This window comes from Trichechus manatus, unplaced genomic scaffold (assembly GCF_000243295.1).
Source record: "Trichechus manatus latirostris isolate Lorelei unplaced genomic scaffold, TriManLat1.0 scaffold00216, whole genome shotgun sequence".
Lineage (NCBI taxonomy): Eukaryota > Metazoa > Chordata > Mammalia > Sirenia > Trichechidae > Trichechus > Trichechus manatus.
Genome location: NW_004444152.1, coordinates 2,452,945 through 2,525,033, shown reverse-complemented (window position 1 = coordinate 2,525,033; position 72,089 = coordinate 2,452,945). Strand labels below are relative to the sequence as shown.

Sequence of the window (72,089 nt, the reverse complement as noted above, 5' to 3'; positions counted from 1 at the left end):
AGCCATAGTCTTCTATCTCTCACCAAAAGACTGGATGGGTCTATGCAAATGAGGTCTTGTGGCCCACTAAGGGGATTGGATAGCCTGCTAACAATGTAAATAAGATTCATGGCACCCTTGTGAACGTGGGACCATGCAAATAAGGTGTATGGACCCTAACCAGGGGATTGGTCAGTTCTGTCATCCTGCAAGGATTAAAATGAACCATTCCAGAGGCAGGAAGGGAGGATCTCACCATCACCAAGAAAGAAGAGCCAGGAATGGAGAACATGCTTTGGTGCCGGGATCCCTGCGCTGAAGAAGCATGTACAACCAGGAGACTGAGAGAGAGCTGTAACACCGAAGATGACGCAAAGCAGTAGAAGAGAAGAAGCAGGAGCAGAACCAGGAGACCAGGAGGACAGCAGCAAGAGATGTGGCAGTGGGCTTCCAGGCCCATGGAGCAAGAAAGCTGAGTGCCTTCAGGCAGATGGCTTACCGGTGGAGTAGGGTGCCTCGGGGCAACAAGTGGAGCTAGGTTTGCTAACCCACAGAGCTAGAGCTGAGCACCTTTGGGCTGAGGCTTACTGATGGATTGGGGTGCTTCGGCGCACTTATTGGCAGAGCTAAAAGAACTGTGTAACACTTGCTCAAGCACAGTAGAGGTCAGAGGGCCAGAGAGAGATGTGCCTGCAGGCACAGCTAAGAAAAGGATATCCTGATCGAAGAATTGTATGCTGAGTGTTCCTGAACCTTAATTGTTTGTTACTTCCCAAATAAATCCCGTAACAAAGAGTATCGTCTATGAGTTCTATGAGGTCACTGCAATGAATCATCAAACCCAGTAGAGAAATAAAATGTGTGGTGAGAGGGATGGTTGGTGTTAGAACTGGTAAAAAGGTTGGAGGGGGGCGGTATGTCTGACCTCCAACTCATAGAAATCAGCCTTGGGCTACTGACCTTCAATCTCCTTCTTCCTTGTGGAATTAGAGGATATCAGATGTCCCTGCCAAGCCATTTTTACAGTGTGAAAGGCAAGTCTTCTCTCCTGATATTAAAACAGAGCAGAGACATGAAGGAAGTCAGGAAGGGGGTCAGGAAGATTTCAGGTGAAGGAGTATTCCAGACAGAGATAGCGAATAAAGTGGTCTGAGGCAAGAAGCACATCCACAGCGGATACATATCTAGTGATGGATATTTCTATATACACGACTGTAGGTGCTTCTCATATATTAATGTAGACAATACAGTACACAAGGGGCACAGTCAGGGAAACCTCTTAGACATAACCAGATACCTCACGGGATGAAGTTCCTGGGCTCAAAGACAAAGGGGGATACCAACTTCAACTGGCATGACACAGTTCATAAACACAATGTTCTGCATCCTACTATAGTTAAGTAGCATCTAAGGTCTTAAAGCTTGTGAGCAGACATCTAAGATACAAAGATTGGTCTTTCCCTGTCTGGAGCAAAGGAGAGTAAAGAAAACCAAAGACTCAAGGGAGCAAACAGTCCAAAGGACTAATGGACCATATGCCCCACAGCCTACATGACCTAGAGACCAGAACTACATGGTGTCCAACTACCACTACCAATCTCTCTGACTGGGATTACAACAGAGGGTCTCAGACAGGAAGGGAAAAAAATGTAGAACAAAAAATCAAATTAAAAAAAAAAGATCAGAGTTACTGTTCTGACAGACTGGAAGAACTCTCGAGACTATGGCCCTAAGATACCCTTATGACCTGAAACTAAAGCCAATCTCGAAGACCACCTGCCATCCAAACAATAGACAAGCCCACAAAATAAATAATACTCAAAAGTAACGTGCTCCTTAGAACTATCAGTTATAGAAAATCAAAAGGGCAATATTTGCCCAAAAGCAAAGATGACAAGGTAGAAAAGGGCAGAAACTCACGACAAAAGGAAATGGGGAAGCCAGGGTGGAAATGGGGAGAATGCAGACACATTGTAGGGAATGAAGCCAAGGCCACAAAATACTTTATGTATAAATTATCAAATGGGAATCTACTTTGCTCTGTAAACTTTCACCTAGTGTACAATTAAAAAAAGAAATAAACGAGCAGAGAACTGAATGAACTAAGAAAGGGGTCAGGAAGATTTTAGGTGAAGAAGAACTCCAGACATAGAGACAGCAAGAAAAGGAGTCTGAGGCAAAAGCATCCAGTATGCAGAATAATGAAGGACATCATGCTTGGTAAAGTAGAGGGTCAGCGAAAAAGAGGAAAACTCTTAACGAGATGGATTCATACAGTGGCTACAATAATGGGCTCAAGCATAACAATGACTGTGGGGATGGCGAAGGACAGGGCAGTGTTTCCTTCTGTTGTACATGGGGTCACTATGCATTGGAACCGACTCGAGGGCACCTGACACACACACACACACACACACACACACAGAGAATAATGGTCCCAGAAAGATTTCCAAATCCTAATTCTCAAAACTGAGAATACGTTAGGTTACATGGCAAATGGAAATTAAGATGGAAAATGGAATTTAAGTTGCTAATCAGCTAACCTTAAAATAGGAAGATTATTCTACAATATGTGGTGGGCTCAATGTATTCAAATAAATCCTTAAAAGTGGAAAAGCGAGGCAGGAGAGTCAGAGGAAAATCTGACCACAAAAGGATGTTCAGTGATGCAATGTTGCTGGCTTTGCAATTGGAGAGCTAGAACCACAAGCCAAAGAACTCGGCAGCTTCTAGAAGCTTAAAAAGGCAAGGAAATGGATTTTCCCTACATTCTCCAGAAAATAAGTCAGCCCAGTTGATATCTTCATTTTAGCACACTGAGATCCATGTTGGACTTCCAGCCTACACAATGGTAAAATAATTAATTTGTGTTGTTTTGGGCCACCAAGTTTGCATCAATAAGAGACTAACACAACATCTGTGGTACATCTGAGAAACAAGGAGGACAATGTGGCAGGTACACACTGAGCAAGAGGAAAAAGAGTATTCAGAGAGGAAGTACGGCCTGAAGATTAGACCATGAAGGACTCTATGAACCAGTCTAAGAAACGTAAGACCACCAAGTGTTCTGAGTAGAAGAATGACTTAATTTGATTTATATTTCCCATAGATCACTTCAGTGGCTGCATGGGAAACACAATTTAGGAGAGAAAGGGTGTGTGGCATAACGAATTACTTAATATGGCCTTTCTAGCCATAGTCTTGTAACTCCCACCCAACTGATTGGCCGTGACTGTGTGGTAGAGTAATTGTGGTCTACCAAAAGGATTGGTCAGTTTTGTCATCCTGCTGGGCTTGAAATGAGCTACCCTAGTGGCAGGAAAGAGAAGATACTACCACGGACCAAGGAAAAACAGCCAGGAATGAGTGTGTCCTTTGGACCTAGGATCCCTGCACTGAGAAGCTCCTAGAAACAGGAGACAGAGAGCTCGAGATGTGGCAGCAGAGACCCAGCAGAAGGAGAGACAGCGCAGTGGGTTTCTTGACCCACAAGGCAAGAAAGCTGAGTGTCTTTGGGCAGAGGCTTAGGGCTAAAGAGAGGCGTGCCTGCAAGCACGGCTGGGAAGGGGCTGTCCTGATGGAAGAACTATATCCTTGAGTGTTCCTGAGCCTGAACTGTAATCTGTTACTTTCCTAACAAACACTATAGTCGAGAGTATGCTCAGTGAGTTGTGTGTGGCCGTTGCAATGAATTATCGAACCCAGCAGAGAAGTAGTGAGTGCCGTGGCAGGGACGGTTGGTGTCAGAATTGGTAAAGATGGCGGAGAGAGGAGGGATGTCTGACCTCCACCTCACAGGAATCAGCCTTGTGCTGTTGATCTTGATTCTCCTTCCCTCTTGTGAAGTTAGAGGAGGTCAGACAGTGCCTCCACATGGTTTTACAGGGTCCAAGTAGGGAATCAGTAGAAAGGCTGTTGTAATAATCCAGGAGAAAGATTTGGCAGTTTGAATAAGGGTGATGACAAGAAGGGAGGCAAAAAGTAAGAGATGGACAAACATCTACAAGGATTCTGAGTGGCTGGTTCTGATCTGAATTGAATTCCCTTGTCTTTAGGTTGCTGTGTTTATCACTGAAAGCATTCTTCCCTCTTTCTAAGCAGCATACAGGAGTCCTGGTGGTGCAGTGGTTAAGTGCTCAGCTGCTATCCAAAAGATTGGCAGACTGAACTCACCTGCCGCTACATGGGAGAAAGATGTGACAGTCTGCTTCCATAAAGGTTACAGCCCTGGAAACCCTATGGGGCAGTTCTACTTTGTCCTACAGGGTCACTATGAGTCGAAATCAACTCAAGGGCAACAGGTTTCATTTTGGTTGTGCCATGTATCATGTTTAAAGGTTGGAGGCCTGGGTACATTAAAAGTCACCTTTTTAAAATCAACACACAACTTGGACAATTTACTGGAAATTTGTGTTCCTACTGCATACTCATGAAGTAATCCAAAGGAGTGTTTTTCTAACATTTTTTCTAAGATGACTTATTTGAATAAAAACCATTTATTAAAAGATCCAGACAGATACACGTAAATATGTATTACTGAAACATAGGTTGAACTACTTCTAAACCAATGTCTGTTTTATTAAATCTCCTCCTACTGGCTCTCACAACACACATGCAAACGGCCAGAGTCTGTGCTGCAATGTGCTCCTTCCTTCCTAATGAACCTTGACATTTTCTACCGTGTTTTCTTTCATAAAAAATCATCGGTAAGAGAGTCAGTTCCGCAAACTCAAGAGACCATTCCAAGACCATTCAAAGCCTTGAAAATCTGAGGAAATAAAGACCCTCCACAGAGGCTGTCCTCACCCACTGACACCAGATTCCTGAAGTTCTCAACCATCACATCCTGGTACAGCTGCTTCTGGGTAGAGTTCAGCAGCCCCAGCTCCTCCTCAGTGAAGACCACAGCCACGTCCTTGAATGTCACCGATTCCTACAACATCAAGCACAAGTATACCCAGTCTAAGAACTATCACCCACTTGAAAGGTTTGGGAGAATGAGAGGAAGTTGTTCCAAATTTCGGGGAACAAGAGTCATTCTGTAGATTTCACAGTCCTTCTCCGTCTATCTTGCCAACGCCATTCACTGATTTTCCTTAGCTTCACCTACAGTAGGGCAATGAATGAGAGCCCTTGTATTTTCACTTGGTGTCCTGAGAGGAAACCCCTAAAACTCTAAATGTTGCATGCTGAGACACACATGGTTTGCTTTTTGATTCATATTGCCAACTGCCTCAGAAAAGATGGTCAATTTATTTTCAATACAATTTGATACCATCACCCATTCTCTTACCACACACACTGACTCTGGAAGCACTTTTCTTTAATGTTTGAAAAACTAATATAGTTTTGGTATCCTGTCTTGGACAGGTATGTAGTACATTTTCTCAACTCTCAAGGCACACACCACATCCATGAATTCCAACATTTAACGTACTGAGTTGTAGGTACCATGCCTGAGTACATATTTCAGTACTGTCCCTTGACAGCCAGGTGACCCTAGACAAGTGCCCCTACATATCTTAGTTTCCTCCTTATATGATGGTTCAGTAGTTTGTACAAGTTTCTTCTAAGGGTAAACAAGGAAACACATATACATATACGTACACACACAAACACACATACACGACTTACAACAGTGTGTGGCACAGAATAAATGCTTGATAAAGAATAGCTGTTACTATTAGAATTAATTATTAGTATCGTAATTGGTACCTGTTTCAACCCATTTTATAGCTGCAAAGTATTCCAGGTAAGAAATCCAGGTGTGAAACCAAGTATTTGGTTGGCCTTTGTGTCTGGTTCCTGGAAGGTAGCCTCTAAACCCTAGGAATTTCCTCAGTTATTAGAGTGTATTTGTTATTCCTGATGCCCCCCGCCACCAACCCAGAGATCACACCTGGTAGTTTATGCTAACAAGATGAGTCAGGATGGGGGTGGGCCACACCAGAAAGACCACCATGTGATCAGATGTTTGGAGCTTTGACTCACATGATACCAGCCTAACTTCTAGGATGGTGACATGGCTTGATTCTGAGTTTCATCATGTGGCCTCAGTTCAATCAATCACACCTACATAATGAAATCCCAACAACATTATGGGCACCAAACACAAGTGACGTTCCCTGGTTGACAATATTCTTTGTATTGTTACACATTGATGTGTCAGCCGTGTGAACTGTCCTTGAGGACAAGGGAGGCTTCCTGACTGGGACAATTCCTAATCTTACCCTATGCCTTTCTACCTTTGACCTTCTACCTGCTCTTTGGAAACTCTATAGGGCAGTTCTACTCTGTCCTATAGGGTTGCTATGAGTCGGAATTGACTCAACAGCAACAGGTTTGGGGTTTTTTTTGGGGAGTATAGTATTTCTTGAGTTTTGTGAGGTAGCACTTCCTTTAAAAGCTAGAAATAGAAATACCATACGATCCAGCAATCCTACTCCTAGGAATATGTCCTAGAGAAATAAGAGCCGTCACATGAATAGACACGTGCACATCTATGTTCACTGCAGCATTATTCACAAAAGCAAAAAGATAGAAACAATCTAAGTGCCCATCAAAAGACAAAGGAATAAACAACTTACGGTATATATACTCAATAGAATACTACACAACAATAAAGACAAATTATGGATCTGTGAAACGTCTCACAACATGGATGAATCTAGAGGGCATTATGTTGAGTGAAATAAGTCAATCACAAAAGGACAACTATTGTATGAAACCACTATTATAAAATCTCAAGAAAAGGTTTACACACAGAAAGAAATGATCTTTGATGGTTACAAGGCAGGGGAGGAGCAGGGAGAGGAAATCACTAACTAGACAGTAGACAAGTGTTAACTTTGGTGAAAGGAAAGACAGTACACAATACTGAGGAAGCTGGCACAACTTGACCAAGGCAAGGTCATGGAAGATCCATAAACACATCCAAAAAAAGAAAAAAAAAAAGAAGGAGGGGTTTGAAGGAAAATGGTCTGTAAGCCCCTTCTAGATTTTGGATATAAAAAAGGAAAAAAAAATACAAAGGTGCAACAATTTAATTTGAAAACGATGTAACTAACCTCAAAAAAAAATTGTTTCAAAAAGTAAATGAAATAATGGACAAGTTAAAATAAGATGTACATAATGAATACAAATAATTTATGAAAGTACATGAAGAAAAGAATATGAGAAAATAAAAACAGCTAACTAGTGAGTAGGGAGTATTAAAGTGTAAGAACTGCTCATTCCTGTTCCTTCTTTTATTCTCATTGTTTTGGGGGGAAAAAAAGGTAAAATACCAGAAAAAAAAAAAAAAAAGAAGGTAGGCCAAAAACATATAAAGCAAACACCTGGCAAACAAAAGGTACACAAATGTCTATTGTTCTCTTTGAGGTTTTACAAGAATCAGAAAACTGAGTATCCAATCTGCATAATGAGAAGAATTTTCACAGCGAAAAGGTAAGTCCCACTCACCATGAACGTGCTCACTTTTCTTCCTACTTCTGGTGATGTACAGAGTCCTGAGATATGCAGAGTCCTGGGAATGCCGAACTAGGGAAGGAGAAGGAAGACATAAAATGGTGGTCAGGGATGTCACTCACCTTCCTGGATGCTCATTATGAATTAGCCAAGAAGCCCCTATGTCCAGGTGGCTGCAGCTGCACACGGCCTGATGCACAGAGCATGATGTGGACACCAGATGCCCTTGACCCCTTTGAGTTCGGGTTCAGTGAACACTCTGCACAGTTACACACAGTGGCCCCCCATCACCAGTTGCCTTGTGGCCCCCAAGGTAACAACTGTGATTCTGGCACAGTAGCATTTGAGACAATATACTGAATAAGACTCAGCTCTGGGGTCAACACATATATGTGGGCTGAAACCCTGGTATGACTTCTCCCTTGCTGTGTCATCTTGGGCAAATTAGTAACAACTCCTTACCTCAATTCTGTCATCTATAAAACAAGAAGTAAAAGAGTACTCACTGACAGGACTGTTGCAGGGGGGAAAACTCTTAGAAGTCTATCAGGGTTCTTGTTTCTTTGCAGGTATAGAAAATCACATGATATTATGTAGTAGGCAATTGTCCTTACAGATTTAATTTCTACCAAAGTAACATGGTCAGACACATGGACTTCTGATGTGATTGCTGCTGAGTGAAGGTCCCATGTGTCCTCTGAAAACTCTGTTAAACGGGCTTGACTGTGTTCTGTAATATAGTTCTTCATAATAATATATAAACTGGCACAGGCAATTATTTTCTAAAAGGTGTGAAAACTGGTGACTTTAAAGTGTTAAGCAGAAAAACCCTAAAGAGAACCTTTAATCTTCATAAAAGAGGTGCAACACTAATGCTGGCAAATCTTATAGCATCCCTGAAAGCTTTCAACTAAGGTTATGCGTTTCTTTGATAAAACTAATTGAAACATGAAGGAATAAAACAGATCAACATGCGCGGAGAAAAATAAAACATGTTAGTTTTTACTAAAAAACACAAGATTCTGGAAAAAAAATAGTTTGATGAGGTCACTTTAGAAAACAGTTTGGCAGTTTCTCAAAGAGTTAAACATGAAACTACAATGAATCTAGCAATACTCTGCCTAGGTATCTACCCAGGAGACTGAAAACATAAGTCCACTTAAAGACCTGTCCGTATAAAGACTTGCACGTGCATGTTGATAGCAGCATTAATCACAAAGGACCAAAACTGAAAACCCGAGTGGGTTCTGAGTCCACACTGATATATAACAGAATGAATTACAAATAGGGAAGAAAAAGCCGGTCTTTACAGTAGAATGCCCAATACTAAATGTACCTCCCCAAAATTTATAATCTACAAAAGATAAAATAGTAATTTTTCAGTAGACAATTCTGACAGATATCACCTTAAGCCAAAATGAACAATGTTGAGATCACCGACACTGGGACAAGCCCACATCACTGGCCTCTTGACATGTTGCACTGAAAAGACACCTCACCACTTAAGTGGTATCGCTACTAATAAGGTGTCATCTGAACTGAAACATGAAAAATACCAGATAATCCCCAAATGAAGTCCTTTCCGTAAGTCACTTGCCCATACTTTAAAAAATACAAAACAAAGACTGAAGAATCATTCTAGAAGAAAGGAGTACAGAAAAACAGGGACTAAAGGTAATGCATAAATTAGACCCTGAACTGAGAGGAAAAGCTTTATAGAAGACTTATTTTTGGACAAGAGAACAAATTTAAATATGGATTGTGGATTATATAAGAGTACATTTCCTAATCTGTTACCTACTCGTCTCTAAGAGATAACAGCACTATTTTTATCTAGTGCAACATTTAGAAGCTCACAGTATATTATGCTACGACAAATTGGTAGTTTAGTGGTAGAATTCTTGCCTTCCCCGCAGGAAACCTGGATATGATTTCCTGACAATGTACTTCATGCAAAGATATCACTCTATGATGTTAAACAGGTTTGGGTGGACCTTCCAGACTAAGAATGACTAAAAAGAAAGGCCTGGCGATCTGCTTTTGAAAATCAGCCAATGAAAACCCTGTGGATCACAAGGGAACATTCTCAGATCCATGACCAATTAAGAGAATGGCACAGGACCAGGCAGTAATTTCATTCCTTTTTGCATGGGGTCACTATGAGTTGGGGCCAACTCTAAGGCAGCTAACAACAATATATTATGCTAAAACTATAACCAGCTCCTTCTCTCTCTCACAAAGCCATCCCATGATATCCCGCTGTGTGTGGGCTTCCTTGCTGCAGCAAGCTAAGTAATCTGTCTTTGGTTACAGATGGCGAGGTTTCCATACCACAGGGCCTGGAAGGTGATGCCTCTGCCCAGAGCCGGAAGAGCCTACACCCAGAATCTAGACAGCATGGCTAACACCCAGAGTCTGAGGGCGGGACCACTGCCCAGATGGTCTGGGAAAAACAGAGTATTGTTTTCAAGCCTTGAGAGCTACTGTATTTCCCTCCAATTTTCTCCCATTTGTAATCGAGACATTGACCTTGTGCCCATTCCATCAATGTACTCTAAAATAACTTCTATTCTAAATTTCACAGGTCCACAGATGAAGAGAAAATCTTCCCCAGGATGGAATACTCCTAAAGTCTCATCCATATTTGATTTAGCTGATTCAAAAGATGAGATTTTGGACTTGGAGTTGATTTAAGACTTTGAGGAAACTGTGAATGGGTGACTGTGTTCTGCAGGAAGAACAAGAATTTTGGGGTAGAACGTTACGGATTCAATTGTGTCCCCAAAAATATGTGTTGTAAATCCTAACCCCTATACATGTGGTTAGAATTCCATTTGGAAATGACTTTTATTATATTAATAAGGCACTATTAGTGTAGGACAGGGTGTGTCTTAAAAAAGAATAGATCAAGCACAAAAGAAGCAAGCAGAGATAGGGGATGATAGATGCCAAGTCTCATGAGATCTCCAAGGAACCAAGAAACTTAGGTTGTAAATAAACAATGACCTTCATCCAGAGTCAACAGAGAGATAAAGCTGTCCCCTAGAGCCAGCACCCTGAATTCTGACTTCTAGCTATCTAAACTGTGACAAAATAAATTTGTTTATTGAAGCCACATATTTGTGCTTATTTCTATGACAGCAGCACTAGATAACTAAGACAGATACCTTCTACTGTCTAATAACAGAATTAACTACTCTTACTTAGTATAGCATTTAAAAGCTTCTTGTATATTATACTATGAGAAACTGATGGTTTAATAGGGGAATTCTCACGTTCTGTGCAAGAGACCTGGGTTCAATTCCTAGGCAATGCACCTCATGTACCACAGCTACCACCTATCTGTCAGTAGTGGCTTGTGTGTTGCTATGATGCTGAACAGGTTTCAGTGGACCTTCCAGAATAAGACTGACTGAAAAGGCCGGCCTGGAGATCTACTTTCAAAAATCAGCCAATGAAAACCCTGTGGATCACAATGAAACATTGTCAGATCCACAACCAGAGGACTGGCACAAAATCGTACAGTGTTTCGTTCCATTGTGCAGGGGTGACTAAGAGTTGGGGCCAATTCTAAAGCAGCTAACAACTATACATTATGCTAACCTAGGCAGCTAACAAATACAGATCATGCTAAAACGCTATAACCAGCCCCTCTTCATCTCCTCTTAAAATGGCATCGCACCATTCCCCGCTATGTGTGGGCTTCCTACCTACAGCAAGATACAACAACCTGGCTTTGATTACAGGTATATTCCTGATGGTACTTAGCTGACAGTCATCGACAAAGCAAAGAAGTGTAAACAATTGGTGAATCTGGGTATACGGTATATGAGAGTTACTCATGTTCTTTTTACAACTTTTCCAACGGTTTAAAATTATATAAATATAAAACATTAAAAAAAGAGGAAGTAGTCTTACTAATTACAATAGTAATGAAAATAAAGATGATGATGACACTATACAGCAGCTTATTACTATACTCTTTCTTGGAGGTGTTTGGAAATCTCCTTAAATAACAATGATTAAGGGTAAAAATATTAAGAAAACTATGATATCGATTCTGTTAAATGTTTACATATAAGTCAATATACAAATCTCCACAAAGAACCACTATACAGAAATGCACCTCAAGTTTTACATTACGTTCTTTATACCCTGGAGTCATCGGTAATTAAAAATAATTTTTTCTTTGCTTATTTCTGTATTTTCTGAATTCTCCACAATCATATAGTCCTATAAGAATATAAAAGAGCTTTTCCGCTAGGTGATTTCCCTTGGAGCAGGGCCTTAGATAGCCACGGGACACAGCCGGAACGGCATATCCTGAAAATACCAGTTCCAGAAGGATGGGCAGCGGCACATGGCCACATGGTTCAACCAGCCAGTGTGGAAGATCCGCAGACACAAGGCCTGACAAGCAAAAGCCCACAGCACCCTGCATCCTGATCTATCCGCCTATAGTGCAGTGCCACATGGTGAAGTATCACACCAAAGTCTGAGCTGCCTAGGGCTTCAGCTTAGAAGAGCTGAGGGTGGCTGGCACCCACAAGATGGTGGCCTGGACCATCGGGATCTCTATGGAGCCACGTAGGTGGAACAAGTCCACAGATTCCCTGCAGGCCAATGTGCAGTGGCGGAAGGAATACCACTCCAAGCTCATTCTCTTCCCCAGGAAGCCATCAATCCCCACAAGAAGGGAGACAGCTCTACTCAGGAACTCAAACTGGCCACTCAGCTGACAGTACCAGAGATGTTTATACGGAACATGTACAAGGAGGAGAAATTCAGCGTCGTCATGCAGGAAGATAAGGACTTCATAGCCTTTGCCAGTCTTTTCATGGCCCGTGCCAATGCTCGGCTCTAAGCACCCATGCAAAGAGGGTCAACGAGTCAGCAGAGTAGAAAAAGTAAACCTCTGCCGGGGACCTTTAATAAAAGAGCAGGGAAGCCTCACTAAAGAAAAAAAAAAAGATACAAACATTAATTGGAAGCAAATGAAACAGTTGAGAATGGTTTTTAAAAGCTAAGAGAAACGTTCAAGCCCATTAGCCTTGCTTTGAAGGTACAATCAATTTGATTCTAGAGAGTTCTCTGTGGCTCATGGAGAATACAGCAGAGAGATAATGAACTCGGGCTCAGGTCTCACACTAGTGAGGTTCCCAATCCAACTCTGCCTCCTACTAGTTGGGTGACTATGGGTAAATAAACGAAAAACCTGTTGTCATCCAGTTGATTCTGACTCATAGCGACCCTGTAGGACAGAGAACTATCCCATATGGTTTCCAAGAGTGCCTGGTGGATTTGAACTGCTGATCTTTTGTTTAGCAGCCTAGCTCATAATCACTGCACCACCAGGGCTCCACAGGTAAATAAGTCATCTTTAAAATAGGGAAAAAACAGCACCACTTCACAAAGCTGTGGTGGGAAATCAAGTAGTGTTAAAAATAATCAAAATTCAAAGAAATTGAAACATAAGGTTTACTGGGAGTAGTTATTCTATATGCACATAGAGAGAGCATTCTGATTCCAGAAAAAGTAAACGGCTTGAAAAGTCAGTTACAATGAGCTTATAAAGAGAAGAGGAGAAAAGAACATCACTAGCCAATCTCAGGATAACTGACTGAACCCTGGCCTCCCCTTTTACTGAGATCAAGTGATATCAGGGCATGAGGTGGTCTCAGGCCTTTCACTCACCTTCAGCTATGCCTTTTGAAATTCAAACTTAGCAAGCCTGGCTTGGGAACAGGAAAGAAAAGATCAGCAACTTTGGATAAAACAAAAGGCACTGGCAGAATGAAATTTGGTTGCGGATTCCTTTATAGTGAATATTTGGTTTCATGGGTAAGAAAACCTTAAAATCAAAGCAAGATGGCTGTTATTAATTTTTCTCTTTGATCGGTACTAATCCATACAAAAGCCGTAGAATGGAACTTAGCAACTAAATCTTAACCCATGCCAGAGTACATGTCACACACTCTAGAGTACACGTGAAAATCTTTGTGGAAAAAGAACCCCAAATTCTCCTCACCTGGGGCTCTCCTACCAGTAGCCAAAAAGTCACTGCCTCCACCTCCATGCAGTCCTGTTGGAGAACTGGGGGCTGATGAAAGAAAGGAGGCTGTGAATTACAATGACTACATCACTGTCCCTTATACAACATAGTTCATTCTCTTCACTCTGACCAGCTGGAGCCCTGGTGGTGCAGTGGTTAAGAGCTTGGTTGCTAACCAAAAGATGAGCAGCAGTTCCAGTCCACCAGCCGCTCCTTGAAAATCCTACAGGACAGTTCTATTCTGTCCTATAGGGTCGCTATGAGTCAGAATCGACTCATCAGCCATTGGTTTGGTTTTCTGACCAGCTGGAAGCAACCATCTCCTTTCTAAGAAAAGAGGTCATAAGGGATCAATCTTCCAGCCCTACTCAGAGGAAAGGAGGGCCAGGGTCACTGCAGTTGGAGCTCTGACTGCATCCCTGACTCAAAGTGTCAAAAAAAAAATAAAGAACAAAGAAATGAAAACATACAAGGTTCATTTCAACCATTAATACCTATGCAAATAGGAAAGCCCCTCAGTTTATGAAAAATGGGGGCCCAATGAGAGGCAGTTACAATGAGATTCCTTTTTTTCTAATTGTGGTTAAAATATACACATAAACACATTCCACAATACATCAACCTCCACATTTCCAATTCACTGTCATTGATTAGTTTTTACAATGAGGTTTTCAAGGAGAATGAAATACAACAGAAAATATCTCTAGCCAACCTTAACCCGATTGTTTGAACAGTGCCCACTTTCTGAGAACAGCTGGCAGCAGGAATCTAAGTGGTCTCTGGCCTGGCCAAGCCCCCATTCATTTGCACAATTCCTCAGGTATGGTCTAGAGGATTTTAAAATAATGAAATATCTCAACTACCCAGGAAATTTCAAAGGCCTAGAAATGTCCCCTCAGGAAAAAAGGGCAAAGGCTAATTTACTTTTTGCTGAACTTAAACTCTTTGCACAAACATTAAACGAGGTTTTGATTAACCTATGTCTTATCACACAGGGGTTTGTGAAAGAAGACTTAATCACTGTGTTCATCCGGGCTTCAGTTTCCTAATTATTAACAGGTACCCTAGAGAAACGCTTCTCAGGAAATTAAATACTAGTACTAACAGCCTGAAAGTCTTCGGCAACGGGGATTTTATGGGTAACAACGAGATAATCACCATCCATCATGTGCCAGGATTTGTTTTAAGACTTTTATTTATAAGACGTCTTTTGATTTTCAAAACAATTCTATTATAAGAGCAGACAGATCACCAAGTCTTTTCTCCCGAGGAGCGGCTGGTGGGTTTGAACTACCTACGTTTCGGTTAGTGGCCCAGCGTCTAACATTGCGCCACCAAGTCTCCTTCACGAAACTACTAATATTCCTTTTTTACAGAAGCGCACTGGAGACATAAAGATTTAAGTAACTCGCCCAATGCTGTACCGAAAGGAACTGGCAGCCTGTGTGCAAGGTGGAGTAAACTGGACTGGGGAGCTGAGAGCGCAGGAGACCATCAGCTAAGGCGAGACAAAACCCGCGCCCATGCCCAAAGGGGAACGCGCGAATCACCCCAAATGGAAAAGTCTCCAGGAAGGGAAATCACCGCCGCCCTCACCTTTCAAACCTCCATTTACGCCGCGACTTCTTTCCACTAAATTGACGTCCTGGTCGTTGCATGTGCCAAACGCAGATCCAGAAAGTTTGGAAGTGTCTCCAGACAGAGGGCGAAACATCCACGACGAGGAAACACATGGCAGCCACCTCACGTTCCTGAAGCGGATGTGCCGTAAGTGCTCACAGCTTCTGGACTACATTTCCCAGAATTCCGCACACCGGCTGGCCTGAGCGGAAGTGCCTGGGAACCAAGGGGAATGTCCGTTTTAGGGGATCGGTAGATGTCTCAAAGGAGGAGGGTAACGGTCAGTGTAAGGAGACCTGGGTGTGAAGTGGTTAAGCTCTGAGCTGCTTATCCAAAGATTAGCGGTTCAACCACACCTAGCCCTTCTGCTCTGCGGAGAAAGATCTGCGATCTGTTCTCATAAAGGTCACAGCCTAGTAAACCCATTGGGGCAGTTACATTCTGTCACATGGGGTCGCTCAAGACCTTTTGCTATCGAGTTGATTCTGACTCATAGCGACCATATAGGACAGAGTAGAAGTGCCCCATAGAGTTTCCAAGGAGCACATGGTGGATTCGAACTTCTGACTTTTTGGTTAGCAGCCATAGCACTTATCACTACACCTCCACCAGGGTTTCCTTGGGGCGGCTAGGACTGGGAAGTTGACTGGACAGCACACAACAATACCTGGTTAGTATTAATATAATCTGATAGTATGAGCCTACAGTTTAACGAATGGAAGAAGTAGAAAGGTTTGCAGGGGCACTGAGGAGCAACGAAGGTACCAACTCCCTTTGGTACCACTAGATTGGCAGAAAAAACTACCACTATTTGTGATCGCCAGAGGGGAAGCACTGAGGTCATAGAAAAACAATCTTCCCCACTTTGGAGGAGGAAACACGAAATTTCAGAGAAATTAATACATTATTCAACATCTCCGAGTATAATTACTGAATAGCTCGGCATTAGGGTCATTCTTTCGTTGTTGTGTCCTCTATCATCTTAGTTAAAGTGTGTTTGTTTGTTTTTTTAATTATTGTACTTTAAGTGAAAGTTTACAATTCAAGTTAGTCTCTCATGCAAAAATTTATAGTTATGTGACCCTAATTGCTCTCCCTATACTGTGACAGCACACTCTTTTCCACCTGATTTCCCGTGTCCATTCAACCAGCTCCTGACTCTGCCTTCTCAACTCACCTCCAGACACGAGCTGCCCATTTAGTCTCATGTGTCTACTTGAGCTAAGAAGCACACTCTTCACAAGTATCATTTTATGTCCCATAGTCCAGTCTAATCTTTGTCTGAAGGGTCAGCCTCCGGAATGGTTTTAGTTCAGGGTTGACAGAGTCCAGGGACCATGCTTTCTGGGGACCCTCCAGTCTTAGTCAGACCATTAACTCTAATCTTTTTACTAGAATTTGAGTTCTGCACCCTACTTTTCTCATGCTCCATCAGGGACTCTCCGTTGTGGTCCATCAGGGCGGTTATTGGTGGTAGCCAGGCACCATCTGGTTCTTCCGGTCTCAGGTTGATGCAGTCTCTGGTTTATGTGGCCCTTTCTGTCTCTTGGGCTAATACTTTCCTTGTGACTTTGGTTTTCTTCATTCTCCTTTACTTCAGGTGAGTTGGGACCAATTGATGCATCTTAGATGGCTGCTCACTAGCTTTTAAGACCCAAGACGCCACTCACCAAAGTAGGATGCAGAACATTTTCTTAATAAATTTTACTATGCCAATTGACGTAGATGTCCCAACATTAGGGTCATTCTTGAACCCCAAAGCCTATGATTTGATGTGAGAACACTCAAGAGAATTCTGCAGGTGAGGGAAGATGATTTACTGCTAAAAGTTTTTTACCTTCATATATTTTGGCTAAAGTATCTGCATTGTATTCAGTAATTATAATACATGTTTTTACATATAAGTTGAAATGAACTAAAAATACTATAGAGGATAAGAAAAATTCCACCTTAAATACTACTTGAAGTTAATCAGCTGCTTTTCTCTTCAAAATACACATTTTCATCTACGTATTTCTTTTTCAAAAATGAAAACATACAAAAATCTCAATATATTCTAGATATTTTCCAATGTCAGTCACTAAAAAATCTAATTTCTCCCAACTGATGACTCCACAATGCTGCACTGAACAAACTGAGAAAGAAAATAATTTAAAAAAGAGTAGTCTTTGACGTTCAAAAGCTGGCTTGATGATCACATCTAGATCATATTATTATCTAATTGGACATAAACAACCTCAAAACAAAAAAAACTTCAGACAAGGTTTCTGTAACACCATGCTAAGGTGAGACAAAACAAGGCCACTTCATAATGTTATTTAAGCACAGACTAAAGGTCACTTGCCTTCATAAGACAGCTCTGGTGGCACAGTGGTTAAAGTGCTCAGCTGCTGAAAGGTCACCACACTTCCAAGGTAGAAAGATGTGGCAGTCAGCTTCCGTAAAGATGTACAGCTTTGAAAACCCTAGAGACAGTTCTACTCTGTTCTGTAGGGTTGCTGTAAGTCGGAATAGACTCATTGGCAGTGGGATTTTGGTTTTTTGGTGCCTTCACAAAATATCTAACATTCCCTTCTCTTGGCTAAATGAATGACTGCTTCTGTAGCAATTTCGGCTTTATCTTTGCTCTAGTCTGTTCTCCCTGTGGATAACATTTATACAGGTACTCAGTCTTAGATTTGTGCCTGCTTTTCTGACAACAAACAATGTAGACAGAAACCCAGCTTCCTTAGACCTTGCCCCAAATCACTGGAAAAAATGACAGAAGCCCAAATTCCATAATAGTTCGAACAATATCATAACCTTATAACACCTCATGGTTCCTCACGGTGTGTGTACTCCCTTGCAGCAATACTTAATAAACCCAAATTTTTCAAATACATGAGTTTTTAGGTGAAACAAAAAATACTTAGCATGCTACCTGATGAGTAGTAGGTTTGCTATTCTAAACGAAGCTGTAACGAACATCGATGTAGGTTTATCCGGGACACTGTAGGCTGGTCAAGCAACTGCCTATCACAAGGACCTTCTTTCTTACTTGCCTTCACTACATAGAAAAGCTAAACTGCCCTTTCCCACCTTCCTTGCAGCCAGGGATGTCTATGGATAGAACTGGCCAGTGAGATATAATGGAGCATCTACTGGGAGATTGAAAGAAACTTTCATTTTCCTCAAAAAAAAGATGTTCCCAAGGAGTAAAGCTATTTTGTGTAGTATCCCTCAGTTTAACTTGTCAGATATTTCCTAATGATTAGATTTTACATTATGTATTTTTGGCAGGAATTTAATGGGAATGATATTGTCCTTCTTAAGGCATCATTATCAGGATGTACTAGATGTCAGTGTTTACAATTACTGGTGGTGTTACATATGAACAGTTGATTAAGCCTCCAGGATTCTCCACTGTAAAGTCCCTTTCAATGAACTTTGTGGAGAGATACCTTCAGAGTATGTTACTATTATATTCTCCATCAAATTTTTATGTTTGCCTTAACATTTATTGATATTTTTGGCCTAAATTATTACTGTTATGGATATAAAATTGGTGATTTTCTAACTTATTCCACGTATATTAGTTGGCACTCTATCATAACAAAGGGCTTTCCACATCTCGTTTGTTTATACCAGTATGGATATATGAATTCTTATTGAAAGGATTCACATTTACTACTATTATTCATGTAACACTCAAATCGCTTCAGGTCTAGTGAAATCCTGCTCAAGCAATCTTCTCTGTCACTCTGACTTGTGTTCATCATGCTTTGAGCTCTCTGAATACTTACTCTGTAATACTACATGGTCCAGGCTCATTGTGTACTTGCCCTGCCCCAGTCCTGAGATCAGCTAATCCTTCTAAAAGCCCTGGTTTCAATGAATGGAGAATGCAGTTAGCGTCAAGAACGAGGTGCTACGTGTGATTATGGCTCCTGTGGTTGCAGGGACTGACAATCTGAGAATCAGCAGGTCACACAGCAGGCTGTTGGCTCCCAGGGCTCCAGAAGCCAGTGAATGTGAAAGTTAGCAGTGCAGACAACAGGCTGCTGCCTCATTGAGCTACAGAGCTGGCGAATCCCAAAATCAGCAGATCAGACTACAGGCTGCTGGTTCACAGGGCTGCAGAGCTGGTGAATCCCAAAGTGGCCAGGTCAGATGACAGGCTGATGGCTCAAGTCTGAAAAACCGGAGGTCACATGGTGACAATCTGGAAACAGAATCCAGAGCAAGAAAATGAGATCTTCCAGAATGTCTATATGTTTCGCGTGCAGGCCACACCCCTGAAGAAACTTCCCTTACGACTGATAGGCTGATCACATCAGATCACATCATATAGGTGATTACATTGTATCACAAAATGGAGGATAATTACATAATACCGAGAATCATGGCCTAGCCAAGTTGACACATAACAGTAACTATCACATAGCCCTTTATCTGTTATATGAATCAACTCCATGGCAACTGTTTGCTTTTTTTATCTTTTAAATAAATTGCAAATTTTTTCCAGTTTGTCTTTTATCATTTGGTTTTACTTTTTTCTGGGGGAAGGTTGGCCTGGAAACAAAATTTAATGTAGTGTTTTTCTTCTAAAATTTTTTTTAAGGTGAAACTCACATATAAAATTAACTGCTGTAAGTCTACAATTCAGTGGCATTTAGTACAATCACAATGTTGTGAAACCACCACCTCTTAAATTCTAAAACATCTTCATCCCCACAAAAGAAAACCCTGCACCTATTAAGCAGTCACTTCCCATTTCCCTCTTCCTGTTTCCCCTGGTAACTACCACACTTGTCTTATGGATTTACCAATTATGGATAGTGCATATAAATGGAATCATATATGACCTTCTTTCTAGCATGTTTGACTTAGCATAATGTTTTCAATGTTTATCCACATTTTAACATGTATTAGTATTTCATTTCTCTTTATGGCTAAATATTGGATCGTACGTATATACCACATTTTGTTTATCCAGTGACCCAATGAAGGATATTTGCGTTGTTTCCACATTTACCTATTGTTAATAGTACTGCTATGAACATTCGTGTACAAGTAATTGTTTATCTGTTTTCAAATCAATTCTATGAGGTATACACCTAGGAGTTTAATGACTTATCATCTGGTAATTCTGTGTTTAACTTTTGGAGGAACTGTCATGGTTTGAATTGTGTCCCCAAAATACATGTTGAAATCCTAACCCCTCTTCCTGTGGATGTAACGTAATGGCCTTTGATAATGCCATCTAATCTAATGTAACTGACCAATCAGTCGAGGTCAAACAAGTGTAGAGTAGATCCTAAACCTAACCACTCCTCAGTTATATAAAGAGCAGCACAGACACAAGCATACCCAGACACAAGGGAACACAGGCACTAGCTGATGAAGACAGAGGCAGATGGATTTACAAGCCCAAGAACTCCAAGGATTGCCTGCTACTAGAAGGTGAATAGACAAAGAAGGACCTCCTTCCTAGAGCCACACTCTGAATTCGGATTTCTAGTCTCATGAACTGTGAGAAAATACATTTCTGTTCTTTAGGCCACAGACTAGGAAATTAAGATGGGAACTGAAAAACTATTTTCCAAGGCAGCTACACCATTTTACATTCCCACCTACAATGGATGAAGTTTCCAATTTCTCCACTTCCTTGCCAATCCTTATCATTATCTGTTAACAAATGTTTTCTACGTTTTATTTATTTTGTTATTGTTGTTAAGAATATACACAGCAAAAGATATATCAACTCAACAGTTTCTACACGTACAATTTAGTGACATTAATTTTTCGAGTTGTGCAACTGTTCTCATCCTCCTTTCTGAGTTGCTCCTCCCACATTAACATACACTGCCCTCTAAGGTTCCTATTTGATCTTTTGAGTTGCTGTTGTCAATTTTAATCAATATTGATAGTTCTTAAAAGAGCATAATGCTCAAGGCAGACATTTTTACTAGTTAAGCTAAACTATTGTTGAGTTTTAAGATGACTCCAGGGTATATTTTTGGTTCAAAGCTTAACTATCTCAGGGCAATAGTTTCAGGAGTTCATCCACCCTCCATGGTTCCAAAAAGTCTACAGTTTATGAACATCTGACATTCTGCCCTGCATTTCCCCCCTTTTGATTGGGATTCTTCTACGGAATCTTTGATCAAAATGTTCAGTAACGGTAGCTGGCACCTTTCAGTTCTTCTGGTGGCAAAGGAGGTAGTTGTTCATGGAGGCAGTCAGTCACACATTACATATCCTCCTTCTATTTCTGACTCTCGTTCTTCCTCTGTTGATCCAAGTAAATAGAGAAAATTTTTCTGACTTGGATGGCTGCTTGCAAGGTTTTAAGAACCCAGGCACTATGCAATGAACTAGGAGGTAGAATAGAAGAACTAAACATATTATTAGGCCAATTAAATGGGATGACCCATGAAACCATGACCCTAAACCTCCAAACCAACGGACTAAATCCCATGAGGTATTTAATTTTTTGTTTTTTGTTTATCTTGTCTACACTCAAGGGGAGAGAATTCTACAGGCATGTATGCTAGGGGACAGTAATCTTGTGGGCCATTTCAGAATTCTGCCTAGCACACTATCCAAGACTTCATTAGCCAAACCATAGTCAACCTACAAACCTGTGAGTATGAGAATTAATGCTTGCTGTATGCCACTGGGTTTTATTATTATTATTGTGACAACTATATAAACGACAAAACATTGTCCATTTCAACTTTTTTTTTGTGCTTTAAATGAAAGTTTACAGTTCACGTTAGTTTCTCATACAAAAATTTATACACGCACTGCTATGTGACACTAGTTGCTCTCCCCATACTGTGTTAGCACACTCCTCCCTTCCACCTCAGACTTCCTGTGTCCACTCAACCAGCTCCTGTCCCTTTCCACCTTCTCATCTTGCCTCTGGATAGGAGCTGCCCATTTAGACTCATGTATGTACTTGAGCTAAGAAGCACACTCTTCATGAGTATCATTTTATGTCTTATAGTTCAGTCCAATCTTTGTCTGAAGAGTTGGCTTTGGGAATGGTTTTAGTTTTGGGTTAACAAAAAGTCCAGGGGCCATGTCTTCTGGGGTCCCTCCAGTCTCAGTCAGACCATCAAGTCTGGTCTTTTTACTAGAATTTGAGCTCTGCACACTACGTACTTTTCTCCTGCTCTGTCAGGGACTCTGTTGTGTTCTCTGTCAGGGTGGTCATTAGTGGTAGCCAGGCACCATCTAGTTCTTCTGTCATGAGGAATTTGATTGTACATAAGCAGCTTCAACAACTACTCTTTTTTTTTTTTATAAATTATTGTTGCTGTAAATATATCTATCACACATCTTTTGCAAATTCAACTTTTTACAGGTGTACAACTTATTGACAGCAATTACAATGATCGGCTGTGCAACCCTACCCTTAATCATTGCAATTTTTCATCACTGTAAACCCCCCTTGTCCTCCTCCCTTCCATCCTGGGTAATCACTAATAAAATGTGGTCTCTATACATTTTCCTTGTCTTTTTATATAAGTGGGGTCATATAATACTTGTCCTTTTATGATTGGCTTATTTCCCTCAGCATAATGTCTTCCAGCTCCATCTATATTGGAGAATGTATGAATACTTCATTTCTCCTATGGGCTAATTAGTATTCTATTGTATGTATGTACCACATTTTGTTTATCTGTCCATCTATTGATGAGCATTTAGGTTTTTTTCACATTTAGGTTATTATGAATAGTGCTGCAATGAACATTGGTGTACAAGTCTCTTTCTGATTCTCTGCTTTCAAGTCTTTTGGGTACATATCTAGGACTGGAATTACTGGGTCATATATATGATAGTTCTATTTTTAGTTTTTTGAGTAACTGCCACACTGTTTTCCACAATGGCTGTACTATTTTACATGAAGTTTCCAATTTCTCCACATCCTTGTCAACCCTTATCATTTTCCATTATGATTTTTAATAATATTATCCTAGTGGGTATAAAGTGATTTCTCATTGTTATTTTGATTTGCGTTTCCCTAATGACATATAACATTGAGCTTCTTTTCAATTGCTTGTCATTTCCATTGCTTAGTCCTTAGCCTATTTTTAATTACCATTTTTGTGGTTGAGTTGTAAGAATTTTTTATATACTAGGGAATTAACAGATAAATGATTCACAGACATTTTCTCCCACCCTGTGAGTTGTCTTTATTATAGTCTTTTCACTTTCATGCACTGAAAATTTTAATTTTGATAAAGTTCAATTTATCTATTTTTTCTTTTGTTTCTTGTACTTTTGCTGTCATATATAAGAATCCACTGCCAAATCCAAACTCATGAAGATTTACCTGTAAAATTTCTTCTAAGGGTTCTACTATTTTAGCTCTTACATTGATGTTTTTGATCCACTTGGAGCTTTTTTTTTAAAAAATGGGGTGAGGTAAGGACCAAAATTCATCCTTTTTCATGTTGATATCCAGTTGTCCTGCCACCATTTGTTGAAGAGACTATTATTTCTCCCACTGAGTGATGTTATGATTTGATTGTGTTCTCCAAAGAGAATTGTTGAGGTTCTAACTCCCAGTATCTATGAATGCAATCCCCATCAAAATTCTAACAGGCTCTCTACAGAAATGGGAAAGCCAGTACTCAAATTTACATAGCACTGCAATGGGCCCTGATAGCCAAATAATCTTTCAAAAGAACTACAAACTAGGTCCCACATTTCCCAATTACAAAAGATACTGTAAACCTACAGGAATCAAAACATTCCGGCACTGGAATAATGATGGCCATGTATGTCAATGGGATAGAATTCAGAGTCCAGAAAGAAACTCATACTTCTATGGTTAATTGATTTTCAGCAAGAGTGCTATGTCATATAATAGGGGAAAGAACAGTCTCTTTCATAAATGCTGCACAGACACCTGGATTTCCACAAGCAAAACAATGAAAGCTGGATCTGTACCTCACATCACACATGAAAATTAACTCAAAATACATCAACAAACTAAATGTTAAAAGTAAATCCACAAAATTCTTAAAACAAAACATAGGGATAATACTTTACCATCTAGTTTCTAGCAATGCATTCTTAGCTATGAAACCAAACTATGAGAAACAAGAGAACATACATAAATTGCACTAGATGGTGGCACAAATAATAACATGCCTTGAGAACATAGGATAGGAAGAGGAAAGCAGCCAATTAGGTTAATATCCAAATAATACTGAGGATCGCAGTACCAAATAGTTTTCTACATTGCACCTAATGATCATTTCAAGGAATTTTTTTTTTCCTGTTTCTTCTTCTGGATACAATTTTCAAATGTACATTTCTTCCTTTTCATTCTTTAACAAACAAGTACTGAGCACATCTAAGAACTGCCACTCATGTTACAGTTGTGTAGATTCATCATGGAGCTTATGTTCTACTGAATATTGGTTCTGATGTGTCCGTTTTACTTTGTAAACACATGGTCAAACTCTTATTCTAAGGCCTATCACCTGAGTGATATTCGGTAACTCTTAAGGTTCTGACTGAGGCCAAACTGCACCACTTACAATGATTCTCTGTTGTGTGATCTCTTGACCACTGAGATTTGTTAAGCTACGGCTGAAACACTTACTTCAAAGACACAAATGTTTTCTCTGCTATGAAAACTGATGATTACAAAATTCAAGTTACAAATGAGTTTTATAAAACATCATTTTATAAAATAACTTTACTCTGAGGATTCTCTACATTGTTTTCACTCTCGTCACTTTCATAAAATACATCATCATCATGGTTTCTTTGATGTCTTATAAGATATGAACTTAACTGGAAGTGTTTAAACATGTCTCACATTTGTAAGATTTTACTCCTCTGTGAATTTTATACAAATAGTGATCTTTTGATGTCCAATAGAAGACTTTATCACACATGTCACATTTGTATGGCTTCTCTCCAGTGTGGTCATTGATGAAGACTTCAGGTATGACTGTATTAACAAAGTACTCACACTTAATTTGTTTCTCTTCTGTGTGGACCTTCAGATGATTATCTAGACTGTAGCTCCACTTGAAGTCTTCCGACATTTCTGACATCTATATGGCATCTCTCTAGAGTGAACTCTCTAGTGACAATAAAGTTGTGATTTCTGACAAAATCTCTTCCTTCTCTCTTCATATTTGAATGGTTTCTCCCCAGTGTGGATTCTCTGATGGATGTGAAGACCTGATGGCTGAATGAATCATTTCCCACACTATGCACAACTATAAGGTTTCTCTCCTATATGGACCCTCTTATGAATATTAAGAATTAAAGGAAACTGGAAGCCCTTCCCACAGTTTTCTCATTTGTGGGGTTGTTCTCCCATGTGAGTTCTGCAATGATAATTAAATGTTGACTTAACACGGACGTTCTTACCACATATATCACATTTGTATGGTTTCTCCCCAGTGTGGATTCTCTGATGATACTGAAAATGCAAAGGATTAATAAAGTATTTGACATAGTCCTCACAATTACAAGGCATCTCTCCCGTGTAGACTCTGCAATGAATTAACGATATCCTCTACTAGTGAAGTACTTCCCACACTCTTCACATTTGAACAGTTTTTCTCCACTGTGGACTCTGTGATGGGTCAGAAGTTTTGAAGCATCCCAGAAGCATTTCTGACGCTTCTCAAAACTATAGGTTTTGTCTATTGTGTGGGTTCTACAATGAATTTGAACATTTGCTCTACAACTGAAGCCCTTCTCCCACTCTTCACATTGGTATGATTCCTCACCAGTATGGATTAGCTGGTGAACTTGAAGTTTTGACCTGTGATTGAAGCATTGCCCACACTCCTCATGCTTATAAGCTTTCTCTACATTGTGGGCCTTCTGATGTATTTTAAGATAAGAGCTCTAATAGAAAACCTTCCCGCACACATCACATTTATAGTGTTTTCTCCTGTATGGGCCACCAGGAGAATCTGACAATGAATTTTCATCCTAAAACTCTTCTCACACTCCTCACATTTGTATGGTTTCTCTCCAGTGTGGATTTTCTGATGGGCTTGAAAATGGGAAGGATAAATAAAAGCTCTGTCAAATTCTTCACAAGTGTAAGGTTTCTCTCTTGTATGGCTTTTCAAATGCAAACTGAGTCTCTAGTACTGAAGTATTTCCCACATTCCTCACATTTGTGTGGGATCTCTAGAATGTGGACTTTTTGATGATTTTGCAGACATGAGCTCTGACTAAATTCCTTACCACACTCACAGTTACAGCAATTCTCACCTATGTGAAATCTGTGATAATTATGAAGAGCTGAGATATAACAGAAGCTTTTTCCACAATCACTTCATGTATCACTTATCTCCTGAGTATCAACACTGATGAAGATCAAAGCTGGACACATTACTCAACGTTTTTGTACAAATATTACACTGATAAGGCTTCTCTACTGTGTGAATAGACAGTCCTGCCCCAACCTGGCAGGGTGAATCACCTTGTTTGTAGAACTGAGAACTGGAGTCTTGACACCTGGTTATTTCACTTGGATTTGGTGCCATATTTGGGAATAGGAAAGCTCCACATGTGGTCCTGCTTGTGGAAAAGTCTCCATCACCCTTGGGAACTTGTCTCCTGTAAGGAAAGAGAATGAAGTAATATAGAGAGGTAAAAGATTTGTTGAGAGTTTTCAAGATTTCACACTTAGAACAAGGGATAAGACATTAGTGAATCCAGAGAAGGTTCAGTTTTTCTTTGGTGTGATGCTGGAAGTATGCTATACTAATCCTGCCTTATTAACATAACTATCCCAAAATGGATTATAACCACAAGCATAAAGATTAAGATTTACATTACATATTTTTTGGGGCCACAATTCAATCCATAACAGTAATCTTCTCAGTTAAACACAAAAAAAGGATCTCTAAGGAAATTTTACAGAGGACAATGTCACTTTTATCCCTGTAGGAAGAGCCAATTAAATGCTGCCTCATTTGTCTTAGCAGACATCTAATCAGTCTGTGCACAACCCTATCTTGAGCTATTTTATAGGAAAATTACTCCAATGTGTAAGGAACTGAGAGACCCTGGAATGGTGGCAACAATTTACAGGCTTCAGAGAAATATATGTTATCCCTTACTGAATAAACTGTAGCATATAATTAGAATTGTCCTTCAGATGCTGTTAATAAAATACCTCAATGAAGATGAACAGGAAGCAAAGTTGAAGTGATGACATACCCTATTCTGAAACCTGACAGTAATTAAGACCTTGATAATCTCCAGGAAAAAAAGTGAACCAGTGCAAACTAATCTTTCACAACACAAACAGAGCTGGGGAGAAGGAATAGAACAGGGCACAGTGCAATGTTCTGAAAGTCAAGCCTATGAAAGGAGTTACATTCCTCCTGGTACTCTACCCAGTTAAGATACTTCCATGAATGGGTCTTTACGTCTTTGAGGTCTCTCTCAGCTGTCAGTCCATCAATGAGTCCAGTGTAAAATAATGAATACTGTCCACAGCCAATTCACCTCCGAAAATTTCCATCCCCCTTGACTCTGTGTATGTTCTAGAGAGCACTTATGACAACCTGACATGCTATCTAGGGCCTTTTTGTTTATTGTGTATCTTTCTGACTGCAAAGCAATATCAATGAGTACAAGCATTTACACTGTTGCCTACTTTATAAACACTGTCCAGAATAGTACATGGCACAGGTGAATATTCAGTGAGTAAATAAATCCCTGTTGGACTCTTTGGTGAGCATTTAAGTCACAGAAAAAAAAAATCTCTTTTAAATAAGCTATCTAAAATAGGAAAGAGCAGGAAGCCACTTTTGCTGGGAAAATGAAATGCTGTACCAGACATCAGGACACAGCAACAGTGATGCTGCTGATGAGAAAATCAGAGGTGACACAAATCTCATCAGTGAAAAGAAAGCACCACAGCCTATGCACTGGTTCCTTCTGACAATTTCAGACTGTCTCTCTGAAAGCAGATAAACTGACTGCTCACAATGGTTTTTCAAATTGAAGACTGCAGCCCATTAGGGTGTGGTAAAATCCATTAAAAGTTTGTAATCAGCATAAAACAAAAAAGAAAGAAAAGAACAGGACAGGAAATACCAGAGCACATTACAAGGAAGAAATATGTCACTTAGTAAGTAATTTCTGAACTCATATACAAAACTACACACACATGAAATGCTTCCACTGCTTTAAATGAAAGGCATGTTTCTGACTATGGCTTCTGCTGAAAAATGTTGGAGTAGTTTGGTTCAAATACTTGTCAAGTCCTTAATTAAGCCAATAATTAAAATGGAACATTGAAATGATCAGACATATAGGCAACAATCAGCTGTGTGACTCGTGTTACTCTCATCATAAATCGGCCCCCTTTAGCACAGGTAATGGGAACCCAGAGGTGGAGATGTGGATGTGGACTTTGGGGGTCGAATAGGCTACAACTGTCAAATCTTTGAAGGGAAATTAAGCTTGCCTGGTTATTGTCTGAGACTTCAGAAAAAACAGATTTCTTTTTCCTCTGCGTGGGCCTGTTTCAGAAGTGGATACCAGGATCTTCATACGAAAAAATGCATTACTTTATAGAAATGAATATGCACTCCTAAAAAAGGCTCCAGAAAATCCACAAAGAAAGTATGTTACTCAGCATGGTCAGAACCATGATATTTAAATGTCTCCCTAGGATGTGAATCAAGTGCACATGCACAAACACGCACTCACTACAAGGGCACCTAAGAAAGCAGAACTTGGTTAGGGCTTCACCTGAAGACACAAATGTTCTGCAATACCTCATTCACTCTGGTTTATGAATCACCTACTAGCTAATATGAGAACCCATCAAGGGCTTGAATATGGGAGTGACTTGATTGGACTTACATTTCTCATGGATCACATTGACCTCTAAACGGCAAACAGAATTTACGAGGGGAAGGGTGCAAGTAGGGCAATCAGGACATAGGAAGTTGCAATCATCCAGGAGAGAGGTTTGGCAATTTGTATCAGGGTAACGGCAAGAGAGGAGGAAGAACATAAAACAGATGGACAATACTCTACAAGGATTCTCAGTGGCTGGTTCTGATTTGAATCCCCTTCTCTTTGGGTTGCTGTCTTCATCATTGTCATGGATTGAATTGTGTCCCCCCAAAATATGTGTATCTATTTGGCTAGGCCATGATTCCCAGTATTGTGTGACTGTCCACCATTTTGTCATTTGATGTAATTTTCCTACGTGTTGTAAATCCTCCCTCTATGATGTTAATTGGGGGGATGGGGGGAGGAAGCATTTATCTTAATGAGCCACGACTCAATCTACAAGATTGGATTGTGTCTGGAGCCAATTTCTTTTGGGATATGAGAGAAGACAGCAGAGAGACAGGGAGACCTTATACCACCACGAAAGCAGTGCCTGGAGCAGAGCACATCCTTTGGACCGAGGGTTCCTGCACAGAGAAGCTCCTAGTCCAGGGGAAGATTGATGAGAAGGACCTTCCTCCAGAGCCAACAGAGAAAGCCTTCCCCTGGCGCTGATGCCCTGAATTTGGACTTTCAGCCTACTTTACTGTGAGAAAATAAATTTTTCTTTGTTAAAGCCATCCACTTGTGGTATCTCAGTTACAGCAGCACTAGATTACTAGGACAATCATCAAAACCTTTTCCCCTTTTCTAAGTGGCATATATCATGTTTAAAGTGTTGAAGGCCTCTGAACATTAAAAGTCACCTGTGTAAAATGAACACACTATAGGCACAATTTACTGAAAATTTGGGTTCCTACTGCATACTCATCAAGTAATCAGAAACACTGTTTCCCAAACATTTCTCTAAGATGACAATATTTAAGTAATATCATTAATTTCAAGACTCAGACATATATGCATAAATATGTATCACTAAAACATAGGTTCACCTACTTCTAAACCAATGTCTACTTTCTTCCACTGACTCACACCACTCATGCAATAGGCCAGTTTGGGCTGCAATGTGCTCCTTCCTTCTACTCTATTTTATTTCATAAATACTTGGTAGGAGAGTCAGTTCTCCAAACTCAGGTGACCACTCCATGACAATTTAAAATCTTGAAAATCTGAGCATTTTAGAGACACTCCTGAGGGTTGCTGTTCTCACCCACAGAAACCAAGTTCCTGATGTTCTCGACCATCACATCTCGGTACACCTTCCTCTCAGTGGAGTCCAGTAGCCCAAGATCCTTCTCAGTGAAGACCACAGCCAAGTCCTTGAATGCCACTGATTTCTACAACATCAAGCACAAGAATACCCAGTCTTAGAACTACTGCTCACTTGAAAAGTTTGGGAGAACAGGGGGAAGTTGTTCCAGATTTGGGGGAACATAAGTCAATGTGTAGATTTCCCAGCCCTTCTCTTTCTATCCTTCCAGTGTCATACATAGATTTTCCTTAGCATCATGGACAGCAATGAATTAAAGCCCTTGTATTTGACTTGGTGTTCTCAGAGAGTGATCCACTAGAACTCAAGATGTTGCATGCTGGGACACACATGGTTTATTTTTTGATTCATATTGCCAATTTCCTCAGAAAAGTTTGCAAGGTTAATTTGAACAGTATTTGATAGCACCCACCCCCCTCCTATCAAATACTCTTACTCTGGTAAAAATTTTCTTTAATGTCTGCCAAATAAGCTTTTGTTAATCTGTCTTGGACAGGTACCTACTGCCTCTCCTAAACTCTAAACGCACACCTCACATTCATGAATTCCAACATTCAATGAACTGAGATCCCGTGTCTGAGTATATATTCCAATGATCTGTCCCTTGCCAGTCAGGAGACCATGGACTAGTTCTCCACATACCTTACTTTCCAATTTGCATATTGAAACGTGCATTACAAGTTTTTTTCAAGGAAATACATACATACATATACATACACATTAAAAAAAACTCACTTGTAAAAGTGTGTGGCACAGAATAAGTGCTTAATAAATGATAGATACTATTATAATTATAATTATTATCTATTTCAACCCATTTCATGCCTATATAGTATTCCAGGTGTGAAACAAAGAATTTTTCAGCCAATGTCCCTGGTTCCTGGGAGGTAGCCTCTAAACCCTTAGAATTTCCATTGTTATTCCTGATGGCCCCCTGGGACCACACCTGGTAGTTTAGACTAATATGATGACTCAGGATGGGGGCTGACCACACCAGTAAGATCAACTATGTGATCAGCGTTTTGGAGTTCTGACTCACATGATACCAGCCCAACTTACAGCACAGGAGGGTGGCTTATTTTGAGTTGAGTCATGTGGCCTTGATTCAATCATGTCTACGTAACAAAATCCCAATAAACATTCTGGACACCAAATTACAGGTGATCTGGCCTGGTTGACAATATTCTTAGTATTGTTACATTTTGATGTGCCAGGAGTGTGAAATGTCCTTGAGGACAAAGGAAGCTTCCTGATGGGGACACTACCTGACATTGTCTATGCCTCTCTCCCTTTGGCTGGACTTGATTTGGAACCTTTTGCTATAATAGAACTCTTATTGTAAGTATAGAATTTCTTGAATTCTAAGAGATATTTTAATGAATTATTCAACCAATTGAATAGTGAGAATTCCTGACTTTCTAATTAGACGGTCAAAAGTAAGGGTGGTACAGAAGCAGAAGGTGTCTGAAGTGAGAGTATTGTGGAGAACTGTGGCCTGAACCGGTGAAGTTTGGCCTAATTCTAGGTAGTTGGTATCAGACACAATTTGCACCACAGAACTGATGGTCTATTTAGAGCATTTGTAAAAAGTGCTGAATATCAATAGCAAAAAGGTGGAAACAACCTAAGTTCCCCTCAACAAATTAATGGATAAGTGAAATCTGGCTTGTTATTCTTAGGTGCCATTGAGTGAGTTGCGACTCATAGCGACCCTGTGTACAACAGAGTGAAACACTACCCAGTCCTGCACTATCCTCACAATAATTGTTACACATGAGCCCATTGCTGCAGCCACTGTGTCCATCCATCTTGTTGAGGGTCTTCCTCTTTTTCGCTGACTTTCTGCTTTACCAAGCATAATGTCCTTTTGCAGGGATTGGTCCCTCCTGATAACACGTCCAAAGTATGTGAGACGCCGTCTCACCGTCCTTTTTTCTAAGGAGCATTCTGGCTGTACTTTTTCCAAGACAGATTTGTTCCTTCTGGCAGTCCATGGTATATTCAATATTCTTCTCCAACACCATAATTCAAAGGCATCAATTCTTCTTTGATCTCTCTTATTCACTCACTGTCCAGCTTTCCCATGCATATGAGGTGACTGAAATACCTTAGTCCCCAAACTGACATCTTTGCTTTTTAACACATTAAAAAATTCTTGTGCAGTAGATTTGCCAAATGCAATACTTTGTTTGATTTCTTGACTGCTGCTTCCATGGGCATTGATTTTGGATCCAAGTAAAATGAAATCCTTGACAATTTAATCTTTTCTATTTATCATGATGTTGCTTATTGGTCTACTTGTGAGGATTTTTGTTTTCTTTGTGTTGAGGTGCAATCCATACTGAAGACTGTAGTCTTTGATCTTCATCAGTAAATGTTTCAAGTCCTCCTTCACTTTTACTAAGCAAGGTGGTATCACCTGAATATTGCAGGTTGTTAATGAGGCTTCCTCTAATCCTGATGGCACATTCTTTTTCATATAGTCCAGCTTCTCAGATTATTTGCTCAGGTTGAATAAGCATGGTGAAAAATTACAATCCCTAACACGTACTTTTCCTGACTTTAAACCACACAGTATCCCCTTATTCTGTTTGAACAACTGCCTCTTAATCTATGTACAGGTTACTCATGAGCACAATTAAGTGTTCTGGAATTCGCATTCTTTGCAATGTTACCCATAATTTGTTATGATCCACACAGTCGAATGCCTTTGTATAATCATTAAAACACAGGTAAACATCCTTCTGGGATTCTCTGCCTTCAGCCAAGATCCATCTGACATGAGCAATGATATCCCTCATTCCACATCCTCTTCTGAATCCGGCTTGAACTTCTGGCAGTTATCTGTCAATTTAATGCTGCCAACAGCTTTTGAATGATCTTCAGCAAAATTTTACTTGCGAGTGATATTAACGATATTGTTCGATAATTTCTGCATTTGGCCAGATCACCTTTCTTTGGAATCGGCACAGATATGGATCTCTTTCAATCAGTTGTTCAGGTAGCTGTCTTCCAAATTTCTTGGCATAGATGACTAAGCACCTCTACCATTGCATCCATTTGTTGAAATATATCAGTTGGTATCCCGTTAATCCTTGGAGCCTTGTTTTTTGACATTTCCTTCAGTGCAGGTTGGACTTTTTCCTTCAGTGCTATCGACTCTTGATCATGTTACTTCCTGAAATGGTTGAACGTCATCCAATTCTTTTGGGTACCGTTACTCTGTATATTCCTCTCATCTTCTTTTGATACTTCCTGCACTGTTCAATATTTTCCCATAGAATCCTTCAGGATTACAACTCGAAGCTTGAATTTTTTCTTCAGTTCTTTCAGCTTGAGGAATGCAGAGTGTGTTCTTCCCTTTTGGTTTTCTAACTCCAGGTTTTTGTACCTCTCATTATAATACTTTGTCTTTTAAAGCTGACCTTTGAAATCTTCTATTCAGCTCTTTTACTTCACCATTTCTTCCATTTGCTTTACCTACTCAACGTTCAAGAACAAGTTTCAGAGTCACTCCTGACATCCATATTGGTCTTTTCTTTTTTTGCTGGCTTTTTAAATGACTTAATGCTTTCTTCACGTATGATGTCCTTGATGTCAATCCACAACTCGTCTGGTCTTCAATCATTAGTGTTCAATGTGTCCCATCTGTTCTTGAGATGGTCTCTAAATTTAGGTGGGATATACTCAACGTTGTACTTTGGCTCTCGTGGACTTGTTCTAACTTTCCTCAGCTTCAACTTGAACTTGCATATGAGGAATTGATGGTCTGTTCTGCAATTGGTCCTTGGTCTTGTTATGACTGATGATATTGAGCTTCTCCGTTGTCTTTTTCCACAGATGTAGTCTATTTGATTCCTGTTTATTCTTATCTGCTGAGGTCCAGGTGTATAGTCACCATTTATGTTGTTGAAAAAAGATATTTGCAATGAGTAAGTTGTTGGTCTTGCATAATTCTATCATGTAATCTCTGACTTTGTTTCTATCATCAAGGCTATATTTTCCAACTACTGATCCTCCTTCGTTTCCAACTTTTGTATCCCAATCACCAGTATTTATATCTTGATTGTACGTTTGATCAATTTCAGACTGCAGAATTTGGTGAAAATCTTCAGTTTCTTCATGTTTGGCGTTAGTGATTGGTACATAAATTAGAATAATAGTCATATTAACTGGTCTTCCTTGTAGGCATCTGGATATTATCCTATCACTGACAGCACTGTACTTCAAGATAGATCTTAAAATATACTTTTTGATGATAAATGTGATGCCATTCCTCTTCAATTTGTCATTTCTGGCATAGTAGACCATAAGATTGTTCAATTAAAAATGGCCAATACCAGTACATTTCAGCTCACTAATGCCTAGGATATCAATCTTTATGCAGTCCATTTCATTTTTAACAACTTCTGATTTTCCTAGATTCATATTTTGTACATTTTATGGTCTTATTATTAATGGATGTTTGCATGCAGCTATTTCTTCTCTTTTTCAGTCATGCCGCCTCAGCAAATGAAGGTTCTCAAAGCTTGACTCCATCCACATTATTAAGGTTGACTCTACTTTGAGGAGGCCACTCTTCCCAATCGTATTTTCAGTGCCTTCCAACCTGAAGGGCTCGTCTTCTGGCACTATATCAGACAATTTTATGCTGCTATCATAAAGTTTTCAATGACCAATTTTTTCAGAAGTAGACCACCAGGTCCTTCTTAGGTCTGTCTTAGTCTGGAAGCTCTGCTGAAACCTGTCCACCATGAGCGACCCTGCTGGTATTTGAAATACTGGTGGCATAGCTTCCAGCATCACAGCAACATGCAAGCCATCACATTATGACACACTAACAGATGCATGGTACACACATACAAGGACTACTCAGCTATAAAAAAGAATGAGTTCCCAAAACATCTTTGAAGGGGAATCAGGCTTTGCAAGGCCAAATACAAGTACCCTCATGTGATCCACTAGTTCACTACTATTTGCCGAGTCATTCTTATATAATCTCCTGGTTTGTAGCCACTGTTGTCCACTGCCAGTATAAAACCTCTGCTCTCTCACAGGGTCGTCTGTTGGGGGATTGGTCTGCCTCTACACCTCTCATTCAGGCTGCCTAAGTAAAGTCCTTAAGCCAAGAGCACTCTCTGATAAGGAGGCTGGGAATTGGGTTGCCTTCTCCCTTCCGGTTCCTTCCCCTTATCAAAGAAATTTTCCTCCTTTTCTGGACACACAGTAACTTTCTCTGTCTCTTTCACATGCACAGGTAGCCATACAGCACGTGGTCAATCCTACTTCTATACCCGTTCCCGGTGGGGAGTGTATGGGGTGTCTTCTGTTATGGCACAAGAGGGGGAACATGCCAGATTATAAGAGCCAGCCTCGAGGGGTGGACTGAAGGGGAAACAGGCTTTGTGAGGCTGAACATGAGCACCCTCATGTGGTCCATCAGTTCACTACCATGTCCTAAGTCATTCTTAGGTAAGCCCCTGGCTTGTAGCCACTATTATCCATCACCACTATAAAGCCTCTGCCCTCCCACTGTGCAGCATGGAGATCTGCTTTGGTCCTGTGGCCGCCTAGGACTCACCTCATTTGTAAGTCTCCCTACTAAACTCCTTTGCTGCCACCCTGGAGTTGCTCACCTCTTTCTTTGGTCTCTCACACCCTCCATTTTTAGAGGCAAGTTTCACGTTACTGGTCCACGCCTGGAAAATCTCACAATGTGGATGAATCTAGAGGACATTAGGTTGAGTAATATCAACAAAAAGAGACATATTGTAATTTCTCTTTTCTGAAATGATAAGAATAGTTAAATATATGGGTACTAATGTTCACTGGTGGTTTCCCGGGGAGAGGGAGATGCATTCCCTAAATAGCCGTTCTGTTTTGTTTATGGTGATGGGAAAGGTGGCACCATATGTGGGTGAACTATGCACAGCTTGACTAATGAAATTGATGTGAATAAGCTGTACACAAAAAAAACATGAATTGTCAAGTGCTGTGTCCTGGTGGCGTAGTGGTTAAGAGCTTGGCTGCTAACCAAAAGGTCGGCAGTTCAAATCCAATAGCTACTCTTTGGAAACTCCATGGGGCAGTTCTACTCTGTCCTATAGGGTCACTAGGAGTCGGAATCAACTCAATGCCATTGGGTTTCGTTGGGTTTCATTTGGTTTTTGGTTTAGGTTATATACAATTTGGCAACAATACAACCAAAAAAAAAAAAAACAGGAGGAGTTGCTACAGATGCTGATACTAATTAGATATTACCAATTGCCTCACAGGAGTAGTTCTCTCGGTTTGAGGGATTAGGATCGTGGTCTCCTGGGACAATCAATTGGGATAATATAGTTCTTAAAGTTTATGTTCTACCTCCTGTATGGTGAGTAGTGTCTAGAATCTTAAAAGCTTAGGAGCAGCCATCTAAGATACAACTATTTGTCTCCATTCATCTGGAGCAAAAGAGAAAGGAAACCCCAAAATCAGTGAAGGAACTGGATGACAGGACTAAGTGTCTCCGTGAACCACTGCCTCCTCTACATTGAGGCCAGAAGAACTAGATGGTGCCAGGCTACCTCTACTAAATGTTCTGATCAGGGACACAACAGATGTATCCTGACTGAAGGGGAGAAAAATGCACAGTAGCACTTCAAATTCTTAATGAACCCAGATTTACTGGACCTATTAAAGCTGAAGGAGTCCCAGAGACTATGGGTGTAATGTACTCTTCAAACCTTGAAGTAATACTATCCCCTGAAGTCAAACTTTAAACTAAGTAACAGTCTAGCTCAAAAAGTAAAGATTATCACCCTTAAGTACTTCATTCTTTTAAAAAAATTATCTACATAGGTCCAAATGGACAGCAGCTATCACAAAGCATACAGGAGAAGGTTGGAGGATAGGGAGTTTAAGTCCATGGGAGTGAAACTACTAAAACAAAAACAAGGAGAATGTTGACACAATTTGAAGAATGTAACCAATGTTAATGATCATTATGTCTAGAAACTGTTGAATGGGAGTGGTATTTCCTGTGTATATTTTCACAAAAAATAAAACAGAATTTTTTTTTAAATTCAGAATATCATTTTCTGTAGATCTTACTCTCCTATCTGAATATTTAATGTAAATTTCTGGTGAAAATTAAAATGTCAGAAAATAAGCATGTTTGAAATTGTGATCATACAATGGCAGATTTTCTTCCTTCACTTATCTTTCAAGAGAGTATAAGTATCCCTGACTCTACATGAGATGGCTAAGCAGGCTGAAAATATTTCTATAATTTGGTAATTAAATGAATAAATTATTTTTATAAGGATCAGCACAAAGCTGGTTCCTGAGTCAGAGGTTAAAGGTATCCTAAATGTCCCATTTTTCCAAACTGCTGTACCACTCTATCATCTCTAACGTCAACTACTACTCCTCCTCTCAGTATTCTCCCTCATATATTTGGATTTGGTACTTTCAGCTAAGTGGTTTATTAGGGAAATAACAGGGTACAGCTTGGGGTTGAGATCAACTTGGAAGTAACAGGAACAACTCAGGACACAGTTCCTTGATCAGGACAGCTTCTTCTTGCCCTCTGCCACCAGGCCCTGCTAGGCCTTGTGGCCCCTGGGCCTTGCTGAGGGCCTTCTTGGGCAAGTGTTACACCCCTTAGCTCCATGGGTTGGCAAGCCCTACCATGGGCATCTCGCACTGGTCTACTGATTCCTGCCATCTTGTGCCACCGTTTCTCACTGTCTTCCACATTACAGCTCCTGTCTCCCTCTACACCTAACAGGATGGCAAAACTGACCAATCTCCTCATTAAGGTTCCATACATGTTATTTACATGGGGTGCAAATAGCATAAGGGTGCTATGCACCTCGTTTACATTATTAGCAAGCTACCCAATCTTCTTGGTGGCCCACAAGCACCTCATAGGCATAGTCCACCCAGTCATTTGGTGAGAGTTACAAAACCATGGCAAGAAAGGTCATATAAAAGGGATCCATCGCACTGAATGCTAACCCATAGCTTTTCTATGGTTCTTTCATCCTTTGACGATAACGTCCCCCTCCTAATTATTTTACCAGTCCAAAACATTCATTAACAATTTATCCTTCAGTAGGACAAAGAGTCCTAAGAGTGAGGTTATTCAGGTACCAGTTATTCAGGTCTTATGCAGGTATCCATCTGGTCTGTTCAGGTTCTCAAAAGTCATCTCAGCTTCACGCTCTCCAGACTCTGATAAAATTTGACTGAGAGATTTTCCCTTGCTCTGAGACTCTCTCAAATTATCAGATAATGTTAGATTTCCTTCGCTGCATAATCCAATTATTCATTATTTTACCTTCTGCTGTTATTTCTCCTTCCTTCCATTTGTCATTTATTTTTACCTAAATTTTTCTACCTTGGGAAGGATCATCAGGTTCAGCTGCTGTGCCAGTACAGATTGCTGATAGCAAGACCAGTCCAGTAAGTGCTTCCTCCTCAGTCCCCTCCCATTAATATTGGGTGGGGCTATATAGGTATAATACTAGTGGGCTATCTCAACCACTAAGCAATATGCCAGTATTCACTGTCAACCACAATTCCGCCAGATGAGGGGAAGGTACAATCCATCCTATCAGGCCCTTGGTAATTCTGGTGTATAGGTTTAGGGGTATACTGTCTTTCGTAGGGATCATCCTTGCATCCCTGGTCCTAGGATCACAGCATCTGGCAGGAAAAAAAATCAATTTTAGGTGACATGGGGAAGAACTGTATAGTGGCATCAGCGTCATCCCCTACCACCTCTTTCCCAGATCCCCAGAGAAGTGGAGGAATCTGCCCAGTGCTGATCTGCCCTGTGACCCACTCATGTTGAGTGTGAACACACACTCATGAAGGCATGTGATGCAGCCTGTCATACCTTTATCTCCCCCCATTTTAGAAAACCGTTTCAATTGCCCATTCCAATTCTCTATCAAACCATTACTCTGTGGGTGGTATGCAACATAGTATGCCTATTTAATATGTTTCTTGGCCCATTGCTTCACTCTGTAAGCTGTAAAGTGTATTCCTTGGTCTGATGAAATATAACTCGGTGGCCCAAATTCATACAGTATCTTTTGTTCCAGTCTCTTAATGTTGATTGTGGCATTTACATACGTGTACAGGATATGCAAATCCTAGTCCACAGTTTATATCTATTCCTGTGAAGACCCATCTGTAGCCACCCAGTACACTGGCGTCACTGTTCCAATATAATCAAATTGCCAAGTATGTGCAGGGCCTTCCTCCTGGGGAATCTGCCCCATAGCCATCTGCAACATCTGCCTTTCTTGCTGGAAGACAGAGCAGCCCTCACTGGCATTTTGTGCCTCAGAGGGTACAAGAGCAATGTGTCTGGATTCAGCCCATCTCTGCATTGCTGCAGCTCCTCCCACATCTCATTTCATGAATGCAGTTGGTCACCTCAGGTGAGCTTACCAACAGGCCCACTTGCTGATTCCAACTGCTCTCCAATCCAGGAATGGGGTTCTTCTGATGGGCATCGACACGTCCTATTCTAACGTGCCCTCTAAATTCCCAGAGTGCTTTCCATAGGTTCATGCCCCATACAGGTGTCCCCTTAATAGTCCAATTTTCCATCACCAATTTGCACGGCCATATATCTAGGGCATTGGCCATAGCCTATGAATCAGTAAAAATCCAAACCTATGGGCTCTCATCATTGCCCAGTTCTTCCATCACAGATAGGAAGACAGCATGCAGTGCAGCCCATTGAGCTCATCTGTTCTTACTTTCTTCAGTCAGGGTCTTTCCATTTGCTGGTCTTAATGCAGCAGGTTTCCACATCAAATGTTATCCATGTACACTGGAACTGCCATCTGTGAACCAAGTAACCTTCTGCTGGTAAGCAGAAAGTTGTTCATAGGGCGCTGTCCATGTGGCAATGGGCTCTGGAAGCTTCTCAGGTGGTTCTAGGGTAGGACCTATGGGGAAAGAAACTACCTGCTCTTGGATACAGTGGGTGCCTCCTTGCATTCCCCAGGAGCTTGTTCTTGTATGAACCATTTCCATTTTATTATGGAACTATTTTGGCACCGCCTTCCTTGTTAGAGTGTTTCTCTGACATCACCCAAGACATTATGGGTATTTCAGGCTTCATGATGATTTTATGTCCTTCTGTCAGAGGCAAAATCAGTCAACATCCAATAGCAGGCGAGTAATTGCCTTTCAAATGGCGTGTATCATGCTGCAGGGTATGGAAACTTTCTAGTCCAGAATCCCAGGGGCCATGGTAGGGCGGCATTCTCAGGTTTTTGCCTTAAGCTCTAGACTGCATAAGCACATGTGGCAGATACCTCCAAAATCATGTCTGAATGTGGATCGTCATGGACTGAACTGGGTACCCCCAAAACATGTGTTAACTTGGTTAGGCCATGATTCCAAGTATTGTGTGGTTTTCCTTCATTTTGTGATAGTAACTTTATGTTAAACTGGATTAGGGTGGGGTTGTAACACCCTTACTAAGGTCACATCCCTGATCCAATGTAAAGGGAGTTCCCCAGGGAGTAGCCTGTACCAACTTTTATCTTAAAAGAGATAAAAGGAAAGAGAAGCAAGCAGAGGGGGGGGATTTCATACCACCAAGAAAGCAGCGCCGAAAGCAGAGCACATCCTTTGGTCCCGGGGTTCCTGCAAGGAGAGTCTCCTAGTCCAGGGGAAGACTGATGACAAGAACCCCCAAGAGCCAACACAGAAAGCCCTCCCCTGGAGTTGACATCCTAAATTTGGACTTCTAGCCTACTAGACTCAGAGAATAAACTTGTTAAAGCCATCCACTTGTGATATTTTTGTTACAGCAGCACTAGATAACTAACACAATCATAAAGGCCTAAAGGCAGGGAGAGTTCAACTACTTTCTGTAATTCAGATATAGCCTGCTATTGCTCTGGCCCCCATTAGAATGCAGTTTTCTTTTGTGTGATTTTATGGATGGAAGCCAGCAATATTCCCAGATGTGGAATATGTGTTCTCATAAACCCAAATACACCAACCAAACCTTGGGCCGCCTGCTTAATCTTGGTAGGTAGTGACAGCAACTTATTCTTGGTTTTGCCCATTCCCTTCCCGGACTACCTTCTTGATGAACAGCAGTCAGAAGTGTACTTCCTGTTGTTCTGACATGATTTTTCTTTTCCAGGTCAGCCCTCAGACTGGTGGTCATAGCTCTGACAAGACTGGATCTGGGCTTGGTTCAGTGCTACAACCCACCCCTACATTCTTCTTCCCTGCCATTGCAACTATTACTGGTAACAGAAACCAAGGAATTTTATGTTTCACCCTTTCCTTATCACTCTGTATTTCCATATGCATACACAACTAGCCAATTCCTCAGGAGTTAGATGCGGTACTCTTAACTCCCATTAATAGCTTTTGCCTTTGGTAACTAATTGCAACGTAACAGCTGCTTCAATCCACAGGTGTTTTTTTTTTATCCCATCCAGAAACCGAAGATTTATCATGGTCCCATTTATCCACCTTTTTCAAAAACCATATTCCAGTGAGGCTGGGCTGTTATAACAAACCTCATTCCACTTCTGATACCAAATAAATGAATGATTTATTTTATAAGGATCAGCACAAAGCTGGTTCCTATTAGGTGGAGGTTAAAGACATTCCAAATGTCCAGCTTTTCCAAACTGCTGTATCACTCCATCATCTCTAACATCAACTAATCCCCCTCCCCTCAGTACTATCCCTCCTATCTTTGGGCTCGGTAATTAGCTGCAACATCTCACAGAACTCACGGACCATCCTTACAGTTAAGTGGTTTATTAGGGAAGATGTTGTTCTGTTAGGTGCCAATGAGCTGGTCCCAACTCATAGAAACCCTATGTAAAACAGAACGAAAACACATCCTGGTCCTGTGCCATCCTCACAATCATTGCAGCCACTGTGTCAATCTATTTTATTGTCTTCCTATTTTTCATTGACTCTCTACCAAGCATGATGTCCTTATCCAGGGAGTGGTCCCTCCTGATAACATGTCTAAAGTACCTGAAAGTCTTGCCATCCTTGCTTCTAAGGACTATTCTGGCTGTACTTCTTCCAAGAGAGATTTATTCCATTCTTCTGAGAGTCCATGGTATATTCAATATTCTTCACCACCACCACAATTCAAAGGCATCAATTCTTCTTTGGTCTTGCTTATTCACTGTCCAGCTTTTGCATGCACATGAGGTGACTGAAAATACCACAGCTAAGGTCAGGTGCACCTTAGTCCCCAAAGTGACATATTTAACACTTTAAAGAGATCTTTTGCAGATCTGCCAAATGAAATATGTTCTTTGATTTCCTGACTGCTACTTCCATCGGTGTAAGTGAGGTGTAGACAGGCAACATGCAGGAGGAGGCAGCGGTAGTCAGGGCTGAAGGAACTGGGCTGGGGACTTGAAGTCTCTTCTTCCTAAGAGGCCTTTCTGCCACCTCTGCGGCCTCTGCTGGGTCGAGGTAACCTGGCCTAACCTGCCCACAGACGTGGGAGCCACCCATCACTGAGACCCATCTCCATGGCCTGAGAGCAGGGAAGTGGAGAGGCGAGGAGCAGGGGTCTCAATGTAGGCAACTGTGAACAATGAACTCCACCACCCAACACCTACATGTCCCACTGTGGTGGGGAAGGCTTGGTGGGCTAGGGAAGCCCGCCACACTGCACACGTCCTGAGATGCGCTGAGGGGCCCAAACCACAGTGAGCAATGAGCAGGAGGGAACAGTGGCTACACTGAGAAAAATTTTATATAAATTAGTCTATTTAAAAAGTACACTAAACAGACCAGAAGAACTAGACGGTGCCTGGCTACCACCAATGACCACCCTGACAGGGAACACAACAGAGTCCTGGATGGAGCAGGAGAAAGGTGGGGTGCAGAACTCAAATTCTAGTAAGAAGACCAGAGTTAATGGTCTGAGACTGGAGGAACCCCAGAAAGCACGGCCCCTGGACTCTCTATCAGCCCAGAACCAAAATGATTTCCGAGGACAACTCTTCAGACAGGGATTGGACTGGACTGTGGGACATAAAGTGATACTCGTGAGGAGTGCGCCTCTTAGCTCAAGTAGATACAAGAGACTAAATGGGCAGCTTCTATCCGGATGTGAGACAGGAAGGCAAAGAGGGTTAGGAGCTGGTGAATGGACAGGGGAAATCAGGGGTGGAAAGGAGGAGTGTGCCGTCACAGTATGGGGAGAGCGATTAGAGTCACATAACAATATATGTATAAATTTCTGTATGGGAAAAAATTTTTTTAAAGTACACTAAACAGGATGGATTGTTTATTTTAATTAGTACAGCAAGGCTTTAAGAAGGAGTATAACATTTAAAATGTGAATACTATTAGACTACATCGAGATTTCTAGAACTCTTACATAGAAACTGATGGAGTTTTCAAACTGCTAATAATCCAGAATTACATGGAATCAAAATCAACTACATAGGACTAACTAAAAAAATTGCTATAAAGTTTACATGAGAATATCACTGATATATAATGTTCCATTTTCTAAATCTAAGAAATCATTTTTTATTTCCCTTTCTTTTTTTAATATAAGAATCAGCTATTTCAGAAATTACTACCAGAAGACCCATTATTTCTCGTATGTTACTTATGCTGACTCTAACCTTGTTCAACGTCACTTATGAAGATATTACCAATCCTTAATCTAATGCTTTATAGGATAATTTTCACTAGTTAAAGAAGTATTTGATAAATAGAAATCAAAATCCAAAAATCTGTTTAACATCACCCCAGGAGAATACATGCATTAAAAAACATCAGTTAAAGGACTCATTAGAACCTCAATGGAAAGGGCCATAACTAGCTCTCCTCACCAATCCATGTGCTGCCCAACTAGGAATTAAACCTTGGATCTCTTTGTAACACCTAAAAAGGCTGAAACACCTCTTGGGACTAGTCAGCCTTTCAGAGAACTAAAAATCACTTTAAAATGCCCTAGTTGCCAAAAGTAGATGACATTTGAGGTAGACAGCTGATCCCAACATCAAAGAACAAGACTACCACCCTCATTTATCTTACTGAATTTCGTAAACTCTACTTTGTAAGTGCAGCTATTCTTATGTTATGAACTTTATACTTATGGTTTTCTTGCTTAGTTTTATTCAATATGAAGGTCCATTTAAGTTTTACACTTCTATTTAGAGAAATTTCTTCTGACACATAAAGGAATGCGTTTGTTAAATTAGCCCAATCAGTAGCTAGTGCCAGTAATTTAACTGAATGTTGGATCTGTCATCCTCATCCACAACCTGGGCATGAAAACTCAGATCCATTAACACTCTGTACTGAATTCTAGTCTTGTACCCAATGCCATCATTAACTTCAATGTTTTCTTTAAATAAGCCATGAATGTTACACTGCAAAATCCCCATAGGTTATTAGCCCAACTTCAGATTCGATGTTTTAATCTAACATATATTATAAAACAAAAAGCACACTGCTCCGAGTTAAGGTTACCCTATCTTTTTAGTTCTTTCAAAGGGATTTTGACTTTTTGGAGGAATGACTTTCCAACCCAATATGCAGACTCTCCTACATACAGGGATATCTTTGAGATACTGCAGGTTCAGTTCCAGACCACGGCAATAAAGTGAATATCATAATAAAGTGAGTCACCGGAATCTTTTGGTTTCCCAGTGCACATAAAAGTTATGTTTACGCTATACTGCAGTCTATTAAGTGTGCAAGAGCATTATCTCTAAAAAAAAAAGAAGTATATACTTCAATGAAAAAACACTTTATTGCTAAAAAATACTAACCAACATCGTGAACTTCGTTGAGTCATAATCTTTGCTGGTGGAGGGTCTTGCCTCAATGTTTGTGGCTGCAAACTGATCAGGGTTGTGGTCACTGAAGGTTAGGGTGACTTTGGCAATTTCTTAAAATAAGACAACAATGAAGTTTGCCACATTGATTGACTCTTCCTTTCACAAAAGATTTCTCTGTAGTATGTAATGCTATTTGATACCATTTTACCCAAATGAGAATTTCTTTCAAAATTGGAAGCAATCCTCTAAAACCTTGCTGCTGCTTTACCAACTAAGTTTATGTAATATTCTAAATCCTTTGTTGTCATTTCAACAATGTTAACAGCATCTTCACCAGAAGTAGATTCCATCTCAAGAAACCACTTTCTTTGCTAATTGATATGAAGCAGATCCTCATCCATTAAATTTGATCATGAGACTGCAGCAATTCAGTCACATCATCAGGGTTCACTTCTAATTCTAGTTCTCTTGCTATTAGCAGCCCATCTGCAGTTGCTTCCTCCGTTGAGGTCTCGAACCCATCAAAGTCATCCATGAGGGCTGGTATCAACTTCTCCCGACCTCCTCTTAATGCTGATATTTTGACCTCCTCCCATGAATCACGAAGGTTTTTAACAGCATCTAGAATGGTAAATCCTTTCCAAAAAGTTTTCAATTTACTTTCCTCAGATTCATCACAGGAATCTATGAAAGCTATAGCCCTATGAGATGTTTGTTCCCTTGAATATTCACTTTTACAGGTATCCTTTCTGGATAAAATTTTCAAATACTGTACATTGTCTCTTTTTGATTCATTTAACAAATAAGCATTAAGCATACTTACAAACTCCGCAGCAGTTTCTACAAACATGGAGCATACATTCTAGTGGATATTAATTAGGGTATGCACATTATACTCTTCTTACCACCACATCAAACTCTTATTCTTCTCAAAGCCTATCTGTTGAGTGATATCTCATAAATTTCTTAGTTCTGACTGAAGCCGCGATTGCACCACTCATGAAGGTTCTTTGATGTGTGCTTTGCTGAAAGTCAGACTTTATTTAAACAAATGTTTTCTCTTCTATGACCTAAGGATTACAGAAATTCAGGCTGTACATAAGTTTTTTAAAATATTCATTTTGTAGAATTCATTCCTGTGAGGATTCTTTGTTGTTCTTGCCACTTTTATCGCATTTAGAAAATTGATCACCAGCATGGATTTTGTTATTTAAAGAATCTGATCTCCAAATGAAACTCTTACCACAAATCTCACACTACTAAGATTTCTCCCCAGTGTGAATTCTCTGGTGAGTTTTAGTTTTGAAGATCGACTGAACACTTTACCACATACATCACATTTGTACAGTGTTGTTACAGTGTGTACACGTTCATAATGTTGAAGACTTGAGGACTGACTGAAGTACTTCCCATACTTTTCACATTTGAGAGGTTTTTCTCAACTGTGGACTCTTTGATGGGACAAAACTTGTGAAGCATTTCTGAAGGCCTTCCCATACACCGCCCATTTATAGGGTTTCTCTCCTGTGTGGACTTTATAATGAACTAGGAGATTTAGTCTACTACTGAAGCCCTTCCCACACTCTTTGCATATGAAAAGTTTTTCTCTACTGTGGACACTGTGATGGTTCAAAAGATGCGCAGCCTGCCTGAAGCACTTCCCATACTCCTCACAATTAATAGCGTTTCTCTCCTTCGTGGATTCTACGATGACGTTCAAGATTTGATTTACTACTTAAGTACTTCCCACATTCTTCACATTTGAATGGTTTTTCTCCACTGTGGACACTCTGATGGGCTAGACGTTGTGAAGGGTACCTAAAATGCTTCCCGCACTCCTTACAATTATAGGGTTTCTCTCCTGTGTGGATTCTACGATGTAGTTGAAGATGTTCTCTATGACTGAGACACTTCCCACACTCTTCACATTTGAATGGTTTTTCTCTACTGTGGACACTGTGATGCTTCAAAAGATGCACAACCTGCCTGAAGCACTTCCCACACTCCTCACAATTATATGGTTTCTCTCCTGTGTGGATTCTACGATGATGTTGAACATGTGATCGACTTCTGAAGTACTTCCCACACTCTTCACATTTGAATGGTTTTTCTCCACTGTGGACTCTATGATGGGACAGAAATAGTGAAAAGGTCCTGAAAGCCTTTCCACACTCCTCACAATTATAGGGTTTCTCTCCTGTGTGGATTCTATAATGAATGTGAAAATCTGCTCTACGACTGAAGCCCTTCCCACACTCTTCACATTTGTATGGTTTCTCCCCAGTGTGAATTCTCTGGTGAGACTGTAGTTGTGAAGATTGACTAAAGACTTTACTACATACATCACATTTGTACGGTTTCTCTCCAGTGTGGATACGCTCATGGTAATGAAGACTCGAGGACTGACTGAAGTACTTTCCGCACTCCCCACACTTATATGGTTTCTCTCCTGTGTGGACCCTCAGATGTATGTTAAGATTACCGTTCCACTTGAAACCCCTCCCACACTCTTCGCATTTGTATGGCTTTTCTTCACTATGGACTCTTCGATGGGCTTTAAGGTGCGACTTCTGACGGAAGCTCTTCTCACACTCTTCACATTTGAAGGGTTTTTCTCCACTGTGGACTCTCTGATGGGGCAAAAATTGTGAAACATGTCTGAAGGCCTTCCCACACACCTCACATTTATAGGGTTTCTCTCCTGTGTGCATTCTACAATGAACTTGGAGATTTAATCTAGTACTGAAGCCTTTTCCACACTCTTCACATTTGAACCGTTTTTCTCTACTGTAGACCCTCTGATGGGTCAAAAGATACGTAGCCTGCCTGACACGTTTCCCGTATTCCTCACAATTATAGGGTTTCTCTCCTGTGTGGATTCTATGATGAAGTTGAAGATTTGATCTATGACTGAGGTACTTTCCACACTCTTCAGATCTGAATGGCTCTTCTCCATTGTGGACCCTCTGATGGGCCAGAAGTTGTGAAGTGGTGCTAAAACCCTTCCCACACTCCTCACAATTATAGGGTTTCTCTCTTGTGTGGATTCTATAATGAATCTGAAAACCTGCTCTACGACTGAAGCCCTTCCCACACTCTTCACATTTGTAAGGTTTTTCTCCCTTGTGGACCACGCAATGAGTATTAAGTGCTGCTCTACACTGAAAGTTCTGACCACATGTATCACATTTGAATGACCGTTTGCCAACGTGGATTCTCTCATGTTCCTGAAAATGTGAAGGATACATAAAATCCCTCCCATATTCCTCACAATTATAAAGTTTCACTCCTGTGTGGCCTTTGCAATGAACTTTAAGTGTTGCTCTATGCTTGAAACGCTTCCCACATTCCTCATATTTGTGTAGTTTCTCTACAGTGTGGACATTCAGATGACTTTGGAGATGCGAGCTCTGATTAACTTCCTTACCACATACATCACTCTTATAGCGGTTCTTTCCCATATGAACTCTCTGATGATTACGAAGACGTGAGATATAACGGAAGCTTTTTCCACACTCACTACATGTGAGAGACTTCTCTTCTGAGTGTAATTGCTGATGAAGATCAAAGCTGGGAACATCACTGAAGGTTTCTGTACACTCATTATACTGGAAAGTTTTCTCTCCTGTGTGAATAACAGACAGTCCTCCTGCAACAGGAGAGGGTGAATCACCTTGTTTGTAGAACTGAGACCTATTGCTCACAGATTCTTGACACCTGGTTAAGTCACTTGCAATTTGTTGCCAGATATGCAAACTGGAAAGCTCCTCATGTGGTTCTGCTTGTGGAGCCAACTCCACCTGCCTTGGGTTCTTGCCCCCTGTAAGGACAGAGTATTCAGAGATAAATAGACAGGTGAAAGATTTGTTGACAGCTTTTAAGACTATGCACTTAGACAGGAGATGAGACATTACGGAACCCAGAGAAGGTTCAGTTGATCTTTTCCACTGCATATCATGTTCTATTGTTTACGTGCCATCAAATCAAGAGTGGATGCGCTGGCCTTCAAACCACTAAGCATTAAAAACACCCATTAGACAACACCAGGCCAACTATGTGAGCTACAATTTAGCAATAAAAGCCTTAACTGAAAAATTGGGAACGTTATACGAATTGTTAACCTGTTGCTACTTGTATTAAATTTCAGTTAGTGTAAAATCCTGGATAGTAAATAATGTAGTTAGAAAAATCATGCTGACAATAAAAAGGAATCAACAAGGTATATGTTTCATTGTGTATATTTTCACTACATTAAAATTTAAAGAAATGAATACATAAGAACTTTAAGGAAAAAGCAGTAATACAATCAAAAGTTTGCATACATTCAGATGATTTTCTCAGTAAAGTTTTCATTTAATGGAGGAGCCCTGGTGACAGAGTTGTTAACCACTCAGTTTGTAACTGAAAAGGTGGTGGTTTGAATTCACCAGCTGCTCTGCAGGAGGAAGATATGGCAGCCTGCTTCCATAAAGACTGACAGCCTTGGAAATCCTACAGAGCAGTTCTACTGTTACACAGGGTCGCTATGAGTCAGAATCAACTTGATGGCTATGGGTTTTTGAAAGAAAGTCTGACAGAGAAGAATGTCACTTTTCTCCCTGTAGGAATAGCCGATTAAAAGCTGCCTCCTTCATTGTTGTAGACAGTCAGTTTGTGTAGAACTCTATCCTGATTTATTTTATTGGAAAATTACTCCAATGCCTAAAGATCTGAGAGGCCCTCAAATGGAATGACTTGCAAATTTGGGAAAAAAGCACACAATCCCTTACTGACTAAAATGCAGCATATAGGCAGAGACGGCTCCTTTAGCTCCTGCTGAAAAGATTTCTTCATAAGGATAAAGGAGGAAAAACGTGGAAGTGATGACATACACTGTTTGGAAACTTCACAGTAATTTAGACCTTCATAATCTCCAGGGAAAAAAGATGAACCAGTGCAAGCTAACCATCAACAACAGAGACAAAGCTGGGGAGGAAAAAAGAACAAGTCACAGTAAAATGAAATTTTCTGAAAGCCAGACCTATAGAGTTACACTGGGCCTGGAACTCTACTGAGATAAGATACTTCCATGGATGGTTTCGTACTTCAATGAGGTCTGTGCTCAACTCTCAGTCCATCAATGAGTTCAAGGTAAAATAATAAACCCTGTCCATGGCAACTTTACCTCTGGCAACTTCCACCCCCCTTGACTCTATATTCTACACAATACTTATTACCATACGATATACTATCTAGGTCATTTTTGCTTATTCTGTCTTTCTGACTACAATGCAATATCAATAAGGACAAGCATTTACACTATTTCCGGCTTTATAACCACTATCTAAAAAAACAGTGCATGCCACATAGTGAGTGCTCCACAAGTGCATGGTGAATGAATAAATCCCTGTTTGATGTTTTTGTGAACATTTAAGTCAACTATAGAAACATAAAAGTGTTTCCAAGCAAGCTCTGTAAAACAGGAAAGAGGAAGGAAACAGAAGTTTTTTAGGAAACTGAAGGCTGCTGCAGAGACAGGGTCCACCAAGAGTGATGCTGCTGAGGTGAAAATCAAAGACAGCAAAAATCACTTCAGTGAAAAGGAAGTGCGAGGGCCTATGCGCAGGTTGCTTTTGAGACTTTGGGCTGTTTGAAAAAAGTATTGAAAATCTGTGGATGGAGACAAACCAACCACTCACAACAGGTTTTCAAATTGAAGGCTGTTGCCCATTAGTGAGTTGTGAAATAAATTTAAAAGCTTGTACTAAGCATTAAAAAAATAAAGAACAGAAAATATCAGAGCATAATCCCAAATAAAATATAATAATAGTAACATCATTATTATATCATCATTACAGGAAATGCTTTGTGATTTCACATATAAATCTACACAAATATGAAATGTTTGCACTAAAAGACACCTTTCTGACTAGGGCTTATGCTCAAAAACGTTGAACAGAAGTCAGTAAGTCCTTAACTAAGCAAAACATTCAAATGGAATGTTGAAATGGTCAGAACTATAGGCAACCCTCAGCTGTGTGACTCATGTTCCTCTTGTCTAAATCGACCCCCTCCGGCACAAGAAACGGGAAACCCAGGGGTAATGATGTGGATGTGGACTGTGCAAGAATGAATGGGCCACAGCTGTCAAATCTTTCAAGGGAAATTAAGCTTGCCTGGTTATTCTCTAACACCTCAAGAAAGAGATTTTTTTTTTTTTTTTTGAAAGAGATTTTTTTTGTTGTTACTTTTGAAGGGCCCGTCTCAGAAGTAGACATCAGAATTTTCATACAAAAACGTAGTATTTTGTTCCACAAATGAATATGCTCCCCTATGGAAGTCTCTAAGAAAGCCACAGGGAAAGCTTCTTACTCAGCACAGTCACAACCACAATGCTTAAGTGCTTTCCTAGGATGTGTGTCAAGTGCAAACACACACACAAACACACACCCACTCCCCACAATGGCATCTAAGAAGGCAGAACTTAGCCAGGCGTTCATCAGCAGACAAATTGTTCTGCCACAGCCTCATTCACTTTGGTTTGTGCATCACCTGTTAGCTATCTCCATGAATCAGGAAGACAGAGAGAGGTCCCTCTGTACATTAACTTAATGCCTCAAATCAGCAAATATGTACAGATATCTGTCACATATGAGGACAATTCTAGGCCCTGAGGAGTCAGAAATAACCCAAATGGAAAAAAATCTTTCACTCTTGGAGGTAACATTAGAGTAGGCGTGACAGGTATTAAGCAGATTAACAAAAACAGATGTGACAAAATAGGCCAAGGTAAGGAGAGTAAAGAGTGGATGGTATTCTAAATAGTGTGTGTGGTGCAGCAAATTACTTACCATGGTCTTTCTAGCCATAGTCTTCTATCTCCTACCAAAAGACTGGATGGATCTATGTAAATGAGGTCTTGTGGCCCATCAAGGGGTTTGGAAAGCTTGCTAATAATGTAAATAAGGTTCAAGGCACAATTGTGAACGTGGGACCATGCAAATAAGGTGTATGGAACCCTAACTAGGGGATTGGTCAGTTTTGTCATCCTGCTAGGCTTAAAATGAGCCATTCCAAAGGAGGGAAGGGAGACCTCACCATCACCAAAAAAGAAGAGCCAGGAATGGAGCACATCCTTTGGTGCCAGGATCCCTGTACTGAAGAAGCATCTAGAACCGGAGACTGCACAAGAGAGCTGTAACACCAAAGATGGCAAAAAGTGGCAGCAGAGAAACAGCAGACGCAGAATCAGGAGACCAGCAAGAGACCACCAAGAGATGCTGCGGTGGGCTTCCAGGCCCACAGAGCAAGAAAGCTGAGTGCCTGCAGGCAGATGGCTTACTGGTGGAGTAGGGTGCCTCTGGGCACCAGGTGGAGTTTTGCCAACCCACAGAGCTAGAACTGACAGCCTTTGGGCTGAGGCTTACTGAGGGGTTGGCGTGCTTCGGGGCACTCATCAGCTGAGCTAAAAGAGCTATGAAACACCTGCCCAAGCAGGGAAGACGCCAGAGGGGCCAGACAGCTAAGAAAAGGATGTCTTGGTCCAAGAATTGTATGCTGAGTATTCCGCAACCTGAATTGTAATCTGTCACTTTCCTAATAAATCCCATAACCATGAGTATTGTCTATGAGTTCTATGTCATCACTAAAATGAATTACCAAACTCAGCAGAGAAATAGAATATTTGGTGAGAGGGATGGTTGGTGTCAGAATTGTAAAAAGTTTGGAGGATGGAGCCAGGTCTGACCTCTGCCTCATAGAAATCAGCCTAAGCCTACTGATCTTGATTCTCCTTCCTCCTTGTGGAATTAGAGGATATCAGATGTCCCTGCCACGCCATTTTTACAGTGTGGAAAGACAAGTCTTCTCTCCTGATATTAAAACAGAGCAGACATCTGAATGAAGTAAGGAAGGGGGTCAGAAAGATTTCAGGTGAAAGAGTATTCCAGGCAGAGAGACAGTGAGTAAGGAGTCTGAGGCTGGGCGCACACCCATGGCAGATACATATCTGGTGATAGATATTTCTATATACACGACTGTAGGTGTTCTTCATGTATTAATATAGACAATACAGCACACAAGGGGCACAGTCAGGGAAACCTCTTAGACATAATCAAATACCTCACAGGATGAAGTTCCTGGGCTCAAAGACAAAGGACCACAGACTTGAGGGACACCTGCATCAGTTGGCACAACACAGTTCATAAACACAATGTTCTGCACCCTACTATGGTAAGTAGCGTCTGAGGCCTTAAAAGCTTGTGAGCGGACATCTAAGATACCACTATTAGTCTGTTCCCGTCTGAAAAAAAGGAGAGTGAAGAAAACCAAAGACTCAAGGGAGCAAACAGTCCAAAGGACTAATGGACTACATGAACCACAGCCTACACGACCTAGAGACCAGAACTACATGGTGCCCAGCTACCACTGCCAACCTCTCTGACTGGGATCACATTAGAGGGTCCTGGACAGAAAGGGAGGAAGACACAGAACAAATAATCAAATTTAAAAAAAAGATCAGAGTTACTGTTCTGACAGAGACTAGAAGAACCCTCGAGACTATGGCCCTAAGACACCCTTCTAACCTGAAACTGAAGCCAAGCCCGGAGACCACCTTCCATCTAAACAATACACAAGCCCATAAAATAAACAATAATACCCGAGAGTAACATGCTTCTTAGAATAATCAATTATAGAAGATCAAAAGGGCAATATTTGCCCCAAAGCAAAGATGACAAGGCAGAAAGGGGTAAAATCAGGACAAAAGGAAACAGGGAAGCCAGGGTGGAAATGGGGAAAACGCAGACACACTGTGGGCAATGAAGCCAAGGCTTTACATATAAACTATCAAATAAGCCTTTACTATAAACTCCACATGTAAACTATTGAATGGGAATCTACTTTGCTCTGTAAACTTTCACCTAATACACAATGAAAAAAAGAAATAAAATAAACCAGAGCAGACATGTGAATGAACTAAGAAAAGGGGTCAGGAAGATTTTAGGTGAAGAACTCCAGACACAGACAGAGCAAGTAAAGGGGTCTGAACCAAAAGCAACAATACGAAGAACAACGGTCCCACAAAGATTTCCAAAACTGAGAATATGTTAGGTTACATGGCAAATGGAAATTAAGGTGGCAGATGGAATTTAAGTTGCTAATCAGCTAACCTTAAAATAGGAAGATTATCTTACAATATCTGGTGGGCTCACTGTATTCAAATGGGTCCTTAAAAGTGGAAGAGCGAGGCAAGAGAGTCAGAGGAAAATGCGACCACAGAATAGTCAGAGTGATGCAATGTTGCTGGCTTTGCAATTGAAGGGCTAGGGCCACAAGGCAAAGAACTTGGCAGCTTCTAGGAGCTTAAAAAGGCAAGGAAATGGATTTTCCCAACATTCTCAAGAAAAGGCGGCAGCCCAGCTGACATCTTGATTTTACGCCACCAAGTTTGCATCAATAAGAGGCTAATATACCATCTATGGTATATCTGAGAAACAAGGAGGACAAATGGCAGGTACACACTGAGCAAGAGAAAAAGATAAGACAGCGAATTCAGAGAGCAAGTAGTGCCTGAAGATTACAATAAAAAAAGGACTCTAGGAGCCACTCTAAGAAACTTAAGACCACCAAGTGTTTTGAGTAGAAGAATGACTTAATTTGACTTACATTTCCCATAGATCACTTCAATGGCTACAAGGCAAACAGAATTTAGGAGAAAAAGGGTGTGTGATATAATGAATTACTTAATATGGCCTTTCTAGCCATGGTCTTGTGACTCCCTTCCCAATTGACTGGGTATGACTGTGTGATAGGGTAATTGTGGCCCACCAAAGGGATTGGTCAGTTTTTCCATCCTGCTGGGTTTGAAATGAGCTATGCTAGAGGCAGGAGAGAGAAGATACTATTACCAACAAGGAAAAACAGCCAGGAACTAGCATGTCCTTTGGACCTGAGAAGCCTGTGCTGGGAAGCTCCTAGAACCAAGAGACAGAGAAAGAGAGCTTGAGATGCAGCAGCAGAGACCCAGCAGTAGACAGCCAGCAGCAGGAAAGACTGCGTAATGGGTTTCCTGGCCCACAGAGCAAGAAAGCTGAGTGTCTTTGGGCAGAGGCCTAGGGCAAAACAATCATGCCTGTGAGTATAGCTGGAAAGAGGCTGTCCTGATGGAAGAACTGTATCTTTGAGTGTTCCTGAGCCTGAACTGTAACCTGTTACTTCCCTAATAATCACCATATTTATGAGTATGGTCTGTGAGGCCACTGCAATGAATTATTGAACCCAGCAGAGAAGTAGAGAGTGCCATGGGAGGGATGGTTGGTGTCAGAATTGGTAACGATGGCAGAGAGAAGAGGGATGTCTGACCCCCAACTCACAGGAATCAGCCTTGGGAATGTTGATCTTGATTCTCCCTCCCCCTTCTGAAATTAGAGGTGGTCAGACAGTGTTCAGATAGTGCCTCCACACACTTTTTACAGGGTCCAAGTGGCGCAATCTGGTTTCAGCTGGAAGTGCCATATATTATGTTTAAAGGTTGGAGACCTGTGTACACTAAAAGTCACCTTTTTGAAATCAACACACTACTCTGACAATTTACTGGACATTTGCGTTCCTATTGCATTCTCACGAAGTAATCAAAAGGAGTGTTTTTCCAACATTTTTTCTAAAATAAGGTATTTGAAGAAATGCCATTTATTAAAAGACCCAGACACACACGTGTAAATATGTATTACTAAAACATAGGTTGACCTACTTCTAAACCAATGTCTGCTTCCATTAAGTCTCCTCCTAATGGCTCTCACACCACACATGCAATTGGCCAGAGTTTGTGCTACAATGTGCTCCTTCCTTCCTAATGAATGCTGATATTTTCTACTGCGTTTTATTTCATAAAAAATTGTTGGTAGGAAAGTCAGTTCCCCTAACTCAGGTGACCGTTCCAGGACTATTCAAAATCTTGCAGATATGAAAAGATAAAGACCCTCCAGAGAGAGGCTGTCCTCACCCACTGATACCAGGTTCCTGAAGGTCTCAACCATCACATCTTGGTACAGCTTCTTCTGGGCAGGGTCTAGCAGCCCCAGCTCCTCCTCAGTGAAGACCACAGCCACGTCCTTGAATGTCACTGATTCCTACAACATCAAGCACAAGTATACCCAGTCTAAGAACTACTGTCCACTTGAAAAGGTTGGCAGAATGAGGGGAAGTTGTTCCAGATTTGAGGGAACAAGAGTCATCGTGTAGATTTCACCGTCCTTCTCCTTCTGTCTTGCCAGTGTCATACACTGATTTTCCTTAGCTTCACCTACAGTGGGGGCAATGAATGAGAGACCTTGTATTTTCACTTGGTATCCTCACAGCAAACCCTTAAAACTCAAAATGTTGCATGCTGAGACACACATGGTTTACTTTTTGATGCATACTGCCAACTGCATCAGAAAAGATGATCAACTTATTTATAATACAATTTGATACCACCCATCATTCTCCTACCACACACTGACGCTGGTAGCACTTTAATGTTTGAGAAATGAATATGGTTTTGGTATCCTGTATTGGACAGGTAGGTAGTACGTCCTCTTAACTCTCAAGGCACACACCACATCCACGAATTCCAATATTCAATGCACTGAGTTATAGGTACCATGCCTGAGTGCATATTCCAATAATCTGTCCCTTCCTAGCCAGGTGACCTTGGACAAGTGACCCTACATATCTTAGTTTCCCCGTTATATGATGGTTCAATGGTTTGTACAAGTTTCTTTCAAGGGGAGAGAAGGAAACACATACACATATATGTACACACACAAACACACACAATGTGACTTATAACAGTATGTGGCCCAGAATAAACGCTTAATAAAGAATAGCTGTTACTATTAGAATTATTAGTATCATAATTGTTATCTATTTCAACCCATTTTGTGGATGCATAGTATTCAAGTTGTGAAATTCAGGTGTGAAACCAAGGATTTGGTTGGCCTTTGTCCCTGGTTCCTAGGAGGTGGCCTCTAAACCCTAGGAACTTCCTCAGTTATTGGAGTGTATTGTTATTCCTGATGCCATCCCCCCCAGGGACCACACCTGGTAGTTTATGCTAACAAGATGACTCAGGATAGGGGCTGACCACATCAGAAAGACCATCATGTGATCAGATATTTGGAGCTTTGACTCACATGACACCAGTGCAACTCAGTCAATCATGCCTATGTAATGAAATCCCAACAACATTATGGACACCAAACACAAGTGACAGTCCCTAGTTGACAATATTCTTTGTATTGGTACACACTGACATGTCAGGTGTGTGAACCGTCCTTGAGAACAAGGGAACCTTCCTGACTGGGACAATTCCTAACTTTACCCTATGTCTTTCTGCCTTTGACTGAGTTTGATTTAGAACTTCTTGCTATAATAGAACCATTATAGTTTGTACAGAGCACAGGTGTCGCAGTAGGTAAGAGCTACGGCTGCTAACCAAAAGGTCGGCAGCTCAAATCCACCAGCCGCTCCTTGGAAACTATATGAGGCAATTCTACTCTGTCCTATAGGGTCGCTATGAGTCGGAATTGACTCGACGGCAACAGGTTTGGGTGTTTTTTTGGTAAGTATAGTATTTCTTGAGTTCTGTGAGGTATTCTGTGATGTGGCGCTTCCTTAAAAAGCTAATAATAGAAATACCACATCATCCAGCAATCCTACTCCTAGGAATATGTCCTAGAGAAATAACAGCCATCACACGAACAGACGTGTGCACATCTACGTTCAGTGCAGAATTATTCACAAAAGCAAGAAGATGGAAACAACCTAAGTGCCCATCAAAATATGAACAGATAAATTATGGTACATGTACACAATGGAATACTACATGACAATAAAAATGATGGATCTGTGAAACATCTGACAACACAGATGAATCTAGAGGGCATTATGCTGAGTGAAATAAGTCAATCACAAAAGGACAAATATAGTATGAGACCACTACTATAAAAACTCAAGAAAAGGTTTATACACCGAAAAAATAATCTTTGATGCTTACTAGGGAGGGCAGGAGCAGGGAGAGGAAATTACTAACTAGACAGTAGACAAGTGTTAACTTTGGTGAAGGGAAAGACAGTACACAATACTGAGGAAGCCAGCACAACTTGACCAAGGCAAGGTCATGGAAACTCCATGTAGACATATCCAAATTCTCTGAGAGACCAAACTACTGGGCTGAGGGCTGGTCTCGGGAAACAACTAGCTCAACTGGCATAACATAGTTTATAAAGAATATGTTCTACATTCTACTTTGGTGAGTAGCGTCTGGGGTCTTAAAAATTTCTGAGCAGCCATCTAAGATATTCCACTGGTCTCACCCTGTCTGGACCAAGAGAGAATGAAGACAATCAAAGACACAAGGGAAAAATTAGTCCAAAGGACTAATGGACCACAAGTACCACAGCCTCCACCAGACTGAGTCCAGCACAACTAAATGGTACCCAGCTACTACCAACATCTGCTCTGGCACATATCACAATAGAGGGTCCTGGAGAGAGTTGGAGAAAAATGCAGAAGAAAATTCTAACTCACTAAAAAAAAAAAAAAAGACCACACTTAGACAGGCCCTTACAACAAAACAAGACTAAATGGGCACACCAGCCCAGGGGCAAGGAGGAGAAGGCAGGAGGGAACAGGAAAGCTGGTAATGATGAACCCCAGTTGTAGAAGGGGAAAGTGTTGACATGGCGTGGGGTTGGCAATCAATATCACAAAACAATATGTGTATTAATTGTTTAATGAGAAACTAATTTGCTCTGTAAACCTCCACCTAAAGTACACTAAAAGAAAAATAAAAAAAAAAAGAAAAGGAGAGGTTTGAAAGAAAACAGTCTGTAAGTCCCTTCCAGCATTTGGATATAAACAAGGAAAAATAAATAAATATACATGGGACAATTCAATTGGAAAATGATGTAACTAACCTAAAAAAAAAAAAAAATTGTTTCAAAAAGTAAATGAAAAATAGACAAGATAAATTAGATATAATGAATACAAATAATTTATTAAAGTACATGTAGAAAAGAACATGAGAAAATAAAAACACCTAATTAGTGAGTAAGGCAGTACTAAAGTGTGAGAACTGCTCATTCCTGTTCCTTCTTTTATTCTCATTTTTGAGGGAAAAAAAAAAGATAAAATAATAGAAAAACTAAAAACAAACAGAAGGCAAGCCAAAAACATATAAAGCAAGTACCTGGCAAACAAAAGGCACACAAATGTCTATTGTTCTCTTTGAGGTTTTACAAGAATGAGAAAACCATGTGTGTCCAATCTGTGCAGTGAAAAGAATTTTAACAGTGAAAAGGTAAGCCCCACTCACCATGAACCTGCTCATTTTTCTTCCTACTTCTGGTGATGTACAGAGTCCTGAGATACGCAGAGTCCTGGGAACGCCGAACTAGGGAAGGAGATGGAAGACATGAAAAGGCGGCCAAGGAGGTCACTCACCTTCATGGACTCTTATTGTGAATTAGCCAAGAGGCCCCTACGTCTGGGTGACTGCAGCTGCACGCAGCCTGATGTGCAAACCATGATGTAGACACCAGACACCCTTGATCCCTTTCAGTCCAGGTTCAGTGAACACTCTGCACAGCTACACACAGTGGGCCCCTCACCAGTTGCCTTGTGGGCCCCAAGGTAGAAACTGTGATTCTGGTAGGACAGCATTTGAAACAATGTAATATACTGAGTAAGAGTCAGCTCTGGGGTCAATACATACACGTGGGTTAAAATCCTGCTACCGCTTCTCCATATTCTCCATAGCTGTGCCATCTTGGGCAAATTAATAACAACCCCTTGCCTCAGTTCTGTCATTTGTAAAACAAGAAGTAAAAGAGTCCCCACCAACAGGACTGTTGCAAGGTGGGAAGCTCTTAGAAGTCTATCACGGTTCTTATTTCTTTGCAGGTACAGAAAATCACACGATATTCTGTAGTAGCCAATTATCCTTACAGTTTTAATTTCTAGTAAAGGAACATGGTCAGATGTGTGGACTTCTGATGTGATTGCTGCTGGGTAAAGGTCCCATGTGTCCTCTGCAAAGTCCATTAAAACAGCTTGTCTGTGTTCTGTAATATTGTTTTTAATAACAATATATAAACTGGCATAGGCAATTATTTTCTAAAAGGTGTGAAAACTGGTGACTTTACAGCGTTAAGCAGAAAGGTCCTAAAAAGAACCTTTAATCTACATAAAAGAGGTGCAACACTAATGCTGGCAAATCTTATAGTATCCCTGAAAGTTTTCTACTAAGGTTATGCATTTCTTTGATAAAACTAATGGAACATGAAATAATAAAATAGATCAACATGTGTAGAGAAAAAAAAAATTAGTTTTTATTAAAAAACACAAGATTCTGGAAAAAAATAGTTTGATGAAGCCACTTTGGAAAAGTTTGGCAGTTTCTCAAAAAGTAAAATACAAAACTACCACTCAACCTAGCAATTCCCTGCCTAGGTATCTATCCAGGAGACTGAAAACATATGTCCACTTAAAGACTTGTCCATTTAAAGACTTGCATGTGTATGTTGATGGTGGCATTAATCACAAAAGCCCAAAACTGAAAACCAGAGTGGGTTCTGAGTCACAATGATGTAAAATTTATATTTCAATGAATTATAATTAGGGGAGAAGATGCTGGTCTTTACAGTAGAATGCCTAATAATAAATGTATCTCCTCAAAATTTATAATCTACAAAAGATAAACTAGTAACTTTTCAGTAGAGAATTCTGACAGACATCACCTTAAGCCAAGTGAACAATGCTGAGACCACCAATATTGGGAAAACCCCACATCACTGGCCTCTTGACATGACACCTCATCCCTTTTGTGATATTGCTGCCAATAAGGCATCATCTCAACTGAAACATGAAAAACACCAGATAATCGCCAAAGGAAGGCCTTTCTCTAAAATACTTATCCATACTTTTCCAAAACAAGAACAAAAATGACAAAGAAAAACTGAAGAATCATTCTAGATGAAAGGAGAGTACAAAAACATGACAACTAAAGGTAATGTATAAATTACACCCTGAACTGGGAGGATAACCTTTATGAAAGACTTATTTTGGGATAAGAGAATAAATTTAAATGTGGACTGTGGATTAGGTAACAGTATGTTATCTAATATGTCACCTACTATTATCTAAGCGATAACACTATTAACTATTTTTATCTATCATAACATTTAAAAACATCTAGTATGTTATGGTACGATAAATTGGTGGTTTAACAGTTGAACACTTGCTTCCATGCAGGAAACCCGGGTTTGATTTCCAGGAAATGCACCTCATACGTAGCTACCACCCTATGATGCTGAACAGGTTTCAGTGGACCTTCCAGACTAAGAATGACTAAATGGAAAGGCCTGGTGATCTGCTTCTGAAAATTGCCAATGAAAACCTGTAGATCACTACAGAACACTGTCAGATCCAGAACAAATCAAGGGAATGGCACAGGACCAGGCAGTGTGTCATTTCGATGTGCAGGGGTCACTATGAATTGGGACCAACTCTAAGGCAGTTACCAAGACTAGATTATGCTAAAACCCTATAACCAGCCCCATTAACTGCCTCTTACAAAGGGATCCCACCATTCCCTGCTATGTGTGGGCTTCCTTGCTGCCGTAAGATAAAACAACCTATCTTGGATTCCAGGAATATACCTGATGCTACTTGGCTGATGGTCATCAAGAAAGCAAAGAAGTTTAAACAACTGGTGAATCTGGGTATAGAGTATATGAGAGGTCCTTATACTCTTTTTTGCAACTTTCCCAAAGGTTTAAAATTATATAAAATCAGAACATTAAAGTAATCAGGAAGTCCAACACCGAATCCTGATAAAAACTCTCAATTAAATAGGCATAGAATGGAATTTCCCCAATATAATAAAAGGCATCTATATAAAACCAACAGCCAACATCATTCTTAATGGAGAGAGACTGAAAACATTCCTCTTGAGAATAGGAAAAAGACAAGGATGCCCTTTATCACCACTCCTATTTAATATTGGGCTGAAAGTCCTAGCTAGAGCAATAAGGCAAGAAAAAGAAACAAAGGTCATTCATTCAAGTTGGTAACAAAGAAGGAAAACCGTCCCTATTTGCGGATGATATGACAGAACACATAGAAAATCCAAAAGACTCCACAACAAAACTACTGGAACTAATAGAAAGATTCAGCAGAGTGGCAGGATACAAAATAAACATACAAAAAATAGTTGGATTCTGACACACCAATAAAGAGAACTACGAAAAGGAAATCAGGAAAACAATACCATTTATAATAGCCTCTAAAAAAATAAAATACTTAGGAATAAATCTAACCAGGGATGTAAAAGACCTTTACAAAGAAAACTACAAAACACTACTGCAAGAACGAAAACAGAACTACATAAATGGAAAAACACACGTGTTCATGGATAGGTAGACTCAACATTGTGAAAATGTCAATTCTACCCAAAGCAATCTACAAATATAATGCGATCCTGATCCATGTATCAACTGCATTCTTTAAAGAAATGGAAAAACTAAACATTAACTTTATATGGAACAAGAAGCGGCCCCAGATAACTAAAGCACTATTGAAGAAGAATAAAGTAGGAGGACAAGCACTACCTGACCTCGGAATCTACTATACAGCTACAGTAGTCAAAAAAGCCTGGTACTCGTACAACAGATACATTGACCAATGGAACAGAACTGAGGACCCAGATGTAAATCCATCCACCTATAGTCACCTGATCTTTGACAAGGGCCCAAAGTCCATCAAATGGGGAAAAAACAGTCTTTTTAATAAATGGTGCTGGCAAAAAATGGATGTCCATCTGCAAAAAAATGATACAGGACCCATGCCTCACACTATACACAAAAACTAATTCAAAATGGATCAAAGACCTAAATATAAAACGAAAAATTATAAAGATCACCGAAGGAAAAACAGGGTCAACGCTTAAGGCCCTAACACATGGCATTAGGATATAAACCACAAGTAACAACACACAAACTCCAGAAGATAAGCCAGATAACTGGAATCTTCTAAAAATTAAACACTTATGCTCATCAAAAGACATCGCCAGAAGAGTAAAAAGAGAACCTACAGACTAGGAAAATTTTTTTGGCTATAACAAATCCAACAAAGGTCTAATCTCTAAAATCTACAGGAAAATCCAACACACCTCTACAACAAAAAGACAAATACCAATAAAAAAATAGGGAAAGGATATGAACAGACACTTCACCAAAAAAGACATTCAAGCAGCTAACCACACATGAGGAAATGCTTGTGATCACTAGCCATTAGAGAAATGCAAATCAAAACCACAATGAGATACCATCTCACCCCAACAGTACTGGCACGAATCAAAAAAAACAGAAAATAACAAATGTTGGAGAGGCTGCGGGGAGACTGGAACTCTTAAGCACTGCTGGTGGGAATGCAAAAAGGTACAGCCATTTTGGAAAACGATATGGCGCTTTCTTAAAAAGCTAGAAACAGAAATACCATATGATCCAACAATCCCACTCCTAGGAATATATCCTAGAGAAATAAGAGCTGTCACAGGAATAGACAGATGCACACCTATGTTCGTTGCAGCATTGTTCACAATAGCAAAAAGATGGAAACAACCTAAGTGCCCATCAACAGATGAATGGATAAACAAACTATAGTACATACACACAATGGAATACTACACAAAGATAAAGAACAATGATGAATCTACAAAGTATCTCACAACATGGATGAATCTGCAGGGCATTATGCTGAGTGAAATAAGTCAATCACAAAAGGACAAATATTGCATGAGACCACTACTATAAAAACTCATGAAGAAGTTTATACGCACAAAGAAACAATGTCTGAAGGTTGCGAGGGAGGGGAGAGGTGGGGAGGGAAAAACACTAAATAGACAATAGATGAGTGGTAACTTCGGTAAAGGCTAAGACAGTACACAATACTGGGGAAGCCAGCACATGTTGTCCAAGGCAAGGTCAGAGAAGCTCCATAGACACATCCAAACTCCCTTAGGGACTGAATTACTAGGCTAAGGGCTGTGGGGACCTTGGTCTTGGGGAACATCTAGCTCAACTGGCATAACATAGTTTATAACGAATATGTTCTACATTCTACTTTGATGAGTAGCTGTGGGGTCTTAAAAAGCTTGTCAGCAGTCATCTAAGATAATCCACTGGTCTCACCCCGTCTGGACCAAGGGAGAATGAAGAAAACCAAAAACACACAGGAAAGATTAGTCCAGAGGACTAATGGACCACAAGAACCACCATCTCCAACAGACTGACTCCAGCATAACTAGATGGTGCCCCACTACCATAACCGACTGCTATGATAGGAATCACAACAGAGGGTCCTGGACAGAGCTGGAGAAAAATGATGTAGAACAAAATTCTACCTGGCAAAAAAAAAAAAAACAGACCAGACTTATTTGTCTGACAGAGACTAGAGAAACCCTGAGAGTATGGACACCAGACACCCTTTTAGGTCAGTAATGAAGTCACTCCTGAGGTTCACCCTTCAGCCAAAGATCAGACACGTCCATAATACAAAACGATACTAAATGGGCACATCAGCCCAGGGGCAAGGACGAGAAGGCAGCAGAGGACAGGAAAGCTGGTAAAAGGGAACACAAAGTCAAGAAGGCGCGAATGTTGTCATGTCATGGGGTTGGCAACCAATGTCACAAAACAATATGCGCACTAATTGTTTAATGAGAAGCTAGTTTGCTCTGTAAACCTTCATCTAAAGTACCATTAAAAAAAAAGCTATTAAAAATAAACGGGTTAAAAAAATCAAGAAGTACTCTTAGTAATTCCAATAGTAATGATAATATGGACAATGATGATAATATATAGTAGTTTATTAATGCAGTTTTTCTTGGGGGTGTTAGGAAATTTCCACAGTTATGAAAAATAAGAGGATAAAAAAAAGACTGCAGCCCAGAAAATCCTATGGAACGGTTCTCCTCTGTAACACATGGGGTCCCCTAAGTCACAAATCAACAACAACAATAAAAAATCAACAGGCGCTCACAGGAAACACAGAGTAAGGCCACTGTGGTGCCCTTCTTCTACCTATGCAGCATAACCACAAGTGCCTAAGAAATAATCAGAACAGTGGATGGACCAGCCTGGCAAAAAGCCAGAATTAGCCTGTGGTAGATGGTCTGGAAGGACCCCTGCCTCAAAACGCCCACATTCTCAGTATGTTTGATACCACCCTTCAATACTGCCTCAATTCTGACCACTACATAGTCAAACCTTGATGGGCATCAGTTACCTCATTAAAAAACTGGGACATTATTGCTATGTCCTAGGCATAGTCTCTCGGCAACAGGCCCTCAGGCTGCAGAAGACTCAGAACTTCCCTGGATAATTGTTTATACTTTAAAGTCTATATAAGGTGATACGTCTTAAAAAAAAAGGAAAAAAGCATAAGGGGAAAAACGTGATAGAAAGTATATCAATTTTGTTTAACGTTTATATATAAAAGAATACACAAATATCCACACACAACCACTATAAAGGAATGCATCTCAAGCTTTACAGTTGTTATCTTTATATTCTGGAGTCATAGGTAACTAAAAAAAAATTTTTCTCTGTTTATTTCTATATTTTCTGAATTGTCCACAATCAAATGGCTCAAAAAGAATACAAAACAGCTTTTTCATCAGTCCACTCCACTTTAGGGAGGATCTCAGAAGTCGTGGCGCCTAGCCAAAATGGCATGATCCTGAAGCACCACTTCCAGAAGGATGGCCAGTGGCACATGGCCACACGGTTCAACCAGCCAGCGCGGAAGATTCGCAGACTAAAGGCCGGATAAGCAAAAGCCCCCCTAGTACCGCCCTGCTCCCTGCATCCTGACCTACCCATCCATAATGCAGTGCCACACAGCAGAGTATCACACCAAAGTCAGAGCTGCCTGGGGCTTCAGCTTGGAATAGCTGAAGGAGGCCGGCATCCACAAGAAGGCAGCCTGGACCATCAGGATCTCTTTGGATTCGTGTAGGCTGAACAAGTCCACGGAGTACCTGCAGGCCAAAGCACCGCAGCTGAAAGAGTATCTCCCTAAGCTTATTCTCTTCCCCCGGAAGCCATCAGTCCCCCCAAGTAGGGAGACGGCTCTACTGAGGAACTCAAATTGCCCGCTCCTGACCGGGCCAGAGATGCCCACACAGAATGTCTACAAAAAGGAGATGTTCCGGGTCATCACGCAAGAAGATAAGGATCTCACAATGTTTGGCAGTCTCCAAATGGCCCATGCCAAGGCTCAGCTCTTTGGGATCCACCCAAAAAGGGTCAAGGAGGCCGCAGAGTAGGACGTGAAGAAGAAAAAGCAAACCTGTCAGGGACCTTTAAATAAACAGCAAGAAAGCCTCTCTAAAAAAAAAAAATAATAATACAAAACATTCTTTAGAATCAAATGAAATAGTTGAGAAGGATTCTTAAAAGTTTATAGGAAAGTTCAAGCCCATCTGTCTTGCTTTAGAGCAGGAGTGGCAATATTAATCTCTGACAAAATAGACTTTAAAGTAAAATCCACCACAAAGCATAAGGAAGGACACTATATAATGATTAAAGGGTCAATACACCAGGAGGACATAACGATAATAAATATTTACGCACCCAATGACAGGGCTTCAAAATACATAAAACAAACCGTAACAGCATTGAGGAAAGAGAGACAGCTCCACAATAATAGTAGGAAACTTCAACACACCATTTTCGGTGAAGGACAGAACATCCAGAAAGCAGCTCAACAAAGACACGGGAAGATCTAAATGCTACAATCAACCAAACTGATCTGTTGGACATATACCGAACACTGCACCCAAAAGCAGCCAAGTATACTTTCTTTTCCAACGCACACGGAACATTCTCCAGAAAAGACCACATATTAGGCCATAAAGCAAGCCTTAACAGAATCCACAGCATCGAAATATTACAAACCGTTAGTCTTGCTTTGAAGGTACCATCAATTTGATTCCAGCCAGTTCTCTGATGCTCATGGACAATATATCCCAGCGATAATGAACTCAGGCTCTGGTCTCAGCCTGCTGAGGTTCCAACCGTACTGCCTCCTACTAGTTGGGTGACTGTGGGTAAATGACATCTTTAAAATAGAAAAAAGCAGTGCCACTTCACAGAGCCATGGTGTGGAATCACGTAGTGTTAAAAATAATCAAAACTCAGAGAAACTGAAACATAAGGTTTATTCTGAGCAGTTATTCTATACGCACAGGGAGACCATTTTGATTCCAGAAAAAGCAAACGGCTCCAAGTAAGTCAGTTACAATGAGGCTTATAAAGAGAAGAGGAGAGAAAAGACTAGAACACCGACCACTGACCAATCTCAACATAACTGACTGAACCCTGGCCTCCCCTTTTACAGAGAGCAAAGGGTATCAGGTCACCAGGTGGTCTCAGGCCTTCCACCCACCTCAAGCCATGCCTTTTGAAATTCAAACTTATTAAGCCTGGCTTGGGAACAGGAAAGAGAAGAACAACTTTGGGTAAAAGAAAAGCCACTGGTGGAATGGAATTTGGTCAGGAATATCTTTATAGTGAATGTTTGGTTTGGTGGATAAAAAAACTTAAAATCAAAGAAGGATGTCTGTTATTAATATTTTTCTTTGACAGCACTAATTTATATAAAACCCTTAGACTAGAACTTAGCAACTAAATCTTAACCCATGCTAGAGCGCATTTCACACACTCTACAACACACGTGAAAATCTCTGTGGAAGAACGCCAAGTCCTCCTCACCTGGGGCTCTCCTACCAGTAGCCAAGCAGCCACTGCCTCCACCTCCGTGCAGTCCTGTTGGAGGAGTGGGGGCTGGTGAAAGAAAGGAGGCTGTGAATTACAATGACTGCATCACTGTCCCCTACACACCACAGTTCGTTCTCCTCACTCTGAACAGCTGGAAGCAACCCCCTCCTTCCTAAGGGAATAGGTCAGAGGGAATCCAGGAAGATCCCACTTCCTGCCCACCTCAGAGACAAGGGAGTCACTGCAGTTGAAGCTCTGACTGCATCCTTAATTCAAAGTGTTTAAAAAAAAAATAAAGAACAAAGAAATGAAAACATACACGGTTCATTCCAGCAGTTAATCAGTATGCACACAGGAAGACTCCTCTGTTTAGGAAAAACAGGAGGATCGAAAGTGGGTCAGGTCACAATCAAGTTCTTTTTTAAAACTGGTCAAGATATACACATAAAAACATTCGACAATACAGCAACCAAAACACTTACAATTCACTGTCATTGATTATGAAAACCGGAAACCCTGTAGGGTCACTAAGAGTCGGAAGTGACTCAGTAACAATGAGTTTGGTTTGGGTTTTATCACTGATTACAGTTTTTACAATGAGGTTTTTAAGGAGAAGAGGAGGAAATACAATAGAAAATATCTTTGGCTTATCTTAACCCAATTGTTTGAACCATGCCCCCTTTCTGAGAACAGATGGTATCAAGTTACTAAGCGGTCTCTGGCCTGGCCAGCCCCCCATTAATTTGCACAATTCCTCAAGCATAGCCTGGAAGTTTTAAAATAATAAAGCACCTCAATTGCTCAGGAAATTTCAAAGGCCTAGAATTGTCCTCTCAGGAAACAAGGGCAAAGGTTAATTTACTTTTTGGTGAACTTAAATTCTTTGCATAAACTTTAAACGAGGTTTTGGCTAACCTATGTATGTCTTATTACAGACAAGCTTGCGAAGGAAGACTTAAATCACTGTGTTCATCTGGGCTTAAGTTTCCTAATTATTAACAGGGACCCTAGAGGAGGGCTTCTCAGGAAATTAAATACTAGTACTAACAACCATAAGGTCGCCTTGAGTCGGAAGCAACTCTTCCTCGGCAACGGGTTTTTTATGGGTAACAACGATATCGACACTCATCACGGGGCAGGAATTGTTTTAAGACTTTTATTTATACTATCTCTTTTAACTCTCAAACAATTCTGTTACGAAAGTATTTGTTTGCCTTCGAGTCAATTCCGATTCATAGCATCCCTACAGGCCAGAGTACAATTGCCCATACGGTTTTCTAGGCTGTAATCTTGAAGACAGCAGATAGATCATCAGGTCTTTTCTCCCGAGGAGCGGCTGGTGGGTTTGAACGGCCTGGCTTTCGGTTAGCAGCCGAGCGTTTAAGATTGCGCCTCCACGCCTCTTCAGAAAACTAATATCCCTTTTTACAAAAGCGCACCTGAGACACAGAGAGATGAAGTAACACGCCCAATGCTGTACCGAGAGGTACTGGCAGGGCGTGCGTAAACGGAGGAAAGCGGACTGGGGAGCTGAGAGCCCGGGAGACCCTCAAGTAAGGCGAAGGACGACCCGAGCCCGTCCCCAACCCGGGGACGCGCGAATCGCCCCAAATGGAAAAGTCTCCGCGTGAGAATCGCAAACCACCGCCCAAGCTTTTCAAACCTCCGTTTTGGCCGTGACTTCTTTTCACTAAATCGATGTGCTGGTCGTTGCGGGTCTCAAAAGCAGGTCCAGAGAGTTTGGAATGGTCTCGAGACACAGAACGAAATACCCATCACGGAAAAAAACATGGCAGGAACCTCTCACTACTGGAGCGGAAGTGTCCGTAACGCCACCCAGCTTCTGGACTACATTTCCCAGAATTCCGCACACCAGCCTGCCCGAATGGAAGCCCGGGGATGAAGGGGAGAGCGGGTTGTAGGGGATCAGTAGATGACTGAAAGGAGAAAGGTAACGATTAGTATAAGGAGCCCTGAGGGTGCAATGGTCAAACACTCAGCTGCTAACCCCAAAATTATCGCTTCAAACTCACCTAGCCGTTGGGCTCTGCCGAGAAAAATCTGCTATCTGCTCTCATAAAGGTCACAACCTAGGAAACCCTATGAGATTGTTACACTCTGTCACATGGGGTCGCTACCAGTGGAAAATCGACTGGACGGAAGACAACAATAATGGTTAGTATAATTTGATAGTATGAGGCTAGAACGGTAGGGGAGTGGGCCTTGAAGAGCAAGGAAGGTACCAACTGACTTCGATACCACTAGTTTGCCAGGAAAAACAACCACTATTTAAGAGGACCAAAGGGCCTCATAAGAAAACCATCTTCACCACTTTGGAGGAGAAAACACCAGATGTCAGAGAAATCAATACATTATCCAACATCTCCAAGCAAACATAACTGCTGAAGACATTGGCGTTAGGGTCATTCTTCAACCCAAAAACCTATGATTTAATGCAACAACATGCAAGAGAATTCTGTAGGTGAGGAATGATGTTATAGTGCTAACTTTTATTTTTTAACCTTCATATTTTTTTGGCTAAAATATCTGGATTCTATTTAGTAATTATAATACTTATGTATAAGTTCAAACGAATTAAAAATACTGTAAAGTCAGATAAGAAAAATTCCACCTTAAATATTACTTGAAGTTAACCAGATGCTTTTTCTCTCCAAAAATACACATCTTCCATCTGCATATTTCTTTTTCAAAAAATGAACTCATGAACTTCTGGGCAACATGGTGCTGTACTAAGAAGCACCACACTGTCCCTCTGCAGCAAATATCAGAAAAACTAAGTTAAACAGAGTCACGCATCAATCCTGAAACCTTGAGCATCAAATGAAGAGATAAAGAACTCAGCCAAGCACCAAATGGAATAAGAAACTGACCAAGAACAGAGAGCAAGGAGAGATACATGCAGAGGTCCCCTGTCAGCTACCATAGCACGGATCCGTCATCTTAGACTCCTATCGGAGATCAGCGAACAGAGGGTACGAGAAAGCAGCTTCACGGAGCCTCTAGCAGGAGACAGAACAACCGGTAACCAGTGATATAGGCTTTCCCACACCCCACCCTTCTTCACCCCTGCTTAGCCTCGTCTGCTTCCTGCAGCCAGTCTTTTGGCCAGGAAGCACCATGTTCACCCCAGTGTTGCTTGGATTCCACCCACCCGCACTGGCTGGCTCCCTGAGTGGCTTTTGTTGGCTGCTGGTGTTCATTTTTTCTGCTTCTTTAGATTTCTTCCCTACCTCTCACCACCTCCCCCTCCTTTCTCTCAAATACCTGGCTCCGTGCGCCATCTTTGCTTCTTCTTGAAAAGCTGCAAAACACCGCTTGACTGTGAAAATGCTTCCCGGCCCGTGCCACAACGCTGGTTGGACCCGTGGGGCTTTTGTTTGTTTGTTTGCTCTGATTTGTTCTATTTTGATTTGCTTGTTTGTTTTCTTTTTCTTTTCTCGGCTTGGGACCCCATTCTAGCCGGGCAGTACCACGTGGCTTGGAAGCTACTCCCTTAATCTGTGCAGACGCAGAGGGACATCCCTAGGGGCATTTCTTTTTTCCTGTTTTTTGTTTGTTTGTTTGTTTGTTTGTTTTTGGTTTCTTTGTTTTGCTTTCATCTCTCTCATTCCCTTTTCGTCTTTCTTCATTTCCAGTTTCTCAATTTATTCATTTTTTTCTTTTACCTTTTTTGTCATTTTTGTTTTTCCTCATTTCTCAGTCTCTCATCTCTCCAATCCAATAGCAAGCTCCCTTAGCACTCTTTTTTGTTTGTGTGTATGTTTTTGGCTCCTGTTCCTCTCTCCTCTCTCTCATCTTTCCCATATCCATCTTAGCTCCACACATCACAATCTTCCTTCCTGCCTACCTGCACCGTGTGCTGAACATCACACTCCCAAGCAGCACAGGCACAGCCTACTGGAACCTGCCCTGCACTGATTCCCGGTCCACACTGTCAACCCTGATATGTGCCACAAACAACCCGTCCCAGCAACTCCACTTCAACTGGACCTGCCCTATTGTACCGTACCTGAGTGACTGACCCTGCCCATTGGAGAAGGAGGTGAAAATTATCGTGCCCACAGATGAGCAAACAACAAAGAATGCACAGCCCACCTGCTCAGATATAAACAAATAAAACAAAAAAACAGGACAAAACAAACAAAGCTACAATCAATAAATGAAGGAAAATAACC

General features: G+C 40.8%; 2 protein-coding genes and 2 pseudogenes across 4 annotated transcripts in view; 1 reads left to right on the top strand and 3 right to left on the bottom strand.

Moving 5' to 3' along the window:
- The window catches only part of LOC101344584 (zinc finger protein 234-like), a 21,414-nt gene extending 6,160 nt beyond the window's left edge, over positions 1-15,254 (bottom strand). The window contains exons 1-3 of the mRNA XM_023742722.1: positions 15,095-15,254; positions 13,475-13,546; positions 7,441-7,518 (exon numbers count right to left, since the gene is read on the bottom strand). Coding sequence (XP_023598490.1) covers positions 7,441-7,518; positions 13,475-13,546; positions 15,095-15,212 — 268 coding nt within the window. The 5' untranslated portion in view covers positions 15,213-15,254. The remainder of the gene's footprint in view (positions 1-7,440; positions 7,519-13,474; positions 13,547-15,094) is intronic.
- A 9,929-nt stretch (positions 15,255-25,183) lies between these two features.
- LOC101344083 (zinc finger protein 221-like) lies at positions 25,184-39,929 on the bottom strand (annotated as a pseudogene).
- Positions 39,930-43,490: 3,561 nt separating this feature from the next.
- Positions 43,491-69,691, bottom strand: LOC111822834 (zinc finger protein 234-like). Of its 3 annotated transcripts, none has more exons than XM_023742719.1 (4): positions 69,557-69,691; positions 59,427-59,504; positions 56,073-56,199; positions 43,491-48,911 (listed from the first exon to the last, which is right to left on the bottom strand). In XM_023742719.1, the coding sequence occupies exons 2-4, from the start codon at positions 59,439-59,441 to the stop codon at positions 46,768-46,770; spliced, it is 2,286 nt and encodes a 761-aa protein (XP_023598487.1). In that variant the 5' UTR covers positions 59,442-59,504; positions 69,557-69,691; the 3' UTR covers positions 43,491-46,767. The 3 variants fall into 3 exon arrangements, with proteins under 3 accessions (XP_023598487.1, XP_023598489.1, XP_023598488.1); XM_023742721.1 differs by having other exon boundaries at positions 56,073-56,372; positions 69,557-69,684; XM_023742720.1 differs by lacking the exon at positions 69,557-69,691 and adding an exon at positions 67,072-67,868.
- LOC111822837 (60S ribosomal protein L13 pseudogene) lies at positions 64,864-66,602 on the top strand (annotated as a pseudogene).
- Positions 69,692-72,089: the final 2,398 nt, after the last annotated feature.

Bases quoted from the DNA above. Each gene is read 5' to 3' on its own strand.
- LOC111822834 (XM_023742719.1), bottom strand. The intron at 48,912-56,072 runs GTGAGGACAGCC...CTGTCCTTACAG, and splicing joins CAGGAACCTGGTATCAGTGG to GGGGCAAGAACCCAAGGCAG.